At 46.5% G+C, this 72,089-nt stretch overlaps 1 protein-coding gene across 1 annotated transcript; it reads right to left on the reverse strand.

The window, feature by feature from the left end:
- Window positions 1–16,932: 16,932 nt before the first annotated feature.
- Window positions 16,933–36,524, reverse strand: LOC146184163 (kelch-like protein 20). The gene is made up of 6 exons (XM_084608502.1): window positions 36,291–36,524; window positions 34,764–34,970; window positions 34,680–34,719; window positions 29,147–29,329; window positions 20,450–20,606; window positions 16,933–17,074 (listed from the first exon to the last, which is right to left on the reverse strand). Exons 1-6 carry the CDS (start codon window positions 36,522–36,524, stop codon window positions 16,933–16,935), a joined length of 963 nt encoding a protein of 320 aa, XP_084464628.1.
- Window positions 36,525–72,089: the final 35,565 nt, after the last annotated feature.

The following is a 72,089-nucleotide window of genomic DNA, read 5'->3' on the forward strand; positions in this document are numbered from 1 at the left end:
CATCTCGCAGTTCTTTACAGTGCTATTAATAAAGGCAGACGTTTTAAACCTCAATCGCTTTCCTTACGGGGCTGAGCCTCGAATGTTACCTCTTCTTTTCGTGCTCATGTTTGTAGACTGCCTTCGTGCCCAGCTAGGCCTTGCTTTCAAATCGCAACTCTGCCGATATGTGTCGGAAATATGGGAATAAAATTGCGGATACCAAAGAATGGGAGTGTTTTGAACGCTGGTGAGATTTTGTGGTTATCAGAGGTGTGTGCTTTTGTGGCGGGAATGAATTCGAAAACCTTCGTTATCACGCGTGCTACTTACTGGGTCATTACTTCAAGGAGCATTTGCATACTGCGGGGATCATTTTAGCACATCTAAAGTTCGTTGTTTATAGCTTGCTAATCAGAATCGGTACAAGAAGCAAAATTACTAAATTCTTTAAGACAGTGTGATAGAGATTGCTAAAAAGGCACGCCGAGTACCATGACCAAATATTGCGGTTGATTAGCCCGCCTTTTCCTTCTTCCTTCCTGCTTGCTTCTGTAGGTTAAGAGGAGAGCAGATGCGTAATTCCTTAAAGGCAAGTTGTTGAATTCATATGTGATCAGGCCATTCCGAAAAATATGCTAGAGAAAACACTTTTTATTTTGTATTTAAAGTACTCCTTCGATTGATTGACTTTGCTTAGGGATACAATTAAATCCTATTATTGCCTGCAAAGCCTGGTCCGATACAATCCTCTTCCCTATATTAATTGCAAACATCCTCTAAAATGAATACTGTCAATTATTCATTATGTAAATGTCGGTGTTCCAAACGTGTGAAGTGTAGTCATTCCCACTTACAGCTGCTTTAGTTATAATGAATGCTCAATTATTACTAACAATGCGGGAGGGTCCACCATTCCAGAAAACATGCGAGAGCAAACACTTTTTATTTCGTATTTAAGGTACTTATTCAATTTACTGACTTTGCTTTGGGATAAAATTAAATCCTATTATTGCCTGCAAAGTCTTCTCCGGTACAATCCTCTGCCCTATGTCAATTGCACACATTATTTAAAGTGAATACCGTCATTTATTCATTATGTAAATGCAGATGTTCAAAGCATGTGAAGTGTAGTCATGCCTACTCACTGCTGCTTTAGTTATAATGAATGCCACTTATTACTAACAATGCTGGAGTGTCAACAGGTGATTGCCATTTTGCCTACGTAAATGCATTGATGGCTTTTGATACGTGAAGGTGATCTTCCTTAAATAACTTTATCTGAATGTTGGCAGTTCGAATTATTGGTTTCAATTAATATTGGAATAGTATGTTCGTTCTCAAAATAATTTTAATTTTCATCATTTCAGTAAGCTAACGGAGTGAGGTAGGTGCCATTTGGGAATTGTTTTTTTTTTTTTTTTGCAGTGGAAGAAGACAGAGCAGCAGTGAAAGCTAAGTCGTGTTTCCAGGCCCGCGCGTTTTGGATGTGGCCGCTCTGCAGCCTTGGTGTTAAGCAGAACAACACTTACAAAGAAAAGTGAAGGGGCCACAGCGCAAGCGATGAGCATCTGGGGTGTCATTGTACGGAGCGTGATTGATGTTCATTTATCAAATACATTTTCAGTCTAGCGCTATGCATTTTGGGCTCTTCATTTTCAAATTTGTATTTAATGTGCCTTCATCGAAAAGTGCCTTTCACAGTCAGGATTTGATCCTCCATCTTTGAGTGCAGTAATCTTGTGCCCTTACCTTTTTACCACCGTAGCAGATCACTAATGGCTAGGAGTATCACTAGCTTATAAGGTTCACTGTGTCTTCATTACACCTTTGAGACTTAAGCGGTATAACCTTGGGGGATTACGGCAAGGATGGATGTGAAATGGGGCGCGATGCCAACATCCGGTAGGCACTCGCCCCTGCTCCCAAACTCACTTATTCACACGGGCGACGAAGAGTTACCGAGAGTAATGCCGCTGTTTCAAGCCTAACGCAGCACGACGGGAACAGCAAAGTACACAGGAGCAAACAAAAACGCAAAATAAAATAAAGTAGTTCGATAAAGAAGAGGCGCACAAATGAAAGGTAGTTACATAAGACCAGGGTGGGGTAGATGTCTGCTCAGACCCTGCTGCCCATTTTTTTCTCTCTCGGGGACTCTGGGAGCTAATGCGCCTGCTGGCCGAAATGTCCCGCTGCCCTGAAACGGCAGTTGCGACGCCGCGCATCCTCTCGACGGCGTGAATAAATACTTTCCCCCTGCTTTCGCTTAGAGAGGGATTCAGCCGTCTGTGCGAATACTGCATTAAAGAGACTTGCAGGGTAAATATCAGGCTAAGCCAGATATATAGAATATTACCTGGGGACACTACCTGCATTTTGACTGATTGGAAAGCTGTCTGCATTGCTAACAAATTGTAAACAACTCTTCTGAAACCCTTCCACATTATGAATGCTCGTGAAAAATTCGCCGTGGTGATGTCGTTTCTGTGACGTTGCTGCAGTTCGATCGAAGGAGGCGTCATTGAAGAATTTTAAGCAGGGCGTGTTGGTTTATGGTATTTTTTCAAGTTCTTTTGCAGCTCAGTGATACAACACAGGTATATACCCCTTTGTTGTAGCGCAAAATAACCAGAAAAATATTAGGAGCGGCATTCAAAGAGTAGATCGAAATTGAAACAAGTTTACCGGTCACATTAATAATTGAGTCTGCTATCTTACCGGCTGGCCCCAGCCTCTACTTCCTGTCTCACCGTCTACTGAAAGGCCGATGGCTGTTTCACTCATGTACTGCATACATCTGCTTCTCATGGCAGCACGCGTGCGCAGTGTAAATAGGCATTCTACGTGCAAGACTATATAAAGTTTTTCATCTTTGCAACAGGCTAGCGAGCAAAGTAGTGATCACGCTTAAACACGTACACACTCAGTGAAGATGATGAGAGTGTGTCACATTTGGTGGTGTGCGCGCTATTGTAAAGTTTGCTTGGAAACTTCAAATGGTTTTTGAAGAGACTCAAGCAGTAGCTCCATTCAAGGTATTACACTAACACCACATCTGAATGAAAATTATTGTTTATCGCTCATCAAATAGCACACCTTGAAGAATACTGTGCCATGTGACCATGTCGTTTTTTTTCACTTGAATTGCTCACTAACTGCACTGTGTAGTAAGTAGGATTGCGGGCAACCCTTGTGATTGGCTCCTCTGTCATTAAAATTTTCTCTCTTGAAGTGCGCCCCGTGGTGTGTAAGGGGTAAGGAATCTGTATATTCTGCTCCACTATAATCTGCCGCCTTCTGGCTAGAGCCATCCGCAAAGGCATGCATGCATTATCTTTACGAACACAGTTTTTCTGGTGGAAAATCGTGTCTTGTATGCCGCCACATCATATTGCTGCTAGTGTGAAGAAGAGAAGGAAGAAAGGCAGAAGAAGTTCCCGTTTCGCGCGCGCAACGTTTGTCCGCGGACTTTGCCAACACCGGGCTTTCTGTGTTACCGGCTCTGCGGCCTTCACGCGCCTTTTTGCTACGAGACATCTGGTGGAGAAGTGCTGGGCAGATCTTTCATGTACCGGACGCTCCTTTCAAGCAGCGACTGCAGCCAAGGACGCACTCCCAGGGTAGAAACGCCTGTTCACTAGGGCAGCCGGCGACTACGTGGCCTACCTCCCGAATTCGGTCCGCTTCCTGACCTACGGTCCACAAGTACACAGACTATGAGCACACAAGAGATTCCTGCCAATGTCCTGCTTCACCAGCGAGACCCCCCTCGCTTTCATGGTCTTCCCCATGAAGACGCCGAGGACTGGTTGGACCAGTTCGACCGGGTGGCCACCTTTAGCCTGGGACGCGAACGCAAAGATGCGCCATGTCTACTTTGTCCTGAAAGACTCGGCGAGGACCTGGTACGTCAACCATGGATCTCGCCTGCAAACGTGGGATACTTTAAGAGCAGAATTTCTACAGGCATTTATTAGCACATTCCGTAAAGGCCGACATTCTACTTCAGAGTCGCATCCAGCATCCGAACGAAAGCGTGATGGTGTACGCGGAGGAGATGAGGCTCTTATTCCGCCGCGCAGATCCCAACATGTCGGAAGAGCGGAAATGGCAATTATTAATGAGAGGTGTGAAAGAACAGCTCTTCGCTGGCCTCGTTCGCAGTCCGCCAGTGACCTTAGATGCTTTTGTTACGGAAGCTACTTCCATCGAGAGAGCGCTTGACATGCAAGCACGGCAGTACGAGCGCACGACCGTATCGATGCTGTCCATATGTGCTGAGAGGTCTAGCGTATCATCAGAAGACTCACTGCTTGAGGCCATTCGAGCCATTGTGCGCGAATAACTGGCGAAACTATTGCCTACGCCGGCGCAGCCGCAGGTTGCATCGGTCACCAATGTTGTTCGTGAAGACGTGCAACAAGCTTTCGGTACTGCGCCGCTTTTTGCGAACCCTCCACAACCACCTACGGTGAGTTACGCCGCCGTCGCAAGCCGTTACACCCCATTACGAAGCGCCTGCGCCGGTCGCTCCCCAAATGCCACTGCCACCTTCCCAGCCGACTTTCCTCCAACGACCCAGGCGCCGCCGAACTGACATCTGGCGAACCGCGGACTACCGGCCGCTGTGCTACCATTTTGGCGAAGCTGGGAATGTCTGGCGTCGCTGCCCGAACAAAGAGATGGGTCTTCGCGGGTTCCCCTTCGGTGCTCGCTGTCCGATGCCGGGAGAGCGCCCACAGGAGATTGCCGACTACCTTTTTAACCCAGACTCAGTTCAGCGCCATCGATCACCTTCGCCCCGCCGCTAAAATTCCTTCGAGCCGCGGGAACAGTCTAGAAATCCCCGTAGAGGAAACTAGACGCAGCAGCCTCTGGAAGTGTTGCTGCTCGATGACGAAATGTACAAGACCCTCCAACGACGCAAACCACTTCGCCGACGCCGAACAACTCAGAGACGACGACGACGATTACCGAGCCGCCCAAGTTAACGGCAAGCCGACAACACAACCAACTGCATAGCCCGACTCCTTCTCTACGACACAGCACCTCTTCGACGCACCGGAGCCGAGACCGCACACCTCGACATTACCGCAGCAAGACGTCACCGCCAGCTGATTTAGACCTTTCAGTTGATGGCATCGCCGTAACCGCTTTGGTGGACATTGGGGCCGATTATTCCATACTCAGTCATTCACTGCGGCACTCAAAAAGGTTACGACAACTTGGGACGGCCCTCAGTTACGTACCGCTGGAGGAAATTTGATTACACCTAGAGGAACGTGCACAGCGCGAGTCACAGTTCAAGGGCGAACCTCCCGGCAACCTTTGTTGTGCTAGCGGATTGCTCCAGATACGTTATACTCGGTATGGACTTCCTGGCGGAAAACGGCGCCATCATCTACCTGCAATCTCAGTCGGTTCAGTTTTCGACAGAGAATGCCCTCGAAGTTAACTGTGTTCTGCCGGCGCCGCTCCACATTCTCGACGAGCACGTGGCTGTTCCTTCCCGCTCCAGTGTAATAGTGACCGTCGTTGCGCACACCCTCCGGGGAGTGAAAGGTGTCGTCGAGAGTAAACCGCCTTTGCTTCTCGACTGCGACGTTGCTGTTGCTCAGGCTGTTGTCATCCTCGAAGGTGGCAGAGTCGACTTACTTCTCACCAAATTCACTAACGAACACCGGTATCTCAATAAGGGAACAACGGTCGCTTATATTGATGCCATCACTGAAACTAGGTGGGTGTGTACACAGTTTAACTTGTGATTCTCGACCAGAACAAGAGGAAGTCGCCGACCTAAAGTACGTCATCAACCCGGCACTACCGCAGAGCCGGTAACACAGAGAGCCCGGTGTTGGCGAAGTCCGGGGACGAACGGTGCGTGCGCGAAACGGGAACTTCATCGTCTTCTGCCTTTCTTCCTTCTCTTCTTCACACTGGCAGCATTCAACCTGCGGCAGCGCGAGGTTGAATATCAGACTGGTGATCTTGTCTGGGATTGGTCTCCGAATCGATGACGCGGACTTAGCGAAAAGCTCTTGCGTCTCTACTTCGGTCTTTACCGAATTCTGCGCCGCGTTGGAGCTCTCAACTACGAAGTTGCTTCTCATGAGGCCCCAAGATCAAGTCGTTCCGCAATCTCAGAGATGGTCCACGTCGTTCGCCTCAAAGCTTATCACTCGAGGACGCCCTCCCTGTGAGTCTGTGATTTGCCTTGAGGATCGGGTCGATGCTTCCTCACCGGGGGAGCTAATGCTGCCAGTGTGAAGAAGAGAAGGAAGAAAGGCAGAAGGCGGCGAAGTTCCCGTTTCGCGCTCGCACCGTTCGTCCCTGGACTTCGCCAACACCGGGCTCTCTGTGTTACCGGCTCTGCGGCCTTCACACGCCTTTTTGCTACGGGACAATATATTGTTGGCTGATGGCCTGTGGTGAGAAATGTTCCGTTAGCAAGTTAAACAACAGGTCTTGCTACATGTGTATAGTACTTTTCGTATAATATTCAGCACCATCTGAAGAAAAAAATATATATATATTTATTTTTCTACGGCGAAAAAATATTGAAAAGAGCACACGCTCATCTCGTGTATGGAAAACATTCATGCATCCAGGTGCTTCTATGAGACTCTATTGAAAAAAAAAGAGGAAAGTAGAAATGAGTATTTTACAATTTCTTCGCGTTTGCAGCCGGCACGAGTCAGCGGCTTGATGGGGTGGAGTGACAGCGAAACTGCTTTACTGGCACACTAGCAAACGCAACAAGGCACGAATGCCAGCGAGTGCTTCAATTTAATTAAAGTGCTTTGTGTACTAGCCGCGCATAGGTTTTAGTACTTGTGTATAAAACGAGCCTTTCTCTCCAATGCCTGTCTAGCGCTTTTAAATGCGACATTTTATTCTTGGCTACCTTTGCTGCTGTGCTGGCTTGATATTTCTTTCATAGTTGCCCACTGAGGTGACAAGATAGCTTTCCTTCACAGCTCTCATATATTCTTGGTTGGTTACAGCTGCGGAAATACACCGAGGGTACTTTGCTTTTGTGCAGTTGTCAGGCTTATTTTTGTAAGCTTTTAAAGCATATTTGATATCATGTAACGCTAGCCTAACATGACTAGCGTTATATAATACATAAGAAAGGGGACGCTAAGGACTTGAAAAATTACAGACTAATTAGCCTACTGTCTGTTACGTATAATGTATTTACCAAAGTAATCGCTAATAGAATCAGGGCAACTTTAGACTGCAACCAATCAAAAGATTAAGCAGGTTTTCGGAAAGGATACGCTACTATCGATCACATCCATACCATCAATCTGGTGATAGAAAAATGCTCGGAATATAATCAGCCCTTATACATAGCATTCATTGATTACGAAAAAGCAACGACTCAGTTGAAACCGCGGCGGTGATGTAGGCATTTCGAAATCAGGAGGTAGACGAGCCGTTCGGGAAAGTGCTGGAAGATATATATAGAGGGTGCACATTAACCATAGTTCTGCATAAAGAAAGTAACTAAGTTTCTTTAAAGAAAGGTGTCAGGCAAGGAAAGAAACACCATCTCCCCAGTACTATTCACAGCTTGCTTAGAAGAAGTATTGAGAGATTTGGAATGGGAGCTGTTAGGGATAAGAGAGGATGGAGAATACCTCAGTAATCTGCGATGTGCTGATAACATTGCTTTGTTAAGTAACTCAGGGAATGAATTGCAAAGAATGATTGATGACCTATACAGGAAAAGTAAAACTTCAGGTTTGAAAATCAGTATGCCGAAGACTAAGGTAATATTCAATAGTCTAGGGAAAAAACAGCAGTTTACGGTAGGTAGCGAAGCACTGGAAGTATGGCGAATATGTCTATTTAGGAGAGATAGTAACCGCAGATCCGGACCACGAAAGGGAAATAACAAGGAGAATAAGACTAGGATGGAGCGCATTTGGCAAGCACTCCCAGATTATGATTAGCAGCTTACCGGCATCACTCAAGAGGAAAGTATACAACAGTTGCATCTTACCAGTACTTACCTATGGGGCTGAAACGTGGAAGCTAACAAAGAGGGTTTTATTAAGTTGAGGACATCGCAGAGGGCTATGGAAAGCAAAATGGTAGGGATAACATTAAGAGATAGGGGACGTGCAGAGTGGATCAGAGAAATAACTCTAGTCACTGATATTCTTATGGAAATAGAGAAGAAGAAATGGGCATGGGCAGGACATGTAGCGCGAAGAAAGGATAACCGACGGTCGCTTAAGGCAATAAACTGGATTCCAGGGAAAGGAAAGCGTAGCAGGAGGCGGCAGAAAATTAGGTGGGTGGATGAGGTTAAGAAGTTTTGAAGGGGTCAGTTGGATGCAGATCTCACAGGACCAGTTTAATGGGAGGAATATTTGAGAGGCCTTCGCCCTGCATTCGGTATAGTCAGGCTGAGGATGATGATGAACGCTAGCCTAAACCTAACTTTGCATTTCTTTTGAATTTTGTTTAGTGGTACTTGTTCATCAGTGATGCTTGAGCTGTTGTTTGCACTGTAACTTTGTTAGTTGCCTTCTGTAGAGCTCAGAAGGGAGCTTCGTATTGCATACCAACCGGCTTTTGTCACTGAACCATAAAAGCCCCTTACAGCCACTGCTCAACCTGAAATACAGATATGGTCATGTTGTATTAATGGTCAACCGTTATATGTAGTTCGTCTCAACATAGCATTGGGCATATATTCACATGTTTCAGGAGATATTACAGCGACTCATCAGGATTATGGTATCGGTAGCGTGGCGTGTAGGTATTGCGGGACATAGAGGTGGCGACCATGGAAGGGGCTGGGCTCGAAGTCTGGTGTTCCATGGTGTGGCTACAGGGGACGCCCAAGTTGGCAACCTCTTGATGGATGACAGCTTGAATGAGAGATATCGTCGCTAGGTTGCTCTCCGAGGAGGGTGGGTGGGATGCAGCAGGAACCAGTGCTTTCAGTTCACGATGCACGATGCGGGTCACGTTTTCGGTGTTGGAAGGCTGCCTTATGTTTGGCAGATCCTCGCACGTAGAGCTAGGGGCGGCGTAGGGGAGCCGGTCGAAGCGATGTGCGATGCGTCTGTTTGGCCTGCTCGAAAGGTCGACAAACCTGCACAACGGAATCAACCGTAGATCAGTCCCGACAGAGTAGAAGATTGAAGGCATCATCCGCTATGCCTTTACGGATGTGCCCCAACTCATCAGGTTCTGTCACGTCTTTATCAACTTGTTGACAGAGGGCCAGAATATCTTGTATATAGGTGATATAGGGCTCGGTAGAAGTCTGGGCCCGTGTGGCGGGGTCCCTCTTGGCGGCGCGTTGACGTTGAAGGCTGTGCCTTTCAGGATTTGCCCCACCTTTTCTGGTTCTGTCATGTCTTTATCAACTTTTCGACAGAGGGCCAGATCATCTGGTATATAGGTGATATAGGGGTCGGTAGATGTCTGGGCCAGTGTGGCGAGGTCGCTCTTGGCGGCGAGTTGGCGGCTAACCGGTTCTCCGAACAGGTCACGGAGTTTTTGCTTGCAAACATCCCAGGAGGGGATATCTGCTTCCTGCGTTTCGAACCAACGCGTGGCGTGTCAGTGAGATAGAAGATGTCATAGGCCAGCATTCGCGTGGCGTCCCACCTGTTGTGCTGGCTAACATGCTCATAAAGCGAAAGCCAGTCCTAGACATCGACATTATCTGTACCGCAGAATAAGCCAGGGTCACGGGGGTGGGCTATGACGACAGTTGGAGTTGCGGAGGTAGATGGAGCCGCGTCGGTTGTCATCATGACGGTTCCGAGGTGACGACCACTGCGGACATCCAGCGTCAGATTGTGTCGAACCCGCGACTTCCACCAAGATTTTACGGGGATGTACTTAATGTAACTGGCGCTGCAATGGGCTGAACTCGACGCAACGACTTCAGTAGCCGTGCAGCATCCACTCTGTCAGCGTTGTCGTCTTTCTGAACGCTTCGTCATGCACGCTTTCCATGATCGTCGTCTTTGTCTATAGGCACATCACTTTGGTCACGCGTTTCCCGGTAACAATATTTAAAAAAAGAACAAATATTCTGCGCTGGGCAGCTTTAAAGTGCAACTATTTGGTGGTACTGTGGTAACTATGGAAGAAATGAAAGGAAGGTCAAAATACAGCAGTAGTGAAGGAAAGGAGGAAAGCAAAGGTGGGAGGAACAACAGTAATATGAGATGGAGAGCAGAGGAGGAGGTACAGGAGAAGCGTTGAGAGAAAAGCCGACGAGGCGGGCACGGAGGTATAAGAGACTGGAACGTTGATGTGTTTTCTCAGTGGCGCGAATGATATCGAAGCAAAAGCGGTTTGGAGGGTGAGGCGAACGCAATGTCCTTTTTTTGGCTGTGTTTGAGCATGCTCCTGACAAGATTTTGTTAAAAATGTTCTCCAACTCTACTTCCTTGAACTACAGTTCAGACAGATGCTTGGATAAATTCTCGAATGAATGCACAATTGCAGCTCATGCACGAGAGGAATGCCTGCGCGAATATGGTTTGGGTGCTCATGCTTCTTAAGCCCGTAATCAAAAACATTCCTCGACTCAACGCTCCACCTCCACTCCGTGGGGACGAGAAAACAGCTGCTTCTCCACACCAGGGCCGGTTCGGATTCATGAACTCCTCTCGGCGGTGTTTCCTTCGACAAGCTCTCCTCGAGAATGCCTCCTCGACACAAAACAGCGCAAGAGCTGCATGGAGACAAGATTAAGGCCAAAATTGGCTTGAAAACTGCATGCTGCAATGTGTAACCTTCCTTTTTTAATGTCGAGTTTTCCAAAAAAACCCCTGTAAGAAACCTCAAGTTTTAGAGTATAGTAAAACTTGTGTTGTGGATTGCATGAAAAACTTTGCTGACGCAAACGACCGAAAACTTTTTTGCGTCTGGCAACAGTCGCCACAGGTGACGCAGAGTTTACGTAGAACATCATGTAGGCTTGGAGAAAGGATGTGAATTCTTGGATTTATTATATTCAAATTTGCCGTGAATCTCCGTTACTCATGCCCTTTAAGTTCAGAGCACTTAGGAGCAGGCAGTGAAAATGTTCATGCTGCTACGCAGCGCACGTACTGTAGAGCATGCATAGTCAATTCGACACTCCCAGAAGTAAATGCCGCCTGTTGGTTCCAAACAGGTTCGGAGCTATAATTCAAAACCTGCTTGAAAAGCCACGCCCTTCACTGACTGCAAATATCCCTCTGTATGATGAGCAAACGAATGCGCTTCCTCGACTGCGATGGGCAATCCACTGATGCGTGGGGTGCAGCACAGATGTCCGCACAACTTCACCCCACCTCCAGTTCGGCCGGTTCGAGTGAAGACATGGTTGTGAATATGATATTTAGTCTTACCGCCATATTCACGACCACGTCTTCACTCGACCTTCTACTCCAAGGAGCCCCCGAGGCCAGGTCTTTGTTTCAGAAAACAACCTCCACTCGAATCACTCTCACAGTGGCAGAGAAACCTCGAGTTTTCTCAAAACTCTCGAGTCCGCAATGAAACTGCCCTGGCCGCTCCTCGACCGCCACTCCACTTGCAAACATTGAGAACATCGCGACTTTTGCTCGCTGTGTGGACTTTGTTCTACTAACATACCAGATTCTTCACGAAAGTGGACACGACGAGGATGCACCAAACTTTTCTTTAGAGCATTGGCTTAATGTGGGGGGGTGACAGCAACCTGGGACATATCACACGTTATCGTTTTACAGGTGTGGCCGTGGCCTCCAGCTGCCTGTACCGCTCACGTGCCGAGCTTTGATAACTGTGATTAGCCGCCGGTACCAGTACTGTAATTGATTATCGCATTACGCTTCTGTGGTGTGGGTAAATTTGAAGTCGTTGTCGATGAAGTGAACAACTTTTCGGAGCCTACTTAGTGCAGAGTTGAAGCGCGCATTTCACGGTTCATGGTGAGCTCGCCTGCAGGTGGACTCGAGTGGCGGTGGCGGCGTACTCCTTCCGTAGCTCGTCCTTTGTGATGAACGGCGCTGAATTTATCAGGAGGGAACAGCATGTCGCATGCAGTGAGCTGGGGGGCACTCCAGCTTACTGCATGCCCATTGATGCGTGGCGGGCACCCCGCGCGTCAATGGCTTGCCCGTCACCTGAGTGTACGTAGTGCGTCTTCGGACGCAATGCACTGTCGAGAGCGCGCATGGTGTGCTTGTCCTACGAAAGGATATTCGCAGCCAGCGAAGGCATGACTCTTCAAGCACACTTGGGAATACTGCGCTACTTGATTGACAGAGACAAGTTAAAGACGACACACGAATGAGGCGCAAACTTACAACTGTTTATTTTTATCGACAAAACGCGTACATATATACATATAGCATTCTCGTCAAATCACAAACACATCATTCATGCGTGTGATCACGCATGTTATCACTTCGACCACAACTCCGCATCTGCACAGCTATCATATCTGGCTCCTCTTTTGTGAGAGCCGCAGATGATGTACTAACACACGTATCTTTTTCTGCTGACTCAATTAAGAAGGCTTCTACGATTTCTCTTTCAATTCTTTCCTTTTGTTTGCCGACAATTTCAGTCCTGTGGAATAATGGTTTGCAGCCAGTTCCGCATCGCGAGCAATGTTGCGCAAGATTTCTAGAGAGGCTGATTTTCCCACAGTCATTATGATGTTCCAGGAGCCTCTTATTACACATCCCTTTCGAACCTATACATGGCAAAGGGAGGCCGCAGCCTACAACCTGAACTGGATAGCAGGGATATTGTAGCATCTTTCGATACGTAGATGACTTTTTGCTTTGTTTTAGTACAGAAAGGTCTGGTACTGTCGACGCGAATATGATGGTCGCACATTTCAAGGGCAAGTTCAATGGACTTGACTTTACCTACGAAGTACCTGATAAAGGGATGCTAAGGGTCCTTGATCTACAAATACAGGAGACCCCCATGCACACATGCTGGTGGTATCATACCAAAAATGAAAAAAGCCTCATGAGATTCGATTCGAGCCAGTCCAAGCTTGTGAAAAGGAGCGTTGCCCACTCGTGCATGTTGCGGAGCATTAAGAAGTCCTGCGATCACAAAATGACAGAAAGCATCGGTATGCAAATAACCCGGCTGAAAGCAAGTGGTTTTCCAGATAATGTCATTTCGTCTGTGGCAGAAAAGCTGCTGAAAAACATAACGAAGAAAACGCAGGTGCAGACAGAAGAGGGCAACAGAGAGCGATGTGTTGTAATTCCGTATATACACAAAGTGTCACATGGATTAAAGAAGGTAGCAAACAAACATAATGTGAAGGTGACATTTAGGGCGCCAAAAAAGTTGATAAGCCTCTGTAACGCAGTAAATGAGCATGGCAAGCGTGGCAAGAGGAAGGAATGTGAAATTGCACATCAAAAAAGGTTCATGCCTTGTCAGGATGAAATCATCTACAAGATCCCGATTTCGTACGGAAAACAATACATCGGACAAACGGGAAGATGTGTCAATAACAGGATCCTGGAACATCATAATGACTGTGGGAAAATCAGCCACCCTGGAAATCTTGCGCAACATTGCTTGCGATGCAAAACTGGCTGCAAACCATTAATCCACAGGACTGAAATTGTAGGCAAACAAAAGGAAAAATTGAAAGAAAAATCGTAGAAGCCTGCTTAATTGAGTCAACAGAAAAAGATACGTGTGTTAGTACATCATCTGTGGCTCTCACAAAAGAGGAGCTAGATATGATAGCTGTGCAGATGCGGAGTTGTGGTCGAAGTGATAACGTGTGTGATCACACGCATGAATGATGTGTTTGTGATTTCACGAGAATGCTATATGTATATATGTACGTGTTTTGTCGATAAAAATAAACAGTTGTAAGTTTGCGCCTCATTCGTGTGTCGTCTTTCACTTGTCTCTGTCTATCAAGTAGCGTAGTATTCCCCAGTATGATCAACAAACTGACGCCCGTGTTTGCATTGTTGGCTACTATTCAAGCACGTTTTTAATTAGGGCTCCGAATTCAGTGTACATGCGCCGAACCGCACTGTGAGGCAGCATGTAGATTTTCACCGTTTGCCCCCGAGCCCTCTGAAGGCCAGAGCCATGTTCGTAGAAGGTGGCGGCTTTTACTTTTTCTCCAATGTATTTTGATATCTGTCAAACACTGGCAATGAAAAAAGGCAAAGCGGCAAAGGACGAGAACAGTCTCACACCAAACAATTAAACCGAAGTATTCACACCATTTCTCAAAACTATGTCATGTTCTGCGTAAACTCTACGTCACCAGCAGCGACTGTTGCCAGGCGCAAAAGCAATTTTGGCCATTTTTCACTGCCCTCCTTTTCATGCAGCCCGCAAAACAAGTTCCCCTATGCTGATAACGTTGAACTTGCTTGCGAAGGTTATTTAGAAGACTCAACATGGAAAAACTAAGCGTGCTACTTCAGCGCACCGTTATCGGGCCAAAAGTACGCCTTAATCTTATACCCATACGCCATTTGCGCTTTTTCGAGTGGAGAATGTTTTTTAAAGGAGAACTGTCGGAGGAAACGGCGAGTGGGATTCATGAATCCAAATTGGCCCTGGAGTGAAGAAGCGGCTGTTTTATCCGCTCCCTGCACTGTTCGTGGAGCGTCGAGTCGAGTCACGTTTGTGAATATGGGCGCTAGTAGGCATTCATGTGGGAACACCTTGAGAACTTACAGTACACGAATCAAACGTAACTTGCTGGGCTATATTGCTGAGATTCTCAGCTCGCACATCTCTTTCCTAGTATAGTTGTGAGTGCAGTTGCAGGCTGTCTTGGCATCGTTAAAACGTTCATAGCGCCACTTCGTTTCGCATTCAGTGGGAGCGCCCATTTCATGCCAGTTGTATCAACACATGAAGCGTATGATAATTTTTGATGTCAGTGTTGGACCTCTAGCCGTCAGTCGAGATTTTAATTGAGATATCCCTAGCTTGGCCAAAAGGTTAATTGTGGGTAAAATTAATGAAGAGCACCTGTTGGGAGCAGCTCGGCTCCACAAAATATTTCAACTGTACTGATAATTTCAGCTGTGCAATTGTATGTTATCAAAGCTTTACTTGTTTCGTTTGTTTCTTCCAAATTCACTTGTATTATGGTCGCATACGCATGCATGCTGTGGAAAAACAAAATTTCTTCATAAATCAGGATGGATTAGGGCGCACGTTAAGAAGCGGCATATCTGTTTTTTTCCCTCCAAGAGTCGTCCCTTCTTGCATCTATAAATCAATGAAAGCTCGCGGTCAGCTGTGATCATGACACCGGCTTTTAGCATTGTTCGCCTCAAAGGGCATTTACAGCTATTACGCTTTTCAATAATTTATTGGCAGTGGACTATGCCCGTCCCAAGTGCGGCATGATAAATCGAACCAGGCTTAAACAATCAAACCATCAAAGGCACTCTGCCGAGTTTTCTGCCCACCACCGCAGGAGCTATCAAAAGTATAGTAAGAAGCTAAACATGCCGTGACGTTATTGCTGCGCAGAGTAAACTCGATATCATTCTTCACGATCGCAAGCGGCATCTCAAGCAGATTTCTGCATAACGAATTATCGATTTATTGAACTGTTTCATGATCCCCTTAGAGTTCGATATATCCGGGTTCGACTAAGCATAATCTTTCTACGATATTGTCACGTCCGGACGCACAAGGACACGATGGCAGGAGAGACCTCGGGTCAATAGGGCAACGACACAGTGCAGCACAACAGCAGCGAAACCAGCCCGTGCGTGAGTCATGGCAGCAGCGTCGTCTTTTCTCAAGCGATCGTGCTTCTTCTTCGGGCGCTACACTGCCTCCCTTCAGAAAGAAGCATCGTCTCGATGCTAAACGAAAAAAAAGAAAGCGCCGGCAAAAACACCATTAGTGTCAGAACGTGTTTTTTCGCGATAAAAGTTTTAACGAGAAAACATTGAGGGGTTCCTTCAGGGTTACACGTAATACGACTTAAGCCGGACATGAACAACTTCAGGACGTGAGGAAAGGCGTGACGATAATCGGCTTCCGCTGGGAAGCACCTCGTAGTTGAGGTCGCCGATGCGACGAATAACCGTGTAGTGTCCAAAGTAGCGCTTCATAAGTTTTTCCGAAGGGCCTCAACGGCGAATCGGTGTTCAAACCCAGACCTTATCACCAGGTCGAAAATCAACGTCACGCCTCCGGAGGTTGTAGCAGTAAGCGTCGGTACATTGTTGGTGCTGTATGTTAATTCGTGCCAGTTGTCGAGCCTCCTCCGCACGCTCGCATACTAGTCGAACCTCATCGGCGACGTCGTCAGGCGGTTCGTGTGGCAGCATAGCATCGAGCATTGTAGTGACCTTTCTGCCATGCTGAAAAAGTGACATACGTGTTGTCTTCTGAACTGCAGTATTGTAGGCAAACGTAACATAAGGTAACACCTCGTCCTAATTTCGATGGTCGGCGTCCACGTATGTACATCGCGATCATATCAGCCATCGTCTTGGTCAGCCTCTCCGTTAGCCCATTGATTTGAAGATGATACGCAGTAGTTCGACGGTGGCTGGTACAGCTTAGACGCAGGATCTCTTGTAGAAGTTGTGCCAGAAATGCGGTACCTCGGTCAGTGATCAAAACCGCCGGTGCGCCATGCCGCAAGACAATCACTCAATGAAAAATGTGGCTGCCACCGCAGCCGTCGCAAACGGAACTGCGCGAGACGCCGCATAGCGCGTCAGTAGTCTGTTGCTATTATGATGTATTTGTTGCCGGACTAAGACGTGGGTAATGGGCCGAGAAAATCTATTCAGATTGTGTGGAATGGGGCACTCGGTGGTTCAATTGGCTGAAGAAGGCCCGCCGGACGTGTGGTAACGTCTTCCGCCGTTGACACTCGCGACAAGTTCTTGTGTACTGACGAACATACTTAGCGATTTTGGACCAGCAATACTTTTCCCGAAACCGTGAAAGTGTTCAGCTGTAACCAAGGTGACCAGCTGTAGAATCATCATAGTAGGCTTCCGTGATCTCGCTACGCAGATCTTCCGGCACTACAAGAAGCCATGATGTCTGGCTGCTGTCGAAGTTCTTTTTGTATAGGATGCCGTTCCGAATTCTAAATGTGGATAGGACACGCAGGAAAACACGAGGTACCACATCGTCTTCTCCTTCAAGGTGCGCCATTAGTTGGCCAAGTTGTGAATCATGTCTTTGCCGAACCGCCATATCTGCCATGTTTAAGACCTCAATAAAGTTGTCAACGTCATCATCGTTTCCTGGCGCCGGCTCCAGGGGGGCTGGAGACAGTCAGCGTCATAATGCTTTCGGCCCGATTTATATACAATAGTAGTGTTGTACTCCTGCAGTCGAAGGCTCCATTGAGCAAGCCGCCTTGCAGAATCCTTCAGGTTGGCCAACCAACATAATGAGTGGTGGTCGGTAACCACACGAAAATGGCGGTCGTACAACAACGGTCGGAACTTTGTTGTGGCCAAGATGACAGCGAGGCATTCCTTTCCCTTTGTGGAGTAATTACACTCTGCTTTGGAAAGGACGCAGCTAGCATAGGAAATAACTCGCTCACCACCGTCCTGCAATTGCACAAGTTCTACCCCGTCCTTTGTTGCTGGCGTCGGTGTGGAGCTCAGTGTCGGCAGCTTGATCGAAGTGGCCTAGTATAGGTGGTGTTGGAAGGGCTTGTATTAGCTGCCTAATGCTGACTCTTGCTTCTCATTCCATTCAAAGGCAATACTATTTTTTGTAAGGTTGATAAGGGGCGCGGCGATCTGGGCGAAGTCGTGGACAAAACGTCTGAAGTAGGCGCACGAACAAAGAAACCTTCTCAGACTCTTTTTGTCCGACGGCCGTGGAAATGACGCTACGGCTGCTGTTTTTTTAGGATCTGGTTTCACGCCCGCATGGCTGACAATATGCTCAAGAAACTTTAACTCGCTGTACGCGAACCGGCATTTTGAAGGCTCGAGTTTGAGGCCTGCCTTCCGTATAGCCTGGAGAACCGCTTCGAGGCGCACAAGAGGGTCGGCAAAGGTGCTCGAAAAAAATAACATCGTCTAAATACACAAGACAGGTCTGCCACTTCAGACCGGCGAGAACGGTGTCCATGACTAGTTGGAATGTTGCAGGGGTAGTATATAAATCGAACGGCATCACCTTAAACTCATAGAGGCCATCTAGTGTTATAAACGCAGTTTTCTCCCGATCGCGCTCATCTACTTCAATCTGCCAATACCCGCTCTTCAAATCGATAGACGAAAAATATCGGGTGTGACAGAGCCGATCGAGGGTGTCGTCGATTTGTGGCAGTGCGTATACATCCTTTTTTGTCACTTTATTGAGTCGTCGGTAATCTACGCAGAATCTCAGCGACCCGTCTTTCATTTTAACCAGTACCCCAGGTGAAGCTCTTTAGAATATATACCGGCAACATATTTGTAATGCTCTAAAAATATGATAGCATCCTATTTTTTATGTTTTTTTTAACTGTATTCTAATGGTACAATCTGCCAGCATGAATATTAGGTCGAGTACATTAGTAATGCTTTGAACGTACATTGTCAGTCTATAGATGGAAGATTTTTTGAACACTGCATACCAAGCAAAACTGAAGAAAGTACATTTTAAGCATGTTAGCAATATACTCAACAGGACAAAAACATATCTTTAACATATTTGTAAAGACATGCAGTGTTTTACTCGTAGTAAATTATTACATATTTATTTTGCATTCCAAGTATGGGGACAAAAAATGCCAAATTAATATGAAATAAATGCATTTGAAGTACATTTTTAGTGTGGCTGTTTTTCTCTAAGCACACACACCCGCGCGCGTAGTTCCAAACTGTGGCAAGAATTCTTCACAGTTGTTCAGAATACATTTGCCACTTCGGACCCCTTTCTCTAATATTAGCAGCGATCATTAATTTGTCATTTTTAATATGGAATTAAAAGGGCACACTTTATATGGCCTTCATCGACTCCAATTTACTCTGGCATAGCGGCAATAGTCAAATAGTATAGATGCTACGAATCACGTTCTATAATGCTTGGAACATTCGCATTGCACCAACAACATTCTGGTTGGTTGGTTGGTTGGTTTGTGGGGTTTAACGTCCCAAAGCGACTCAGGCTATGAGAGACGCCGTAGTGCAGGGCTCCGGAAATTTGGACCACCTGGGGTTCTTTAACATGCACTGACAACGCACAGCACACGTGCGCCTTGCTTTTCGCCTCCATCGAAAAGCGGCCGCAGAGGCCGGGATTCGATCCCGCATCCTTGGGAACAGTAGTCGAGCGCCGTAACCACTGCGCCACCCCGGCGGGCCAGCAACATTCTGTCGACTAATGAAAGCACGACGCTTTCACGAGAATGGGTGATCAGTAAGGATAGTTTTCCTCTGGACAGTCTTATAGCTTCTTCCATGGTGTTTTATGGCTCCCCAAAAGGTGATAATAGTTATATGTGGGTTTACGGCACATAAGCAACAGTGGCTATCATGCGCCAAACACAAGGTTAGATAATCTATCAGATGTCAAAGGTCATGATACTTATATTTGATTTAAAACATTGGCTTTCTTGCGCAAACAATAGAAAAATTGACGAGTGCTTGTCCTCCTAAAAGCAATGCAGGGTGAAATGTAATGTGTTCCTTGTAAAATACAGTAAAATATTTTTGCCTGTGTTCTTCAAGTTGTGAGCATGAGATTAAAATATGATTAAGTGTGAGCTCCTGTCCACACATTTCACACACAGGTTTGTCTTTTTGTTAGTAGGAAGTTATGCGTGAAGTGTGTTTTTAACGTATGCGTAGGTGACATAAAATTATCTCGATTAATCGTTTCTATTGCTGACATGATTGCCATTTTCCGAAAATGGGCTTTATGCAGTGAAGCTAGTTTTATGCTTCACTTTCCCAAGCAGCCTACAATTTAGCTCTTAACTTCTTGCGTACTAACTTCATACAATCTCTGTGTGGCGTGTCTATTCGTTCTATTTGCCCATTTTTTGCTCGCGCAGCACATATATCTGCTTGTTCATTACGCCTAATCCCAACATGACTGGGTACCCAGCGAAATTTTATAGTATGTTTTCGTGCTATGATCTTTACTATGTTGTGTATGATGTTTCCTATCAGTGGTTCAACAGCATTTTTTCTTAGTTTATTGCGTGATGACCCTATGAATATGTGTAAATGACGCTGTTTTTGACGTTCTCTTCCTATATTTTATCCACGACAACATAAACAACGTAGCATTTGGCCATAAAAATTGATGAACACTGGGGCAGTCGTATCATTTTCTCTGTTTTATCTCGTACTTCTAGCCATCAAACACATCCTATTACACTACAAACATAGCTTTTAGTTTTTGAGCCGTCTGTATAAAATGCAATGCAGTTTTTATAGTGATAAGTCCCGAATATTTTGCCCCATATTCTCACTGGTGTTGAGTCGGCAGTAGCCGTTATACCCACCGACGACGTAGATACGGCCGGCCATCGCCAATATGCTGGCCGCAGAGGGGGCTGGGCATCTGCTGCACCAGGCACCACGAGTTGGAGAAAGGCGTGTACTCCTCCACGCTGCGCACAATCAAGTGGCTGTTCAAGCCACCGCTCGCGTACAGCTTGCCTGCGTGAGATGCGCAGTCTTAGGCCTCTCTCAAACGATGACTTAGGCGTTGCTGGTTAACCGACAAGAAGGCAAAAGACTGAGACGTGATCGGGCTTGGAAGCTACGTTCTTCTCTACCAGTCGGGGTTTAGCCCAGCTGCAAAGGTGTGTTAGAAAAGAGGAATCCACAAATGGATGAATCTCAAGGCTTCTGCGGGTTATGAGCAGTCTTTACCAAACGCAACAGGCAGCGCAAATTACTTTTCTGCGGTATAATTCTGCCATTACGAACTCCTCTAAACAAGGAAGTTCTCGAATGCTGAGGATGTTAGATTAAGGAGTCAGGCAAGGGAAGTAAATGGTAAATGGGCTGTTGCACAGTCAAGAGTTAAATGTTGTTGTTAGGTAGCTTTTCGCAAAGAAACATTATATTGTATGTAACCAAAAAATTTAGATTCACCTTGCAGGCTTTAGTAAAAATCTATGCGTTTGTTCTAATAATTTATAGAAATCAAGTATTTCCTATTACTAGATAAAATATCCAGTAGTCATAAATGTCCGCTGGGTGCTATGTATTCAGTTTGTAGGGATTCACAACATTTTCACACCGATCCGATCAGTCTACTATTTGTATTTACTCTACGTATTTACTCTCTGTATTTCCAACCTCTTCCTTGTGTCCCGTTCACTTTTGAACTCGCTCTGCTCCCCTGATTTTATGTGTATTTTATTTTATTTACTAGGCTAGCGGAGGCAAAGACCATCGGTGCCGCAATTTAACCTTCAAACACAGGAGCGGTGGGAATGTGTTAACAGGTGACACCACGTGACTAGCTGCAGCTGCGCGACCACCGGGCGGGCGCTGCGGCTGTCTCTTGCTCGCCAGTTCTGACCATGCAACTCACTACGTGACTCAACGTAAACTTAAAATGGTACTGTTAATGCGAATGCATTACTTCGCTATGTTCAGCGATTTCTCTCCGCATACCGCGTCCGCAGAACGTGTCCGCAAAATCGTGTCCGCTGCAGTTGTGAGTAATTGAGAAGTGACAAAGGGTAATTAGTTTTGTCGATCGATAGAGGGTGATGTAATGTTGTGTCTGCAAACATATTGTTACGAGGCACGTCGAGATATTAGGAGGCGATGGTACGTCGTAGCCGCAACAGTTCACAGTCAGGGACACACTCACAGGAGAACCAGACGCAGCTGCAGCGTCGTCTTTCTCTACTAGTCCAGCACTTCGTCATCGTCTCTTTCACTGCGTACCGTAACAATACCCCCCCGCGGAAGAAGCACAGTCCCGGTGCGTAGACTACACAGGTGAGCGCGAGATATAAGGTTTGAGAAGGGCGACATGCACGACTTCTGGATGATGGTTTGCCGGAGAGTGGCGGTTCACAGGGATAATCTCGTACGTCACGTCGGTAAGTTGCCGCAAGACCTGGTAGGGCCCACGTAGCGGGGCAGAAGTTTCTCGCACATGCCTACACGTCGAGCAGGGAGCCAGAGGAGTACGAGAGAGCCAGGAGGGTAGTAGGCGTCACGGTGCTGGAGATCGTAACGGTGCTTTTGAGAACGCTGGGACTCACGAAGCCGGTCTCGAGCAATATGACGGGCGGCATCAGCGCGGGCGATGGCGTCAGAAGCGTAACTGCAGGAGGAATCGTCAAGAGGCAGCAAGGTGTCGAAGGGAAGTAGAGGGTCGCGGCCGAAGAGTAGATAAAATGGAGAGTATCCGGCGGTATCATGTCGTGAGGAGTTATAAGCGAATGTTATGAAAGGTAAAGAGATGTCCCAGTCACGGTGATGGTCAGAAACATACATTGACATCATATCGGTCAGGGTACGATTAAGGCGCTCAGTAAGACCGTTCGTTTGCGGATGGTAGGCCGTTCTGAAGATGTGGCGCGTAGCGCATGAGCGCAGAAGGTCATTAACAACTTTGGAAAGGAAGCAGCGACCGCGATCGGTGAGCAGTTGACGAGGAGCACCATGAAGCAAGATGACGTCATGCAAAAGAAAGTCTGCAACGTCGGAGGCACAGCTGGTGGGGATAGCTCTGGTTATGGCATACCGGGTGGCGTAATCGGTCGCTACAGCAATCCATTTGTTTCCTGAAGTCGATGTGGGGAATGGCCCGAGTAGGTCGAGACCAACTCGAGAAAAGGGCTCAGTTGGAACTGCGAGTGGTTGCAGGGGCCCACTAGGTTGAAGAGACGGGGTCTTCCTGCGCTGGCACAGCTCACAGGCGGCGACGTAGCGACGAACAGAGCGGTAGAGGCCAGGCCAGTAGAACGCCGTCGAACATTGTCGTATGTGCGGGACACTCCTAGGTGCCCTGCTGTAGGAGCATCATGAAGGTGCGCAAGAACAGCAGAGCGTAGATGTGTCGGGACAACAAGCAAAAGGTCTACACCATCTGGGCGCATATTGCGTCGGTATAATGTGTTATTAAGCAGCACAAACATACTGATGGGCGGATTGGTGCTGTCGTTGCGCAGGTGATCAATAATGGGGCGCAGGGAAGGATCACGACTCTGTTCGACGCCGATGTGGAGAAAGTTCGAAATGGACAAAATGCAGTTGTCAGCAGTATTGTCAGGAAGTTCAGGAGGGTCAACGGGGTGGCGGGACAAGCAGTCGGTGTCTTGATGTAGACGGCCTGACTTGTACACAACAGTAAACGTGTATTCTTGTAATCGCAAGGCCCAGCGACCTAAGCGGCCAGTAGGGTCCTTAAGCGATGACAACCAACACAAGGCATGATGGTCCGTAACTACGCTGAAGGGCCGCCCAAACAAATAAAGGCGGAATTTGGTCAACGCCCAAACAAGTGCAAGGCATTCGCGCTCCGTAATGGAATAATTGCGCTCGGACTGAGATAGAAGGCGGCTGGCATAGGCAATCACACGAGAGTGGCCGTGCTGGTACTGAGCAAGGATGGCGCCAATACCATGTCCGCTAGCGTCGGTGCGCAGTTCTGTAGGCGCAGACGGGTCGAAGTGCGCCAGTACAGGAGGAGCGGTGAGCGCGGAAATGAGCGTTGTGAAGGCCTGAGCTTGTTCATAGCTCCACGAGAAATTCACGTTTTTCTGCAAAAGGGAGGTAAGGGGACGTGCTAGGTCAGCGAAGTTCCGAATGAAGCGACGGAAGTAGGAGCAGAGCCCGAGAAAACTTCGCACATCACTTGTATTACGTGGTGTAGGGAACTCGCGGACTGCACGAACTTTATCAGGGTCGGGCTGCACACCATTTTCGTCAACCAAATGTCCCAGGATTTTGATCTGGCGGCGGCCGAAGCTGCATTTTTTTTTGCGTTGAGTTGAAGACCGGCGCGGCGAAAGACTGCCAGTATCGTAGAAAGCCATTCAAGGTGACTTGTGAACGTGGGAGAGAACACGACAACGTCATCTAAGTAGCATAAGCACGTTGTCCACTTGAAGCCATGGAGAAGCGAGTCCATCATGCGCTTGAAGGTCGCAGGAGCGTTACAGAGGCCAAATGGCATGACCTTGAATTGGTATAGTCCGTCAGGGGTGACAAATGCGGTTTTCTCTCGATCCCGTTCGTCGACAGCTATTTGCCAGTAGCCGGAACGCATGTCGATCGAGGAAAAATAGCTGGTACCATGCAAGCAGTCGGGGGCGTCGTCAATTCTCGGGAGCGGATAAACGTCTTTTTTAGTGATCTGATTGAGGTGGCAGTAATCTACACAGAATCTCCAAGTTTGATCTTTCTTTTTGACTAAAACGACAGGAGACTCCCAGGGACTGCAGGAAGGCTCAATAATATTATTTGTCAACATCTTGTCGACCTCCTTTTGTATCACGTGGCGCTCAGCAAGAGAGACTCGATAAGGCCTTCTGTGAATAGGGCTGGCATCACCAGTATTGATGCAATGGATAACGATTGATGTCTGGGCCAAAGGTCGGTCGGCAAAATCAAAAATGTCCTTGTACGAAAGCAAAAGGTCGGAGAGAGCACCGGCTTGCTGAGGTGTCAAATCCGGTGCTATCATGGGAGTAAAAAGGGTCGAACGAGAAGCTGATACGGGGGGTTCAGACAAAGGCACAGGCTTGAGGGCAGAAACTTCGCAGTCAGCCAACGGAAGCAAGTCAGCGAGTGCAATGCCATGGGGCAAAACTTGGACAGAGCGGCTAAAGTTAAGGACGGGAAGATAGGTTCTGTTATCCGTGACGGTCAGGACAGTGTGAGGGAGTATGACGTTACGGTGGAGAACAACATCGGTGATTGGACAAGTGACGTATGTACTACCAGGAATAGCAGGAAACGGGGCCAAAGGAACATACATGGCAGCTTCGGGCAGTAGGCGAACAAACTCGGCGGAGCAGAGGCGTGGCTTGATATCTGTGCGGTCGGAGCAGAAAGGCAGGTCTAAGCGAAGGAGGCCACTTGAACAATCAATCAGGGCAGAGTGCGCCGTTAAAAAGTCGATGCCGAGGATCACATCGTGAGGGCAGCGGTCGATTATAGTGAAGAGCACAGGGGTAGTTCGACCGCAAATGCTCACGCGCGCAGTGCAAAGTCCCACGACGGCAGCGACGCCTCCGTCGGCGACACGAACGGCTGATGAAGAGGCGGGTGTGACAACTTTTTTGAGTCGGCGGCGAAACGAAGAGCTGAGGACGGAAATTTGGGCACCAGTGTCAATGAGGGCGGTAACAGGCACACCATCTACACAGATATCTAGAAGATTGCGGCGATGAGCGAGGGTCAGCAGAGGATTTTCGGGCCGGGTCGTCAATGCAGCTTCACCTCCGGGAGCTGCATTGATCAGTTTTCCGGGAGCGGGCCAGAGAAGTGAGGGGACGAGGAACGGTGAGGTAGGGGCGAGCGGGAACGGCGGGTCTGGGGAGACGGCGATCGGCTGGACATGCGCGGGGATGGCGGGTTAAAGTCACGAGAGGGCATATCACGGAGAGGTTGGGTGTGGTCCGTAGGCGGTGCTGCGATCATGATAGTAGCGAGGTCGAGGTGGCGGAACCCAACGGCTGCGGCAATGGCGAGAAATGTGGCCGGCACGTGAGCAGTTGAAGCAGATGGGTCGGTTGTCGAAGGTCCGCCATTCTTCTGGGTTGCGGTAACGTCAGGTAGATTCGGAGTATCGCGTCGGGAAGCGCGCAGTCGGAGCCGCAGCAGCTACCACCGGAACGGTGGGCTGGACAGATGGCTGTGCGGACGGCTGACCAGAGCTGTGGCTTACGCTCGCATTAAGGCCCACGTTCGCGAATTCTTGCCGAACGACAGCTTGGATCAGTGCTATAGTAGCATCCGCCGGCTGAGGTGTGAATGCGACGGGGGCCATTGCCTCCAGCTCTCTGCGAACGATCCTGGTCAAGTTTGGCTCATGGGACGGCTGCTGCAGTGTTGGCAGATCTTCGCACGAATACGTAGCAACTGTGTTTGGCAAGCGGTCGAAGCGGGGAGCAATACGACGATGTTTAGCTTGCTCAAACCGCCGGCATACCTCGAGGACGGAGTCGACCGTCGTACAATCTTTGCAAAATAGAAGGTTAAAAGCGTCGTCAGCAATGCCCTTTAAGATGTGGCCCACCTTGTCACACTCGGGCATGGCACTGTTCACTTTGTGGCATAGAGCTAGTACGTCTTGTATGTACGACAGATATGATTCGGTCGACGACTGTGCTCGCGATGCCAGGTCCTTTTTAGCGCCGAGCTTGCGTCCGATTGGCTTGCCAAAGAGATCCCGAAGCTTCTGTTGGTACATGTCCCAGGATGTTAGATTTTCTTCGTGCGTCTCGAACCAGACGCGCGCCGTACGAGCCAGGTAGAAAATGACATTTGCAAGCATCAACGTTGCGTCCCATCGGTTGTGCTTACTGACTCGCTCGTACATAGCGAGCCAGTCTTCGACGTCGATGTCGTCGGTGCCGCAAAAGGTTCCCGGATCACGAGGCTGCGCAACGACAACAGTGGGCGCTGGTTGTGCCGCGGTAGAGGTAGCTGCGTCGGACTGCATAGTGCTAGCACCAAGTTGGCGGCCACTACGGAGATCCAGCTTGTGGTATTGGTGTCTTACCCAGCACCTCCACCAAGATGCTAGAGGCACGTCGAGATATTAGGAGGCGATGGTACGTCGTAGCCGCAACAGTTCACAGTCAGGGACACACTCACAGGAGAACCAAACGTAGCTGCAGCGTCGTCTTTCTCTACTAGCCCAGCACTTCGTCATCGTCTCTTTCACTGCGTACCGTAACAATATTTATGCCAATACGTTAATTAGGTAAACAATGACCAGAAAAACACGCAACAGCGTGTCCGCTGCAGTTGTACTTGAGAAGCTATAGAGGTTCATGAGTGGTGGCAATCGATAAAGGTTGGCGTAATGTTGCGTACGAAAAATTATTAAGGCCAAAAAGGTCATTAAGTAACTAATTAGATTCAAAAAATGTAAAAGTAAAGCTGAAAATGGTCCCATTAGCCAATAGTTTCGCGCCACATTTGAATGTATCAAATACTAAAGTAGTTAATTAGATCAGTCATATAGGGTGAAGTCAAAAATGTGACGTCACGCAACCTGAAGTCGAGCCACAAAAGGGCATAGGAAGGGATTGGCGCCGAATTTGAAAGTAGCAATTATAAAAATCGGTAAACAAGAAGTGAATTAAGCTATACAAGCAACCAGAAGCAACCAACAGCAGCATCCGTGCTTTTTCAGTGCTTTTCCGTGCTTTTTTTTTCAGTGCTCTTTTTGCTATGACCGAAGGGAGTCGGTCAGAGCCGTCTACTTCGACGGGATAATTTCGTAGATGGCGGGCTGAGTCCAAAGATTCACATGATGTCGCCGATCACGCTAGGGGTATTACAAAACGAAGGGCTTATTTAGCGCTAAGCTAGCGGCAGAGACCGATGAAGAGCAGCAGCGTCGACTTGAGGAACGGTAGTTGAAGGATTCTAAAGCCGATAGCTAACCAAGGCATGGACAATAAAGATTTCCCTTGCGTAACAGTGATTACGGAGTTAAGCTGCAGACTATTTTTTTTTTTCATTTTCACAACAAAGCTGTGTCGTTACAGTAGTTTCAGACTTCAATTTTGCTGTACACGGTTTGGAGGACCTGCTGATTTCAGAACATAAAAAGCCAGAGATTCAAAGCGTAAAAATGCTTTTTCTACTGAGCTGAACGTGGACGGCATCAATGCCTTCGGTCCAATGCATGTGGTTTTGTACAACACCACCTCGGGCTGCCTTGAGTGTGAAAGCGGATTTAAACATTCTGGGCAGCGTTCTCGTTTCTTTCTGACATTAAGCGTCGATAACCCTGATTGCTTTGCCCGTAAGGGCTAGTGAAACCACATCCTCGCTCTCGCAAGTCTGACATAGTCGGTTGCTGTATGTAGTATATTGGGAACCATAGTGTCACTCAGTACGAATGTTGGAGACTTTCGCAGTGCAAGGTAAAACGCAACTGGTTACTTTCGGGTATTGTAGTACGAAGGGACATCTATAACGAGGGAATCGACGAATCACAGGGCCTCGTAGACTCCGTTACAACATGGTTGAAGGGTCGTGTGGTATATAAGGCATACTTAGAAGATCACAGAAAAATACATAGGCCAATGCCTAAACAGCTATTGTACGGTTAGGAAATGGTGTCGGAGCAGCTTTTTAATGCGTATTGAGTCAAAACAAAGCTTAGAAACATGTTTTTGGAATATTTCATGCTACATGGATAATTTCTACACGCCTCAAAAAAAAGCAATCAGCAATGATGTGAGTTGCTACGTTTGGTAGCCGAGTCCTGTCGCTGAATATATATAAACCGCTCAGCTTGACTTTATATATAGGTTCCTGATTGTCCGTCCGCGAGAGGTGGCACTTTAACGCGAGATTGTGGCGTCAGCACCTAGTGACGGTATCAACCGTTGGACGGACGTGTTGCCATAACAAGATGTGGCGTCCTCACGAAGGCACGCCCGGTCACGTCTAATATCCAGGAAGGACATATCATGACGTAACATTCTGTCGTGACGTCACGTTCGGTTATGACTGATGACATGACATCACATCACTAGGCGATATACCCATGTACGAAGTTGACCGCGCCGGGCGTCCGATCGAGGCGTCTCTGCTGCACATCTCATTTGGAGCTTCCTCGAACGGCTAACCATACACCAAACCGAAGCAGAAGCAGTAAAGCAGAAATCAGCGGCGTTCCATACAGAGACTTTCACCTTATCGCACTTTAGTTATCGAAAATACCTTGCAACCATCTGTTACTTTCTCCGCAACTATTTCTGCTCCCAATGGAATTGTAAAACGTCTAGTGTGAGACTCGTGGATGCGGAGTTCTTGACATCAGCTATAAAAATGGCATTGCAAACCATGCAATATCTCCTGCAGTGTTAGTAAAGTTGTACCCTGACTTATTATGAGGCTGCAGAAGAATGGGAGAAGAATGAAAAAGGTTTGCAACGATTGGATAGAAAGAGAAACAACGTTTATTTTTTATTTTAATCCAAGTATTTAGCAGGTACGTTGGTGGAGACGTGTTCGTTGTAGACAACGCATCTTGCACTTTGTCTGCATCAGCCAGCGGTAGGCGCGCGGGTGATAAGCCTCGACAACATCCCGGTACTCTCCAGAGCCCCAGCCGCCCAGCATGAACAGCATCTCGTTCGGCACGCACGGAACCCAGCGCTCAGGATCCGAGAAGCCACACCTCACGTAGAAAAACTGAGCTGAAGCTGCTCTGGAGGCTGCGGGACAATTGCGGCAAGGTGCAATATTAACGTGTTTACAATAATTCAACAGCCTAAACTACAGGAGTGAACCAATGGTGGATAAAAATTCATAATAGGCAAACAATACCGCCCCGCACATCACTGCAGCCGTAGCAAACGGGAGCTATTAGTTCATGGCATCTATTGGAGTCTAAAGGTCGAAGAAGCTTCAATTAGGGACTGAGTAGCCACCACTTTTAACCTTCAAAAATTTATTTTACTACAAAAGAGAGGGAAGATTTCCAATGAAGCTGTAGGCCTATCATCATTGACGCACTCATGAACTGTCACAGGACCATTAAAAAGAAGCAATGCACATCTATCGTTGTTCTTTTCCTCATTTCAGGAAGAGAATGGACCAATGTTTTCGTAATATTCGATCAAAGCAAATACAGAAATCAGACTCTGACCAATCATAAAACACTGAAATATCTCCAAAAGCATGCGTGGCTCGGCTACTTCTTGAATCATATGTTTGGTTTTAAAGTGAATGCACTAAGATGAAAGGCAGCAAGAGCTATTGAATGACAAGCATAGGGCGAGCGACTGTCACGCTGCAGTTCTGTCGTTTATCCTCGGTCAGGTGGCTGAAGAATGTGCGAGAAATGACGTACGTAACAGATTTGCCTTTGCTTAGGCGAGAAAATTATTTTTTACGACACATGCAGTTAAAATAAGTTGCCGAAGTATAATACATATTGTAATGCAAAGTTTGAGCGCAACTCTTTGGCCATTTCGGTTTTTCGATATGTCGAGGTAAAGTAGCTGGGAAAGACATGTCTATGCATTTGCATTTAGAACCTGTTCTGTTTTCTCACAAATGACCAACCTTACTTCCTCGTCGACCACGCTTTGAGTAGCACATGAGTGACGTGGTCGTGCTCTGTCCTACTTAAATATATTTCGCTCCGGAAAAATATGGTGGACAGCTAAGCTCTGCGTTAAAGATTATTACGCCACCGCGATAATAGCTCCGGTATGCATCTCCGCATTTCGGACCTACGTCGGAATATATGCACCTTACTATCACTAAGGTATTACACCCGAAATTCTTGCTTCTGTTATTAATCGCGCACAATGCCTAGCATACACTCGTCAGGTACTGCAATGTGGGAAATATCACGTAATAAATACATTAACCCTCGTTTTAACCGAGCATTGCGAACGTAACGCAGCGGCTTAGGTTCAGGATTATAAGGTCCCGAGCTAGATTCCCATTTCAGCTCCACATTTGGCAAGTGCGAACTTTCGCAGCTACGAACTCGTGTAGAAGTCTGTACTACCTCCACGCCTGCAATCCATGTGATCTGCGAACCACTACATTAGCTGGAGGCATGCTCTTGATTTTTAACTGCTTTCGTCGAATAGAACACCGACTCCAAATATCAGGCTGAACGGAGGCCTTTGCTCCGCATCAGTCAGCAAGAACTGTTTGCGATTCTTCCCAACCACAGCCGTAACACGCTCCTTCACTATTCATCGCTGCTCTTTCAACTGTCCAGCCATATGGCCTTCCCTCCCTCCTTTCATTCTCGCCGCCGTTTGATAAACAATCCAGCAGTTTCGCCGTACCTTTCTGCTGTCATTGTAGGTACTCGCGCGCTTTTTTGTATCTGCACTGCCAGATCATGCATTTTTCAGCCCCATTCATAACTTGCTCCACTGTAGCCACATTTCTCGTGAAAGCGTCTTTCAGGTTGCGCAATATTTCGCGTTCACCACACAGCTCGGCTACTAAACCACGTGCTGCCTCTAACACTTTTCCCTTAATCAGGGATTTGCATTTCTCTATTCTGAAACCTGCTACTCGTAACAAGTGGCGTTTCGATCTGCTACAACCTGCAAAGGCTGGCCTTTCCAGTTGCGCAATATTTCGCTTTCACCACACAGCTCGGCTACTAAACCACCTGCTGCCTCTAGCACTTTTCCCCTAATGAGGGATTTAAATATCCCCATTCTGAATCCTGCTACTCGTAACAGGTGACGTTTCGCTCTTCTACAACTTGCAACGACTGGCAGGTGGCTGGCTGCGCTGACTACGCTGAAGAGTACACCGCGACGACGCGAAATCCAGCAAAGGGCACCTTAAAAGCAGCTGCGGAAGTTTCAGGAATTGAAAAAAATTTAAAGATGATAAAAATATAGACTTGGCGGCCGGGGATGAGCAGTCTTTTTGTCATATTGAACCTGGTGACCTAATCACCGAATGAAATGCGCAGGCGCTCAGAATTTTCCTTAGTGCCCAGAATTGGGCAGGCGCCGCAGAGATGACGTCATGTAAAGCGGCGCGACGTTTCCAGGGAAGAAGCGGTTGCTTAAGGCAAGAAAACCAACGCCACTAAAAGAATGAACGGCTCAAGAAGCATTCTCTCGACATAGAACGACGCATGGCAACATGTAGGCGAGGCTAGCGAAAATTCTAAATATTCAGCATCTATGATGTCAGCACGCGTTTCTTCGCAAAATTCTGATGCATTAACGAGAGGCAGGAGCTGCATTACAGTTTCAGCCTTTGAGGACGCAGGCACTTTAAGTGCTAGCGTGAGACTACATCTCATGCTTTACACACGCGCTTGATATATTCGAGTAATTCTATGGATCTCGTTCAATTGCCAAAAAATAAAAATTTCAGCTTCCCTGTAACAGCTGCGCTCATAACAATCAGCGTAAATAGAAGTTCACTGCTGATGTGCACTTGTATGCTTCACGTCGTATGTCCGCATATGTAATATAGAGTGATTTTTATCGGCTCCTTCCAAAGATTCATTAGACCGTCGAAATCAGCTGCTGCGCCCATAAATGAAGGCAAGGTGTGTGCTTAAAACAAATAACTCAAACTGTTGGAAGCAGCCAATAGAAAGCGTTTATGAAGATTGTTAGAAACAAATGAAGTCCAAGCCTGCGATTGGACAGTCGGCCGATATATTCATTGTTATCGTGCTATTAAGAGACAATATTGCGTTCACGAAACCTTTAACCGAAAATGTCCAAACTTTCTAAGTGTTGATGTATATCTTTCGATAAAACTGAGCTTCGTTACTAATGCGACAGCGTTAAATGCATTTGCCTAGGCACGGTTGGCGTCGGCTTTGTAGGCGAGAAATCACGCGCCTGCCTCTGAGAGGTTGAAGTTGGAACATATCATGTCCGGGCAAGGTATATTTCTAGGGTTGAGCGACGTCACGAGATCACGTGACATACCTGAGTTGGATTGAAAATCGGTCATTTCATTTTCTAATGAAAGGTGACTTAGGAATAATCGAACCCGAACCATAGAACCTTGACTCAGACAAGCTACTACTAGGCTACGCAGGAACATGCATATCCATCGGCATGAAATAAAGCAAAATAAAACGACACAAAACAGTCATTTTATTTTTAACACCCCAGTCTATCACACGGGCAGACGCATCATGGCACCATAGCAACTTCTCTAAATGTCTGCCCTCCTGAATGCACGAACTTTCGAACGGCTTTGCTATAGGGGTGAAAACACACACACACACACACACACACACACACACACACACACACACACACACACACACACACACACACACACACACACACACACACACACACACACACACACACACACACACACACACACACACACACACACACACACACACACACACACACACACACACACACACACACACACACACACACACACACACACACACACACACACACACACACACACACACACACACACACACACACACACACACACACACACACACACACACACACACACACACACACACACACACACACACACACACACACACACACACACACACACACACACACACACACACACACACACACACACACACACACACACACACACACACACACACACACACACACACACACACACACACACACACACACACACACACACACACACACACACACACACACACACACACGCACACGCACACGCGCACACACACACACACACACACACACACACACACACATATATATATATATATGCATAGCAGTCTCTCAATGAACGCGGTAGCTTACGATTGCTTGCTCATGAGTATATGCGAGGTAATTGAGGCACCATTTAAAGAATCAGTTGTTTCAGAATACCAAAGACCTTAGCCATGAAGACAAGAGGGAAGTCGCAGACAGGAGCCACCAACGCTGTTGCGTCTATACCTAGAAGGCGGAGCTCAACTTTCTTTGAAGTAAACCTTCTACAAGATCTCCTGCGCTGCTTTTGCATTTTACATTATGGCTTATTAAATATGTGGTAATATTTAGGCTTAGGCTGAGACTACTTTCTATTCAGCCTCTTCTGGTAGTAAGAATTTTTACTTCGAAACTTCCCTTGTCACTGTCTGCGAAAACCTAGCGCAACAACACAAAGCGCATTGTACAACGGAGGTCTACTTCTGCACGTCTATTTCTGCTAACGGTGATCGGATCTCATTTCGTCAAGTAAAGTAGATCACGTACATACCGCAGTGGCGGCAAGATTTTTTTTTCGCTCGGTGTGTTATTGAGCCGACAGATCGTCACGAGATCACTAGATCACTAGATCACTGACAAGAAGATAATCACGAATTCGGTGACAGTACTGTCATTTGTACTTGTACCGAACGGAGCGAAACAGCAATGTTTCGCAAGGTTCGTGAGGTTTAAACAAGTGTTTTCTGCAATAATCTATTTGTGATGAACGCGGAAATAACTGGCCAATACTGAAACAAATCCTCAACTCAAATCCTGCGATTTCATTTTCCGTTTTGGTGGCTCAATTTGGTGAGCGGTTGGCACGCACAATGAATTAAAGATATAACGTTCTGAGGCTTCACAACGCTTCCTGTTCAATTGCATTCATATTTGGCTTGTGAAATCGCACAAAAATCCTCATGAGTGGCAGAGTGGGACCAGAATCTAGAATTAGACACATTTGCATCTCCCTGTGATGAAGGAGTACCTGTAGACTTATTGAAGAATTGGAAGAATGAATGCGGTCAGATATCTGCCTCCTTTTCGTTATGACCTAACAGAAACAGCAGGCGAAATTTAAATTCATAAGAATAACCATCCGCCTTTATGCATGTACCATGAGATTTGAGTAATATCTCGTTATGCTAAGTTCACATAAACTTCGCAGCACTGAAACTGGAGGTTCTTATATCTACTCTGAAAGGCCAAACTTCTTCCTCACGCATTTTAACTATAGCCAAATGATTAGTCGCACTTACCATCCAATCGTATGTTATAGCCTAGAGTCGGTTATAGCTTTGTCATTTAGTCAATACCAATACGAATAACCTCTATTTAGCGTTATGATGTCGCTCACGATGCGACCTTGACTGCGCAGGTCTAGACACCAATGGAACCTGTGATGCATTTCAAAGAGGAATGGCGAAAAGTACACGCTCACCGCGTCAAAAGGTTCGCGCAAATAGGAGAACACGGTTTCCCGAAGCGCCAGCCAGTGACACCACTGTGTCAGTGCGGCAAGGTCGAGGCAGTTAGCAATGTCTATGTTTTCTACCATGTAGTCCAGTCCGAGGTCGCGCACCTCATCCATCAGCAGCATGTCGGATGCTGTCACCACATCGACCACGTTTTCATTGTCGATGTTCAACTGCGGCGATATCAGAGTAAAAACAACTCCCTCACAAAGAGGAAGGAAACGTAGAGTTTCCGGTCATTTCTTTCTTCTTTATACTCCTCCAGGAGAGAGTTCATACAGATTTCGTGGCGTAGTAGTTCCGATTGAGGAATTAAGTTTTTCTGCAAAACCGAATGGCTTTGAACTCTATTATTGGGTTAAATATCACCAATATTTGTTTTTGAAATTAGGCTACTGGACGATTCCTATTTAATGATGACAAATGAGCAGAAAAAGTCTTGTTAAATACAAGCCAGTCGCAGGAAGGAAGCCGCTGGATTATCCGTGGATTTTTGCGCCGTGCGGTTTGCCACGTCTGTTGCTAAATGTAAAAAAAAAAAACCTCGTCATTTACGGCGCAATATGCTATTAACTACTGTCGGAGGTTTTTCGTCGTCTGCAAAAGGCCGTTGGCATAATAGCTGGCCCCTCTGAGAAAAAAAACAAACAAACATATGCTGCACTAATATGCATGCTAATTTGAAGAAATGCGCCAAGGGATGCCGGAAAGGTTTGTATTCTGTGCAATGTATAACGCGAAACATTGTCTTTAAATGTTGATATTTTTTCGTGTCTATGGCTACGGCAGACCACGACATGTGCACCAAAGAACGGCGGGCAGAACTCTCTCGCAGTAATAACTAAGTGTTCCATTCCAGGGACAGTTATAACGCGGCCGATGTCACAACGCCCGCATCAACGCTACAACGGAGTCCAATGAATCTTATTCAAGATGAGGAGAAAAATGTTTCAGGCAGACTTTCGCTCACCTCAAGTGCAGCAAGGCGAAAGCATTTTGCCTGCCCTGCTGCCATCCTTGCAACGCAACTGGTTACTCGAAAAAGGGAGAAAGACACTCGCTTTCGTTCGACACCCTCTCTCCAGAAAGAGAAGAGATGAAGTAAGGAGGGGGAACTTCCTCTCTCTCTAATTACTATCAGTATTATATATTAACTAACAATCGGTAACTAATTAACAGAACCCCACCTATATTCCCCACAGCTTCTGTGCACACATTGTAAGGACGCAACTTATGAGCAATTAAAGGCTTTCGCCCTAATAACGGAAAATATGAAATATTCTTTCCTTCTTTTGTACCACGGCGGATATAGTAAACTGACTGGGTTGAAGTCTGTCAAAAATACCGGAATATTCCGCACTGAGAAGAACAAGACTGCCACACTAACATCCCGCAACGCGATCTTAGCATCCGCGGGCGAACACTAAGATTCACGGCTAGCCAACTGTTTTCCGTTATCGCCTTCGATTCTCTCATTCTTTCCTGAGACTTACCTTGTCTTCGTAGTAGTAGTCAAGTAGGGCGCCGAGAACGGACGCCGAGACCTCCGTGAGCAGCACTTTCCTTCGAGACCCGAACTTCGCGCTGAACGCCGCCTCGAAGAAAGGGCTTCTCAGGCACAAGACACCGCGGTGGGCAATGAATTTTCCACCGTCTGTCGTAAGGACCACACCCTCATCGGTCCCAACGAATTCCTTCAGCTCTAGTTTTCTTGATAAGACAGACATGGATTCTTCTCATTTTTCTTCTGCCTTAATATTTGGCACATACCCACGGAGGGGGATTGGCCAGGGTTCAGTGCGGACTGCTAAAAGTCCTACACAATCTGAATTAGTGCATTAAAGTACTTGACAACTAAACAAAATTATAAAATTTAAGATCACAAAAGTTACTGAAAGAAAAAATATGAACCAAAAATTTTGAATTTTGTAAATTTGGAATACATTAAGCAAGGGAATCTTTCCGTAGCTGTGATGTAGTTATGGAAGTACTGGCAAATTCGAGGCAACCCAAATCCTTTCGCACTCGCACTGAAGGAGAGTAGAAGCGGGACCGACAACGTAAATCCCAAGCGTGCAATTGGAGTTTCTAAATGCACCCTCCTCTGATGTGAAAACCTTCGGCAAGCGAGAAGGAAGTGATCAACATTTTCAACCTCACCGCAAGCCTCACAAAGGTTTGCGGGGCTGATCCCGCATCTACACAAATAAAGATTTGGCCGAGGAATCCTGCATCTCAGGAGAGTCATCGTTACCTCACACTGCTGTGATTTCATGAACGAACTTTCCCTGAGTATACGAGATGCTGGTATTCGGCTGTAGATAGCAAAGGATCATTGCATAAAGCGGCTAGGTATTGATATCGCTGGAAACAGGACATTCCAAAAATGGAGATATAAGGGATGGTACATGAAACAGATGCATCAAGTGCTAATTTAGCCAGGAAATCTGCCGCTTCCTTCTGAAAAATACCGCTGTGACCGGGGACCCAGATGAAGCGTATTTCTTTAACCCATCCCGGTATGAAATACTTCAGTGAGCGGCTCAACAGAGCATCCCATGCTGACACAGTGACAAAAAAAAACAGAAAGACAGTCTGAACGAAAAATTATTTTTCATTGACTACAGGGAACTTTTAGTAGTGCTACCTCGATTGCCATAAACTCTGCTAGAAATATTGGTGTGTAATCCGGGACACGCACCGAAAACCTCCAGGAAAGAGACTGAAAAAATTGCAATCGCTGCTTTGTGCGAAATCACGGACGCATCAGTGGCAATTACAGTGTGATCAGGGAAAGTTTCAATGTGTTCACATAGGAGGCTGGATATTAGACTTCAGGGTAAGCGCTTCACATTAGATCGAAATATAGAATCATAATTTATATCCACAAAGGACGTTGAGTAAACAATAGGACATAGTCTTCTTGCCTGATAATTATCACATACCCTAGTAGCGTGATTCCGTTCCATCAGCGGTCCTCTGAACAGCGTCACCTGGCGATAAATAGCGGAAATATTGTAAAAAAATGAATAAGAGCGCATTTAAAGTCTTCCGTGCTCGTTGCCTCAGTGGCGCAATGGATTTACACTACCTACCCGGCCACATGCCGAATAAAATATACGCTCGAATTCTTTATGTGCAAATTTTATGATTTGTTTTTATGTCACCATTAAAAAAAGCCTACCAAAAGCATTCCTGGGGGAGTGTTCCCCCTTAGGCTGCGTCATGTGATGTTTTTAGTTCACAATGTCAACAAAACCAACCGTGAACCGAGCCACGAGATGACAGCATGACAACGGTAACACTATTTTATTATTTGCACCATAATGATTTCCTGCCTTTAGTCAGTGTATACCTTTAGGCTGCGTTCAGAGACACCTCTCGGTAACAATCACCGTTTAACCCGATCAGAGGCTACCAGTGAGGAGAAAAGTTGCGGGACCCTATGATTGGGGAGACGGAATTACGCACCCGCGAAGGGGGATTCCGCAGGGTTCAGTGTGGACTTCCTATGTCGTACAGGTACTGAATTGATGTATTATATCATCATCATCATCATCATCATCACCATCAACCTGACTATGCCCACTGCAGGGCGAAGGCATCTCCCATATTTCTCCACTTAACCAGGTTCTGTGCTAGCTGCATCCACTTGAACCCTGCGAACTTCTTAACCTCATCCGCCCACTTAACATTCTGCCGCCCCCTGCTACGCTTTCCTTCCCTTGTAATCCACTTTGTTACCCTAAACTACCATCGGTTATCCTGTCTTCGCACTACATGTCCTGCCCATGCCGATTTCTTCTTCTTAATTCCTACTAGAATGTCGGTAACTTGAGTTATTTCACTGACCCACTCTGCAGGTTTCTTATCTCTTAATGTTACCCCTACCATTTTTCGTTCCATAGCCCTCTGGGTTGTCCTCAACTTAAGTAGAACTCTCTTGATTAGCCTCCACGTTTCAGCCCCATAGGTGAGTACAGGTAAGATGCAACTGTTGTATACTTTCCTCGACCTATACCGGTAAGCTGCTAGTCATAATCTGCGAGTGCTTGCCAAATGTGCTCTATCCCAATCTTATTCTTCTTGATATTTCCTTTTCATGGTTCGGATCTGCGGTTACTACCTCTCCTAAGTAGACATATTCGCCTACTACTTCCAGTGCTTCGCTACCTAACGTAAACTGCTGTTACTTCCCGAGGCTGTTGAACATTACCTTTGTCTTCTGCATATTGATTTTCAAGCCTACCTTTCTACTTTTCCTGTCTAGGTCATCAACTACATGTAGGGGCATAGGCCTGTACAACCTTCAGTTTATACCGCTTATTAGGCTTAATTACGATGCTTGCCACCGTCTCATTAGTAGTATAGAATTCATCCATATTAACTTATTGAAGAGGAAACCTACTCGCAGTTCTCGCCTCTCCGGTAAACCTCGATAACACAGTACATGCCCATCCTTCAGTACAGTATATGCCTCATTCGGCCTCCTAACCTCCTTAAGCCTTATTACATCCCATTTCACACCCTGTAGATCCTCTAACAGCACTGCTAAACTAGCTTCACTAGCTATGGTTCTAGCGTTAAACGTTGCCAGGTTCAGTTTCCAATGGCGGCCTGTCCAGCGGAGCCAGGAAGTCTTAGCACCCCCTGCTGTGTCACAGGTCTGACCGCCGCCGAGGTTAGACCAGCTGGTGACTGGGGGCCAGGGTACTACGGAAGTAATCATAAGTGGGTGCGGCCAGTTACTGCACCATGGTGGCCAACTCCTGTTCTGGTGAGGGAGTGCATTGCCGGAGGTGTGCACTGGCATCAGGTCACACCCCAAACCTGTTTATGCAATTCTATCTACACGCCGATGATTTTTTTTTCGGGGGAGAATTGCGCTGCACCGGGATATAAACCCCTGTCCTCTTGCATGCGAGGCGGATGTTCTACCGCTACGCCACCGCTGCACTCGCTGCGCACACCGGTGCACTCAATACACTGCATGTGTGTTGGGAAGTGTGTAAAAGGCAGGTGGCAAGCGGTCGAAGCTTATCAGGCATATGTGGAGGTGTTTTGATTGAGGTTAGTGGTTGAAGATTGAAGCTAAACGTTTGTTCATTCTTGTGAAGTTGAGAAGCCGGACCCTCTTTTTATTTTTGGAGCAGAAACTCACTATTGCCACTTCGCAAAGATCATTGGGTATACTTTGACCTCAGGTGCAGCGCGAGGAGTCGGCTCTTCTCGTTTCTTCTGCTGCTGCTTCGCTTCTTCTGCATCACACATCTGCTGCTTTTTTCTTTTCACATAAGTGGCAAACATGATTCCCACCGGTGTTTACCTCCACAAGCATAAACCATAAACCACTCTATTAATGTCGGACATTCGCGGACTGAAAAGGCAGAGCTCAGGCGATTCCTGATATTTTATCAGAAATTTAAGCGCATCATTTTCTAAATATCTTTATAATTATATATCAGATCTATTCCAGTTCACAATGTTAACCTGTTAAGTGTGCACAAGTGCCTATTTGTCACAAGCCCACCCACCCCTTAAGGCATGTAATCGTCTGGCGACGAGATGAGATGTACTTACACTTTAATACGGCACTGCTGGGGTACGTCAAACTCTATGAGGCAGAGAGATACTTCCAAACGCAATATAGTAATAGAAAATATGTAGAGGACAATAATAGACTCCCGCATACCTAACAATCGATGAGGTTTCCGAGCTTATCGTGTGGTCTAGAACGGCCGCAAATACCTTAAGGAACAAGATATCAAGATAAGCAGTCGCGACTTTTGGAGACGAGGCTTGCTGACATCTAGAACTGTCCCTTCAGTGACAGCTGGGGCGCGGGGGTGAGGGGTAAACTTAGAGGACCGTTTTACAACTACAGTCTTTAATCATCATAGAGACTTTTTTTCTTTTCGCGCAGATACGAAGAAAACAAGTCAGAGGAACAAAGGACGTGAAGAGAGCAATGCACGCACATTTCTCTCTTCGCGCCTATCGTTTCTTTGACTGGTTTTCCTCCTAACAAGGAACCAACTGGCCCAGATTCCCACTTTTTTCTCAGAGTCCTATGCATAGAAAGTGAAGTCTTTAATAGGTGTTGAAGCTGTTCCACACGCCACCATATGACCACAAAACGCAGTGCATTGCTCAATATACTACACCACCACTAACTAAACCCTAAATACCTATACATCTCCCTGTCCTTATGAAAACGACTTGTAAAGTCAAGACTTTGACTGATACAGGCACAATGAAGTTTTTTTCGCCTCGTTCCGCGCTCTGTACCTGGTTTCGCAGCCGAAGCAGAAGACGTCGAAGTTATAGTTTTACGCGATTGGTGTAAACAGCGAGCTCCATATTTTTTCCTTTATTTAACTTTTGTGATCTTAAACCTTAAAATTTGTTTAGTTCCTAATTATATTACTACACTAATTCAATACTTGTACGACATTGGAAGTCCACACTGAACCCTGGGCAATCCCTCTTCGCGGGTGCGTAATTCCGTCTTCGCAATGGTAGGGTCCCGCAACTTCTTTCTCCTCACTGGTTGCCTCTGATCGGGTTAAACGGTGATTATTACAGAGAGGTGTCTCTGAACGCAGCCTAAATGTATACACTGACTAAAGGCAGGAAATCATTATGGTGCAAATAATAAAATAGTGTTACCGTTGTCATGCTGTCATCTCGTGGCTCGGTTCACGGCTCGTTTTGTGGACATTGTGAATTAAAAACATCACATGATGCAGCCTAAAGGGGAACACTCCCCCAGGACAGTTATTGGTAGGTTAGTTTAATGTTGAAATAAAAACAAACCATAAAAGTTGCACATAAGGGATTGGAGCATATCTTTTATTCGGAGTGTGGCCGGGTAGGTAGCGTAAATCCATTGCGCCACTGAGGCAACGAGCACGGAAGACTGTAGATGGGCTTTTATTCATTTTTACAATATTTCCGCTATCTGTCGCCAGGTGACGCTGTTCTGAGAACCGTTGATGGAACGCTTCGAGGGTATGTGGTAATTATCAGGAAAGAAGAAAATGTCATCTCCTTCCTCGGCAGCCATGCCTGTCTTATCAAAAAAACTACGACTGGAGGAATTCGTTGGGACCGATGATTGTGCGGTCCTTATGACAGATGGTGGAAAATTAGTTGCCCACAGCGGCGTCTTGTGCCTGAGAAGCCCTTTCTGCGAGGCGGCGTTCAGCGCGAAGTTCGTGTCCTGAAGGGAAGTGCTGCTCACAGAGGTCTCGGCGTCCATTCTCGGCGTCCTACTTGACTACTACTACGAAGACAAGGTAGGTCTCAGGAAAGAATGAGATAATCGAAGGCGAGAACGGAAAACAGTTGGCTAGCCGTGAATATTAGTGTTCGCTCGCGGATGGTTAGATCGCGTTGCTGGATGTCAGTCTTGCAGTCTTGTTCTTCTCAGTACGGAATATTCCGGTATTTTTGACAGAATCCAATCCAATCAGTTAGCGATATCCGCCGTAGTACAGAAGAAGGGAAGAATTTTTCATATTTTCCCTTATTAAGGCGAAAGCCTTCAATAGCTCTTAAGTTGCGTCAGTACAATGTGTGCACAGAAGCTGTGGGGAATATCGGTGGGGTTCTGGTAATTAGTAACCGATGGTTAGTTAATATTAACTAATGATAGTAATTAGAGAAAGAGGAAGTTCCCCCCTCCTTTCTTCATCACTTCTCTCTTTCTGGGGAGAGGGTGTCGAAAGAAAGAGAGTGTCTTTCTCCCTTTTTCGAGTAGCCAGTTGGGTTGAAAGGATGGCAGCAGGGCGACCAAAAGGCTTTCGCCTTGCTGCACTTGAGGTGAACGAAGGCCTGCCTGAAACATTTTTTTCCTCATCTTGAATAAGATTCATTGGATTCCCTCGTAGCGTTGATGCGGCCGTTGCAACATCGGCCGCATTATAACTGTCCCGCGAATGGAACACTTAGTTATTACGGCGTGAGAGTTCTACCCGCCGTTCCTTAGTGCACATGTCGTGGTCTGCCGTAGCCATAGATGGGAAAAAAAGTCAACATTTAAAGGCAATGTTTCGCGTGATACATTGTACAGAATACACAATCTTTCCGGCATTGCTTGGTGTATTCCTTCAAAGTAGCTTGCATTATTAGTGCAGCATATGTTCGTATTTAATTTTTCTAGGTGGGACCAGTTATTATGACAGCGGCATTTTACAGATAACGAAAAACCTGCAACAGTAGGTAATTGCATAATGCACCATAAATGACGAGGTTTCTTTATACATTTAGCTACAGATGGGGCAAACCGTACAGCGCAAAAATCCACGGATAACCTAGCGGCTTTCTTCCTGCGACTGGCTCTTATTTAGCAAGGATTTTTCTCCTCATTCGTCATCATTAAATAGGAATTGTCCAGTGACCTAATCTCAAAAACACAGATTGGTGATTTCTGACCCCATTGTGGAGTTGTGGAGTTTTGCCCAAAAACATAATTCCTCAATCGGAACTACTGCGCCACGAGATCTGTATGAACTTTCTCCTGGATGAGATTAAATATGAAAGAAATACCGGAAACTGTAGGTTTCCTTCCCTTTTGTGAGGGAGTTGTTTTTACTCTGATATCGCCGCAGTTGAACATCGACAATGAAAACGTGGTCGATGTGGTGACATCCGCCGGCATGCTGCTTATGGATGAGATGCGCGACCTCGGACTGGACTACATGGTAGAAAACATAGACATTGCCAACTGCCTCGACCTGGCCGCACTGACAGAGTGGTGTCACTGGCCGGCGTTTCGGGAAACCGTGTTCTCCTATTTGCGCGAAACGTTTGACGCGGTGAGCATGTAGCTTTCGCCATTCTTCTTTGAAATGTATGAAAGGTTCCGCTGGTATCTAGACCTGCGCCGTCAAGGACGAATTTTAAGCGACGTCATAATGCTAAATAGAGTTTGTTCGTATTGGGATTGAGTAAAGGACAAAGCTATAACAGACTCAAGTCTACCAACATACGATTGGATGGTGAGTGCGACTAGTCTTCTGGCTATAGTTAAAATACGTGAGGAAGAAGATCGATCTTTCAGAGTAGATTTACGAACCTCCGGTTTCAGTGCTGCGATGTTTACGTGAACTTGGCATAATGAGATATTCAATTCTCATGGTACATTTACATAAAGTCTCATGGTTAATAATTTGCATTTAAATTTCGCCTACTGTCTCTGTTAGATCAAAACAAAAACAAGGCAGATTTCTGACCGTCAAACGCACGCATTCATCCTTCCAACTCTTTACTAACTCTACAGGTACCCCTTGAACACAGGGAGCTGCAGGTGCGTCTAATTATAGATTTTTGTCCTGCTCTGCCACTCGATGAGATTTTTGTGCGATTTTATAAGCCAAATATAAATCGATTGCACAGGAAGCTTTGTGAAGCCTCAGAACGTTATATCTTTAATTCGTTGTACGTGCCAACAGCTCAGGAAATGGAGCACCAAAGGGGGAACTGAAATAGCAGGATTTGTTTAAGTATTGGCTGGTCGTTTTCGCGTAGGTCTCAAATAGGTTATTGCAGAAAATACGTCTTTGCATGTCACGTATCAACGCCCTAATTATCTGAGTGCCGTATACAATAGTCATCTACAAAAAAAGATGTGCACAAGAGGTGACTTCAAATCACTCTGGATACGGCAATAAACACTAACTAGACATTAGGAGATACCTGTATTATCAATGATTAGGTGCGATGTTTTATTACAGCTATATTTTATATCCTGCTTACTGAACCCATAATAATGATGGCTTAAAATACTCACAGGTATTCGGCCAATGTCGTCCGGATTCCCTGATAGTGCGAGCCTTCCCTATCCAAATAGCTTTGGTTTGAAGTTAAGCGTCTATGCTCACCTTAGTGAACCGATCGTCCACTGGGTATAGTCCAGTTGTAATGCTGATATATTCCTTATAAATTCTGATGTTTGTCTTTGTTGTGTACAGGTGTGGCAGAACAGCAGCATGTTCCCAATGGCATCAGTAGCGCTTCTCGCCGAGGTGTTTTCCTCGGATGAACTGAACGCGCGAGAGGAGTCGGACGTGCTGTACGCCGGCCGTCGCTGGTAACCACAAGGCCGTTCTCGCAAGGAGGAGCGGGTTGACGGCCTGTTCATCCTTCTAAAATGCGCACGTGTAGGTCTCCGCAAGGAATCGTGAGTAGTGCGCTCCGTATGCAAAGTGTACTAAAACGCACGCGACGCTTGTCTTGGAAAGTGTATACATGATACACAGTACACTATCTAGTACAGGCAGAGTTATTCATCTGCGCTGCCCTGAGTTCGTGTTCAGATAATGCATTCTATAGTGCCGTGTTCGTAAGGAAGTGTTGTCTTCCTCAAACTCTTGCTCCAATAACCTGCGAACGCAACCGCTCTCTACGGTCGCCTTAGTTTTGTCGAGGTTCTAACTATACTGATATAGACAATCTCCGGCCCCTTTCTTTCTATGGCTTTGTGAATTTTCTTATAATTATAAAATTACAGCGCAATTTATATTTTTTTGACAATTGCGTATGATATGGTTAACGTACTACAAGCCGCAATTATTTATCGAGAAATTTCGCTCAGATGTAGTTGTACAGCTGTCCCCTTCGGTTTCTGTGCTCAAATAAGTTTGTTTACTCTGTTCTGAATATATATATAATTATGGAGCTCAACTGTGAAGCAAGTCCATATATCAGAAGGGTCTTCACAAATACAAATTCAAGACTAACAGAATCGTGTTGTTGAAATGTTACACGCATGATAAAAACACAAACCTGCGGGCCTCCAACTTCAATGCTGATACGCAAAACTTGGTAAAGCGCATGCAACGATGGTTCATATGTAGGACGGAAGTTTAAAACTTACATGCATCAAATGGGACAATCAAGCTCAAAACCCCGACCGCCAATGAGACAGACTACAGGTTTGGGATTGTTGGTCTGGCCTCACAGCAAACTAAGCAGTGCGAACCGTTGAGTACCAGCGCAGAAGGTGACAATACAGGTGCTGAAATCTCAGCTTCTTTTTTGTGCCCTTGTGTAGATTGCGCGAGAGATAGACATCCGTTCAAATAAGGCCAGATATCGCCACAGCTGGTAGGTTCGTGCAGCAACACCTTGAGTGAAATTGGTGCCACAGATAGCCGCAACCAAGGTAGACACTACCACTTAGCCCAGACGTCTGGTGCTGGAGTCTATTTTCGGCTTTTGTAGCCCGATACGTCTTGCTCGAGCGCTCTTCACAAGAGTGACACCGACTGTATACATTAGATAAAACAAGACTTCCTCAAATTTAAAATTCTTCATCTTAAACCCCATTTCATATTGAATTTCCCAAAGCCCGCTCTGGAAGTAATTACAGTACATAATATTTCTCTGTTCATTTTGTATGCACTCCTCTGCTTAAGTGCTTCCTGCGAGTCTGACAAACGCTTTTCCAAACAAAAGCTTCGCGCTCTAAAACCTATCGCTTTACTCACTAGAAAGATTCTTATTTGCAAACCCGGTTACCGGCTAGATATAGTACACGGTCTAGAAAATGCGCTGTACACAATCTTTTGCCAAGGCTCGAACGATTGCACCACCTTTCGCTGTTCGTAGGCCTTTGTCACCGTAAAACTGTTTCAGTCACCATAGCAAATACCCCGAAACTCAAATAGGATTTTAGAATTCCCAGATTCTTTATGTGAAACCCGCAAATCCTAACCAATCCATGGAATCTCGCGTCGCCGCACCATTTTGTATCGCAGGGCACTCAACGAGTTCCTGCAGCGAATCCCAAACTTGGGAAAGAGCAGCGCTTACCAAGAACAGTGTACGGCACCTTCAGGAGAGGGCCATGCGTTTGTGAATCCAATGCTTTAATGATGCTGCATCAGGGAGGCGTAAACCTAGAGAGGTGCAATGAGCCATGCCTTCGAACTTCCACGGCAGGGCGGGGCGGAATCGAGTTAAAGCGCTCCATTCAGGTCTCCCAAGAGCTGTGAGTTCTCTTACCAGTTTCTCCTTGCTAGTAGCTTATTTGCAAAATAAACTTTCTGTAGAAACTGCTACCTCTGAACAAGCAATTTGCGCAACATTGCTGTTCCTCTCAGTTCGGTACAAACCACAAAATGCAGTGCTGTCACCGTATCACGTGATTATCTTCTTGTGAGTGATCTAGTGACCACGTGACCATTTGTCGGCTGAAACCAAATGTACTTTTTCTACTTTACCTAGCAAAATTAGGTCCAATCACCGTTAGCAGAAAGAGGCGTGTAGAAGCTGAAGTAACCTCCGTTGTATAGTGCGCTTTGTGTTGTTGCCCTAGGTGTTCGCAGAGAGTGACACGGAAAGTTCCGAAGAAAAAATTCTTTCGACCAGAAGAGGCTGGATATAAAGTTGACTGAGCTGAGGCCTAAATTATAAGACATGTTTAATAAGCCATAATATAAATTGCAAAAGCAAGTCAGGAAAACTTGTAGAAGGCTTACTTCAAAGAAAATTAAGCTCCGCCTTTTGGGTATAGACGCAACAGCGGTGGCTCCTATCTGCGACTTCCCTGTTCTCTTCGTGCGTGGCCAAGCTGCGGTATTCTCTTAACACATGACCTTTTAAATCATGCCTCAATTAACTCGCATATATTCATGAGCAAGCAATCGTAAGGTACCGTGTTCAATGAGAGACCACTATGCATATATATATACCTATATATATATATATATATATGTATATACACATGAATTCACCCCTATAGCAAAGGCGTTCGAACTTTCCTGCATTAAGGAAGGCAGACATTTAGAGCGGTTGCAATGCTGTCATGATGAATCTGCAAGTGAGACAGATAGGTGAGGTGAAGATAAAATGAATTTTTTGTGTGCTTTCATATTGCTTTATTTCTCACCGATGGTTATACATGTTCCTGCGTAGCCTAGGAGTAGCGTGTCTGAATCAAGGTTCAATGGTATCGGCTCGTTTGTTCCAGCGTCACCTTTCAACAGCAATGAAGGTAACCGATTTGGAAGCCAACTCAGCTATCTCACGTGGTCTCGTGACCTCGCTCAATCCTAGAAACAATCAGTGCACGGACATGACACCTTCCAAATTCAACCTCTCAGAGGCAGGTCCGAGCTTTCTCGCTCACAAAGCCGACGCCAACCGTGCCTTGAAAAGGGCATTTAACGCTGTCGAATTAGTTACCGAGCTCAGTTTTATCGAAAAATATACACCAACACTTAGAAATGTTGGGCGTTTTCGGTTTAAGGTCTCGTGAGCACCATATTGTGTCTTAATAGCACAATAACAAAAAATATATCGACCGACCGTCCAATCGCAGGCTTAGAGTTCATTTGTTTCTGACATTTTTCAAGAACCTTCTTTATTGGCTGCTTCCGACAGTCTGAGTTATTTGTTTTAAGCACACGCCCTGCCTGCATTTATGTGCGGAGCTGCTGATTCCGACGATTGAGTGGAACTTAGGAAGGAGCAGGAAAAATCACTCTATATTACACAGGCGGACATGCGATGGGACGCAACAAGTGTCTATTAGCAGTGAACTTCTATTTACGTTGATTGTTATCAGCGCAGCTGTTACAGGGAAGCTGAAATTTTTTTGACAACTAAACGGGAACCGCGGAAGGACTCGAATGTATAAAGCGTGTGTGTAAATCATGCGAAAAAGCTTACGCCTGCAGTTAAAACGGCTGCGTCATCAAAGGCTTAAACCGTAATGAAGTTCATTTTTCTCGTCAATGCATCACAAGTGTGCTAAGAAACACGTGCAGATATCATTGATGCTGAATATTTAGAATTTTCTCCTACATGTTGCCATGCGTCGCTCTATGTCGAGAGAACGCTTCGAGAGCCATTCCTTTGGTGGCGTTGGTTTTCTTGCCTTAATTAACAGCTTCTTCCCTGGAAACGTCGAACCGCTATACACGACGTTATCAGTGCGGCCCAATCCTGTTCTCTACGGAAACTTCTGAGCGCCTCCGCCATTTCATTACGTCATCGTGTTACGTCATCGTGTTCAATATGACGAAAACACTACTCATGTCCATGTTTTATATTTTTATCATCTTTAAACATTTTCAATTTCTGAAACCTCCGCAGCTGTCATTTAAGTGCCCTATCCTGGATTGTGCGTCGGCGGCGGCGGTGTACTCTTCTGCATAGTCAACGCCGCCAAACACCTGCTAGCTGTTGCAGGTTGTACCATAGCGAAACTCCACCTGTTACGAACAACTGCTTTCAGAATAACGAGATGCAAATACCTCATTCCGGAAAGAGTTTTATCGTCAGCAGGTGGTTCAGTAACCGAGCTGTGTGGTGAAGGCAAAATGTCGCGAAACTGGAAAGCAGCTGTCACGAGGAATGCGGCTACAGGGAAAGAAGTGAGTGAGGCTGAAGAATGCGTGATCTCGCAGTGTAGAAAGAAAAAAGCGCATGAGTACCTACCATGAATGCTGAAAGGCACGGCGAAACTGCTGGAGAACTTATTAAATGGCGGCGAGAATGAAAGGAGGAATTGGGGAATGCAGTATGGCTGGACAGTTGAAGCTGGACGTACATACCGGAGCTATCAACGCAGTCGCATAATGACCTTGAACGAAGAGCTTAGCTGTCGGCCATATTTTTTCGCGCTGAAGTATATCTAAGCAGGAGACTAACATGACCACGTCACTCATGTACTGTTCAAAGCGTGGTCGACGAGGAGGTAAGGTTGGTCATTTGCGAGGAAATAGAACAGGTTCTAACTGCTGATGTATAGACATGTCTTTCCCAAGTACCTTACCTTGACATATGGAAAAACTGAAATGACCAGAGTTGCGCTCAAACTTCACAATACAGTATGTATTAATCTTCTGCAATTTATTTTTACTGCATGTGTCGTAAATAATACTTTTCTCGCTTAAGCAAAGGAATCAGTTACGTACGTCTTTCCGCGCAGTCTTTAGCCACCTGACCTACGTAAACGTGACAGGCGCTCGCCCTATGCTAGTAATTTATTCGCTCTTGCTGCCTTACACCTAAGTGCATTCACTTTATAACCAAGAATATGATCCAAGAACTAGCCCAGCCACGCATGTAGCCCACGGGCATTTCAAGATATATCTGTGCTTTATGATGGTCAGCGTCTGATTTCATTATTTGCTTTGTATCAAATATTATGAAAACATTGGTCCATTATCTTTCTGACATGCGGAAAATAACAAAGATGTGCACTGCTTCTTTTTAATAGTCCTGTGACTGTCCATGAGTGCTTGATTGATGACAGGTCTTCAGCCTGATTAGAAAGCTTCTCTCTTTATTGTGTAAACTAATTTTGCCTAAGTGAACAGTGGTGGCTACTCAGTCCCTAATTGGAGCTTTTAAGAACTTTAGACTCCCCTAGATGCCATGAGCTAATAGCTTCCGTTTGCAGCGGCTGTAGTGATGTGAGGGACGATATTGTTTGTCTATCATGAATCTTTATGCACCATTGATTCACGCCTGTACTTTAGGCTGATGAATTATTGTGAGCACGTTAACAGTGCACCTTGCCACAATTGTCTTGCAGCATCCGCAGCAGATCCAGGTCAGTTTCCCTGCATGACCTGTGGCGGCTCGGACCCTGAGCGCTGGGTTTCGCGCGTGCCGCACGAGATGCTGTTCGTGGTGGGCGGCTGGGGCTCTGGAGCGTACCGGGACGAAGCGCGGCTTATCACCCATGCGCCTGCTGGTGGCTGATGCACTCAAAATATAACCCGACACCTAGGCAAGACGAGTTGTCCACAATGAGCAAAAGTCCAACAATTTACCTTCTAAATAGCTTTTACGCAAAATCGTTAAACATAATGTAAACACGAGATGTTGAATAATAAAATAGCAATATTTAGTGACTGTCATCCTTTCCATTTACTCTACGTTACTTGAGAGAAAAACTAGACCTCTGCAAACAAGCGCTTCTCTATCCCAGTTTATCTGGTCCACTGTTAGCAAACAGGGAGTGGATTGTCGCCGTACAAAGAATATTCTGGTGCTCCGGCATAATTGTCACAGCGGGTAATACTAACCTCAACGAATGAGCAATGGCATTTGTGATCGGAGGAATGTTATCCGCCATGGCATTTGAAAATGGGTGCGAATCCTTTTCAGGGTACACCACGGCATGGTGGTGGTGGGCAAGCATATCTACGCGGTGGGTGGCGAGCAAGGAAGTATGTTTCTGCGCTCTTGTGAACGCTTCGACACCGAGCGCTGCGTCGGGGAGCCCTGCTCGTCTATGCCCATAGCCCGCGTCTACGTCCCGGCACTAGACAACCGCGTCTGCGCCATTGGGGGACGCGACGGTAAGCGCTCACACAGTGAAGCGATTAAACAGAATTCCGTTAATCATACTGTCTTCAAGAGAATCCAGCGTGTGGGTTGGTGTCGTCGGCATCGTCGTTGACCTTGTGAGCGAAAGATGGCGGCATACCTCTTGCAGGGGATAGTGGCCAGTTGACAACGCCAGAAAACGATTTGTTGGAAAGTTGAGTGACGTCACAAGACCTCGCTTACTAGAAGCACAATTTCCAAAGGGAAATGTCCTTCTAGAGTCCCACAGTTTAAAAACACACAGCCTGGAATTTTGTTGTCATTACCGTAACTAAAAAAGAAATAAGTTCACATATACCGCTACACCTCCTTACAACGTATTTTTGTGACCGATGTATTTTTCATTAATAAGCGCAGCAATCATCATCCACATCATCATAAGCCTGCCTATGCCCAGTGCAGAACGAAGGCCTCTCCAATATTTCTCCACTTAACCCGGTTCTGTGCTAGCTGCATCCACTTGACCCCCGCGAACTTCTTAACCTCATCCGCCAACCTAACTTTCTGCCACCCCCTGCTACGCTTTCCTTCTCTTGGAATCCAGTCTGTTACCCTAAGCAACCATCGGTTATCCTCTCTTCGCACTGCAATGTTTACAAACAAAACTGCAACTGTGGTACCGAGGTTTATATTATAGTGTGCCCTTTGTATTTACGTGGGAAAGTAAAACAGTCAGAATTACATGGCTGTGACTCTGTGAAACTGCCATCATACCGTTCATTGCACTGTGTACAATATTTTTGTGAATTCATGAATTCTGAAGCACACTGAGACCTTCAGCTCACACACATTGCGTCCTGAATCACCTTTTCTTATGTTAAAATAGTTAGCAGTGTGTCTCCAGTGCAAGGCTTGGCAGCTCATTTGCTAGTCATTGCACAAAATGAATTAAGCTGTCCGCTTAGATTGTAACCATTCTGTTAAAACCTTATCCTGCAAAGCTAAGGTAACATTCTGCATACGCCTTCCATCGTATGGTAGAACAGCGAGAGAAGAGCGACAGTTGAGGGCGCTGCGTCAAATACTACTTGATCGCAGCGGACACATCCGTTCACCAGAAATTTGCATGGCACCTCTGGCGTGTTCTTCTTCAAGGTGTAATTCTTTGCGACTTCAGGCTGCAGTGTAGTTGTTGTGAAAACGTGGTGCACTGTGGGGCGACAGCGGCTCCCTTGGGTGTCGACCTCGTTCGGGCTGCGTAAGCCGTTCTCCTACGTCGCAGAATGCGGTGAAAATGCCAGTAGCAGAGTGCGGTTCATGAGATTATGGGGAGTTAACACTGTTGAGTGTTTAAAAGTGGATTGTGACTCTGTCATGTTCGCGCTTCTAACAGTTTCCGATGCACAGAATCTCGGTTACCATATAGAGTGGCCTACCACGGGAAGAATCCGGAGGACTTTTCTCTGTGGAAAGCAGAGGAGGGTTAACTGACATTTTGGAAAATGAGGCAGAAGTGAACAATACGCGTTTGGAGTGCAGTAGGTGAAGTTTGTTTTGTTCTATAGAAACGGCTAGAAGTAGGTTTCATTTTACAGCTAGAGCTGTCCAGCGTGCGTCCGTGGGTATGATGTCTTAGAACTTCTAGTAGTAGTAGTGGGCGAAAAGCAAAGCTTTCTCCATAACTATACATATATACATGTTGCTCTCGAACCTAAAATTCACCTCAATATATTGTGCAACGAAATTACTTACACGCCTATCCCTGAATCTTGCGTAGTACAGTGATAACTGTTTTGATAACTGTTTTGCTGTTGTCTGTGGCAGAGAAACAGCAATTGCAGCTGGTGAAAGATAAAAGCGAGAAAGAACCGTATTGTTTGTGCAGCCATGATTGGGACTGTTGAGCGACCCTTAGACATGTAATGATATCGCAGCAAACTGGATTCCAATCGTTGGCATAATGTGCAGGACGGTTAGCGGAACGCCAGAAGACACCCCCTAATCCGCAATTCCTTGTTCATTCGCTACGAAGGCTCCTGAAGGGGAAGCTCAGGTCAGCGAGATCATAGAAGCTAAGCCTGGCTCTGGTCGAGTGAGGTGAGGAGGGAAAAGGTGCATGATGATATCCTTCCCCCCCAGGCGACTGCGTGTTTGCATGTTTTGCTTCTGGGTTTCCGTTGGGAAGAAACTAAGTTTAAAACCGCTTTTGGATGTTTGAGCAAAATTTGGAGCCAAATAATAATGCGTTCAGTGCATTTATTGTGCATGCACATAGGGTATGTGGAATCAATAGTGCTCTTGCTAGAAGGAATTCAGCTAACATAGCTTGCACGTTAAAAATTGAATCGGTGTATTCTTGGACGAATTGGTCATATTAAATCCACAGACAAGCTTGATTCTCAGTGTGCACCTTGAATTTTATCTAGTTTACGCAAGAGGCAGATGCGCTCAGGGAATAAATTGAAAATAACTGCCATTGAAAAAAATTCAGTATGCTTTGGGCAAGCTGAAAGAATATATTCCACCTAACTGCGTCCTAATATGGCGTTGCCGTGCGCCCCAAACAATTGTTTAAAAGGATGTCCGGTAGGCTGCACCTCTGTTGAGCGGTCAGGTTCCCTGTGTAGATATCTCTTTGTAATCATAAATCAACAAGTGCGCTAGGGAAAGCTTCACACCTCCTTCACACCTTCACCCTCCCCAATTCGAGCAAATCAGGATACACCTTTATATTATACTTCTTCCTCATCAGGGACCTAACTATGCGATCTGCGCATTTTTCAGGGGCCCGACAAAATGATTGGGTCGCTACCGTCCCTCTTGGTAACCGCTTAGCGCGGTTTCGCATGTGTGATTCTGAGATATACCAAGATGGTGCATCACGTCAGTCTGGAGTAAAAAACCTGCAAGCGCGTATCTTAAGGGCATTGTCGGTGGCGCTCTGAGCGAAAAATCTTGAGATTTCCAGTTTCCATTGGAGGTCTATGTATGGGCTGCGCAGGTGATTTTTCGGAGCAGCGGCGGCGTTTGGCTCCGCTATTTCATCTGTGGGCAAGGCGGCGTAGTCAACGCAAGAGGACTGTCGTTTGGAGACGGAGCTGCCCACAGTTGCCATGGGGACAAAACATTACTTGCTTGATGCGGAAAGCACCCCCTCAATAAAAACCTTGAGGAGGCGCTGTGAGCCTGTGGAACTGCTGACCACGATCCACGGATGCGTTTTCTACTATGAAGCAGATGAGCTTAAGAGCTACCCAAATGCTGCCACTCCTTTCGTACTTGCTGCTGGACGGGAGTGTCTTATTTACAGCTAATAATTTCCGTGCATAAGGTGTCGCATTTAACAATAATCACATTCACAGTATCTTGCATAAGTACTACATGCAATTTTTTTACCGTGGGTGCGTCAGCTTTGACCGTCATCGACTCGATGTGCGACTCTGTAAAACTCATAAAAAGTGTTGCGTGAATAATATGTTGATTTTTTTCTCATGCTGCATGAGAAACAAGTAAAATTTCAGAATGAGCGGCTTAACCGCCTTTCCTGTACCGTGTTAATTGCGCTGTGGCTTTGACACCAGTGCTTTCAGGGCATAGGCGCAGCGTCCAATGGGATAGCCGAGAAGTGGACGTGCAATGCTTAGCAGCCGCAAACGAACATCAGGCTGATTTTCTCAAACAGTTTGTAAAGTAACGCAAACATCGCTGCTCAACATGACATGCACTGTTGAACAGACGTGTAGTAACCTGGTGCCGTTATGGTAGTGCATGCACTTCCGCTTCTCTCTGCAGCATCCGGTTAGAGGCTGCAACCAGAAAGTAAGTTCACATCAACAGGAATAGGGCGCGCGGGGAGGTGTCACCATAGTCGGTTGCTAGCGGTCACCAAGAGTACTTTGAAAACTGTATTTAAAAAGAGCCTCCCTGCAGGGCTTTTTTTTAAATTTGACCAAAACGCTCAGAAATATGTCTATTAATTGATTGCGTTAGAATATTAGCGTCGTTACCGTGTGAGGATACCTTTAGGTAGAAAATAGCAACACACTTTCATCAAAAACCGTTGAAAGTTAGTCTTTGTTGTCGTTGTAGGTAATCAACGAGTTTGAGAGAAGCAGTGATATATACCTTAGCGATGCTCAGAAAGGCGAAACAGCCGTGACCGATGTTAGCAAAAAGTAATATGTTTGGATTAGGCAGTGATATATTTGCTATGTATCTTTAATAAAATAGTAATAGTAATATGCACTCGAAATAGATTATAAACAATTTGTTAATTTTCTTACGTAATATTCGATATATTTTGTTACGATGGTGGGTGCGGGGTTGCGAAATTGGCGTAACAATATCATTAAAGTAGGTCACAAATACCATAAGTGAAATTACATTTTGAGCGTATTGCGGATAGGCGGAAAGTACATATCTGTTTTAGCATATTGGAAATTCATTAAAAATGTGCTTTTCTAAATGCGAGTAAAACTGATTCATGTGAAGTACACTTAAACTCTTGCTCGATACTAAAAACGTGTTTTTAACCTGTTGAAAATGCTAGACCTGAAAGGACGCTTCCAGCACACTTCGATTACGTGAAAATTATATATGCGTTTTTAGCATATTGAGAATGTACAGAAATTGTACTTCTGCAAATATAAAATAACTGGCCTGAAGTACAATTCAAAGCTTGATCGATACTCAAAATGAGTTCTTAAAATTAGTCGAAAATGCTAGACCAAAATGTATGCTTCGAGCATATATCGGATACGTGAAAATACAATACATTTTTAACACCGTATTCAAAAATTACTATTCTCAATATGAAAATCGTTGAAACACACTTCATGTATTTATCAACACTGAAAAAATTTTTTAATAGGTGTGCTTTTTCCTTCAGCTCTAATCTCGCACGTAGCGTTCATCTTGACTAACATCTGTATGCTTCTTTAAACGAGTAATTCTATGGGAGCACTCGGAACGCTGCGCTAAGATATTTATGGAAAAAGTATCTAATACGTAATTCTCATAACTGGCGCCAAATTGATGATGACGTCTATGCTACCCGATGGCTATTGCTCCCGTTATGTGCCATTATGTTTCAACACGCAAGCATGCAGACGGATGATTCTTCACGTACAATGGCGCGGGACTAGCAAGGGTGAAGATTGGGTTTCGTCTGGAAATGCAGGTAATAACTCGTAATATTGTTACCGACGACAAGGAAGAAGAAGCGGGCAGTGGCGCGGGCAGGAGCGCTCGCGCTAGGCCCGCGAACATTCATTAAACGTCATCTGCCATCGTCATCGGTCATGTTCTGTCTCCTGTCTTCATCGGCTTGCCGCTTTGTAACATTTGGTTGGAGGTGCGGCGTACGGTATCCCCATCCTCGCCTTGGAGCATCGACGCCATCTTCAAGCCGGAACCATCACCGAGGGCCCAGGGACATCGCCGAGAAGCTTCGCCCCAGCCCTTCAAGCCCAGACCTGAACAACTACCACCGCCCAGCCAGCCCGGACCTGAAGACAAGGAGAACAGACATACCAATCAGAACCGAGATAAAGGACCCGAAAGACCCGAATGACCCGAAGGAACCGATGGACACGAACACGCAACCCCCGCCCAAGCTGCCCGACGTGACCTCGAGCCATCGGTCCCATGGACTCTGGTGACGGATGGTTGACAGCTCCAAGGGAGGCGGATCACAGGGCTTGAGACTAAATTTACCTTTCTCATACCTAAAAGACACGCGCATGCTGTTGAAAAGGCGATAGGAAAAACAATGTTGTCATTAGGTAAGTGGAACACTTCAGGGCAAGTCTCATGCCTGTGACCGCGGTACAACACGAAAAACGTGCAAAGCGCTTCTCCGCTTCTTTCTTTTTTTTTTGCTGCATTAGCAAAATCTACGGATTTCTTTCCGCAATATTGGAACACTCTAAAGAGTAAATCGCTAATGCATTGCAGAAGGCACATTTTATTCCTCAACAAACCCACCGTTAAGGCGAAAGCAAACCCGGGCCGCGTGCGTTTCTGCGAGCGCCGCCTCAAGCCGATCCGCAATATCGGAGCAACGGTGGTGCCACTTCAAGGTCGATCTCGCGACGAATAAAAGGCGGAGATGAAATAGGCGGCGGTATCACAGCGCCTGGCATGAATGCAGAGGAGGGCTCGATAGCTGCTAAACGGCGTTACTGTCCCTTAGTGGCGACACTGCCGTTGGCAACAAATGAGAAGGCTTGAACTTCACTTGAATAAAGTCTTTATTGGGCTGCCCAGCCAGCAAAAGAACTAAGCAATAGCCGGTTTCACACGTCAGCGCTCGATGTAAAGGCTGCAAAGAAAGATCGATAAAAACAGAAAACTGTGTCTAGCGCTACCTAGAACATTGCAAAAATATACTCGAGTGGTCGGAAACTTCGAGAAACATCTCGGAGCATCTCTCGCTACAAAGCAACTGATAAAGCTGTGTCTTGCGACAACGAGCATGATCAAACAAAACACAGAATTGATTCGCGTGCCAGAGTCGGATTGGTAAAGTCGCATGCCGGCGGCTGTCGAAAAAAGAACAAATGTATGTTTGAATAGTTTGTGACATTACTCACTTCTTAAAAAGGCCTCGACCCGATTTTTACAAAAAATAAAACAGAAAATAAAATAAAACAGTAAATATTAGAATAACTATAGCGACCATAATAGGGTTTTGGGTGCACAACATGGACGACGTCTGGGCCTGCCGGCGCCTTTCGGATGTGGTCGGGCCGTCGGGGATGACCTTATAGTCGAGCTGTCCGACTGCCTCAAAATATTCTGTATGGTCCGAAGTACTGCCGCAAAAGCTTTTCACTCAGTCTGTGGCGGCATATCGGCGTCCAATCCCCCACTTGGTCTCCCGGCCTGTTCTCTGCGTTGCGTCCCCGCAAGTTGTATCTTCGGGTGTCAGTGTGTTGCTGGCCTTAATGCACAGCCGCGCAAGCTGTCGCGCATCTTCTGCACGGCTAAGGTAGGCGGCGATGTCCAGGTTCTCGTCGGTCACGTGTGGCAGCATTGTATGGAGCCTCATCGTGGGCTCCCTGCCGTACACAAGTTTGAACGGGTCGCTCTGGTTGTCTCCTGGATGGCCGTGTTATACGCGAAGATCACGTACGGAAGGATGGCGTCGCAGGTCTTGTGTTTGGCGTCGCGTAGTAGTAATCATCTCTGCGATCATTTGGGTGAGGCGCTCAGTAAGTACATTGGTCTGGGAATGGCAGGTAATTATGCTCCGGTGGCTCGTTTGGCTGTAGTGCAAGATAACCTCGTCAGCGCCGCCGTAAATGCAGTGCCTCTGTCCGTGATAAGCACTTCAAGAACGCCGTATAGCAGCAGGATTTTCTCGACGAAAACCTTAGCAGCTTCTATTGCAGTACCGTTGGGCAGGACTTTCGCTTGCGCTTAGTGGGTCATGTAATTGATTGCACGATGATTCATTTGTTTCCCGCTAATGAAGTTGGGAAGGGGCCTCGAGAAGTACATACAAATTTGTTGAAAGGGCTTATTCAGGGACGGTATTGGGTTCAGTAGACCAGCTGGTCTTGCTGAGAGAGTCTTGAGTCGCTGACACTCACGGCCCGTTTTCACATAATGAACAACGTCGGCAGGTAACCGTGGCCACTAATATTTCTCTTGTATCCTGTGCAACATGCGTGCAAAGCGAAGATGCCCCGCTGTCGTCTCGTCGTGCTGCGCCTGCAGAATCTACCGTTTAGACTTTTGGGCTTAACAAGTAGCTTCTCGGTTCTGTTGACTGCGAATTTCTTCTTCACGACGACGTCATTGTTTAGGAAGAATTGACGATAACTGAGGCCTGAACACAGCTGAAGGAGAAGCGATCTTTCCTTCGAGGTAATAAGCTAGGGCTTTCAAGTCAGGGTCCGAGCGCTGCTCCTGTGCAAAAGAGCTGGCGCTTACCGGTCCCAAGAAGGCGTCTTCGTCGTTGTCTTTCGGAGGCGTGTCAACGGGGGCTCGTGACCAGCAGTCTGCTTCGGTATGCTTGGTGCCACACTTGAAGACGACTAAGGTGTCGAATTTTTGTAGACGAGGATGCATAGTACAAGGCGGCCGGTCGGATATTTTAAGTTGGTTAGCCAGCGCAGAGCATGATGGTCGCTCACAACCCTGAATGGTCGTCCGTAGAAATAGGGGTGAAAAACTCAGGGGGCACTTTGGCTCACTAAAGTACTTCAAGGCGGAAGCCTTTCCTGGCGTACTGTTAGGCACTGACTGCTAGACTGTTTGTGATTGACTAATGCTTATTTGGCTTTATACTGACTGCGCATTACAACTACACACTTTGACTTGTACATTTTACTTCTTCTCTAGTGTGTCTCTTTATCTGCTTCTTCGACTTCGGATGTATCCATGTCTTTCTCTAAGTTTAGGTCGAGGAAGATGTCCGCAGATGCCTTATGCCCGGTGAATTCTTCAAGCTTGATTGAGTCTACATCTACTACTACCGCCTTGAGGTCACTGAGCTTGCGATCCACGGCTTTAGCGCGCCTCTTGTTGGGCGACAGCGCAACTCGAGTCATCCTTACAGGTGGCCGCTCCAATGTGAACTGAGGACGTCAGGGACGGCGACAGCTTTATGTTCGTCCATTGTACCACTCCCATTTTACTTTCGCAAGGCGCAGCCAAGCGTTTGGCGCGGCATGTTCCCAACCAATGAGATCACCAGTGTATCCCTATAGAACGCGTTCCGATCCGCTAAAGCGTAATTGGAGACGGGTGCCGTTCGACATCATCATCATCATCAGCCTGACTATACCCACTGCTGGGCGAAGGACTCTCCCATATTTCTCCACTTAACCCGGTTCTGTGCTAGCTGCGTCCACTTGACCTTGAAGTTCTTAATCTCCTCTGCCCACCTAACTTTCTGCCGCCCCCTGCTATGCTTTCCTTCTCTTGAAATCCAGTTTGTTACCCTAAGCGACCATCGATTATCCTCTATTCGTACTACATGTCCTTCCCATGCCCATTTCTTCTTAATTTCCACTAGAATGTCCGTAACTTGAGTTATTTCTCTGACCCACTCTGCACGCTTCCTATCTCTTAATGTTACCCCTATCATTTTTCGTTCTATAGCCCTCTGGATTGTCCTCAACTTAAGTAGAACTCTCTTGGTTAGCTTCCACGATTTAGCCCCATAGGTGAGTACAGGTAAGATGCAACTGTTGTATACTTTCTTCTTGAGCGATACCGGTAAGCTGCTAGTCAGGATCTGCTGGTGTTTGTCAAATGCGCTCCATCCCAATCTTATTCTTCTTGTTATTTCCCTTTCATGGCCCGGATCTGCGGTTACTACCCGTCCCAGGTAGACATAATCGCCTACTACTTCCAGTACTTCGCTACCGAATGTAAACTGCCGTTCCTTCTTGAGGCTGCTGAACATTACCTTAGTCTTCTGCATATTGATTTTCAAGCCTACTGTTAAGTGCGCGTTTGAAGCGCCCTGGTCGCGGGCAGAGATAACTCGAAAAGACTGCCATATGTGTGTGTATTTTCGCTGGCGTTTGTGAATGTTTGTAGCAGACGCCTCCTCCCTCTGTACTGTCCCAACTTGTGAGGCGGCCTGCGAGCTGGCGCCGCACGGACGACCAGCAGAAGACCGTCGCTCCCAAGACATCCGATCTGCCTGCAACCATCCCCGCCGAGCCAGCGGGTCGGCTTCTGACAATTCGACGGGCGCTGGCGGTCAACATTTGTAACGGGGGTAGAAGGCGTCTTCACCAGCCACAGCCGCGGCGAAACGACGGGGGAAGTGAGGATTCCCCAGGAACCTGGCGAGGAGGAATTCGAGGGAGAGAACGACTTTGAAGCGTCTGAGCGACGCGGCAAAACACGGGAGACTCGTTTCGGGTGCCGTTACGAGAGGCCGCACCCTGGCTGAAGTTGTGCTGCAATGTGTATAGTAGTGTAAATAAATTATGTATTCTGCAAAATAGATTGATTGCTCCATGTAATCGGGAGAGGAGTGAAATTTAAAGAAAAAAAAAGAAGAAAAAAGAACCTGATATTTAACTGGCGCAGTCGGCAAGGATATTCCGATTTGAAGCGGACCGGCCATCGGATCGACGGAGGCAAGACAGCAAAGGAGCCAGGGCTGAGCCATGAACCTCGGGCGCTGATCAGCGGGCCAAGCCATCTTTGGAGCACGACACAGGTTGGTGTCTTGTAGGTCCCTCTTCCGCGGCGCACCATGACAACTGTGGGGCATAGTTTGCGGGACCGTAGCGGGGAAGGATGGGGCCGGGGTGCTGGAGATGGGCAGATAGAGCTGGTGGCGGGCACAAAGGTAGGGGGCGTCAGCGGAGGCTCGGGGTTGTCGTTTGCCGACGAGATGGCGCGGTTAAAATTTAAACTGAAAATTGCAGAAATGAAATTGGCAGCAGCGGATTTGCAGTACGAGGAAGCTGTCAGGGCAGCGGCGGCCGGCAAGAAACAAGCGGTGGGTCCAGACAAAGGGACGGGCATCGCGGAGAGTTTCAAAGAAGGTCAGAGAGCGGAAAGTTTGGACCGCAGACTGGTAGAATCTAAAGGTGGCAATGAGGCCGAGGTTGAGAAGGAGGAGGCAGTTGTTGAGGTGTTTGAGGTGCGTTCTGACGAAACAAAAGAAACAGATGTAAACACGGTTTACAGTGCGCTTCTCGAGGCTCAGAACAGCACGCTGGCATCCGAGAGAGATGCGATTGTTGAGGATGTCACACATCCGGAGCGGGTAGAAGCGACACCCGTTGTGCGCATAGGAGTGACGGCGCTTAATGAGAATTGTGGCAACGGCGAGAAGTGTGCTGAGGAAGACGCAGGTGTAGCGGTTATCGCAGCAGAGCAGGACGGTAGCGACGGCGCTGAAAGAGAGAACCGCCTGCATGAAAGAGTAAGATTGCAATGAGCTCATACATAAGCCAACTGTTAGCGATGCGTTGAATGTGACAGAGGACAGCTCGAGCGCGTGGGTTCATGGTGAGGCTACTGTAGAAAATTTGCTTGACCGGGGAGGCCAAGTCGCAGGTCAACCGTGTGAGCCGCAGGCACGACGGCAGTCGCGAAGGGCAAAAATGGGGCGGGCCTCAAATGATTGCGTGCGGACTGGTCACAAGGGTGACCGAGATTCTCTTCAAGGAAAGAAGCGCGCATCCCGCTCGACAGAAAGAAACGAAAGAAAGAAGCGCTTTGATCAAACCTTTTGCAAGCGACGGATGAAGTCCAGTACGTGGACAAACAGCAGGGCGCGAAACCACCTAATTGTAAAGAACGCAACCTTGGAGACGATCCGTATGAGCGAAACGGAACCGACGGACCGCCCTCCGCCGCAGGGGGTCGGAGGCATACCGCGCCTGGCCTGACGCGCTGCCGACGCGTGTGCACCAGCTCCGTTGCTCAGAGGGAGCGAGGGCCCTTTTGTTTAAATTTTTAAGTTTGTTTTTGTTGTCATGGTGCGCCGGAGGGGGATCACGGACATCAGCCGCGCACTGGTGTTGTGTGAGATGTGACGCGTTCCAAGAAGTCACGCATCACAGTGGCGGTGGAGGTGTTAAGTGCACGTTTGAAGCGCCCTGGTCGCGGGCAGAGATAACTCGAAAAGACTGCCATATGTGTGTGTATTTTCGCTGGCGTTTGTGAGTGTTTGTGGCAGACGCCTCCTCCCTCTGTACTGTCCCAACTTGTGAGGCGGCCTGCGAGCTGGCGCCGCACGGACGACCAGCAGAAGAGCGTCGCTCCCGAAGACATCCGATCTGCCTGCAACCATCCCCGCCGAGCCAGCGAGTCGGCTTCTCAGAATTCGACGGGCGCTGGCGGTCAACATTTGTAACGGGGGTGGAAGGCGTCTTCACCATCCACAGCCGCGGCGAAACGACGGGGGAAGTGAGGATTCCCCAGGAACCTGGCGAGGAGGAATTCGAGGGAGAGAACGACTTTGAAGCGTCTGAGCGACGCGGCAAAACGCGGGAGACTCGTTTCGGATGCCGTGACGAGAGGCCGCACCTTGGCTGAAGTTGTGCTGCAATGTGTATAATAGTGTAAATAAATTATGTATTCTGCAATTAGATTGATTGGTCCATGTAATCGGGAGAGAAGTGAAATTTAAAGAAAAGAAGAAGGAAAAAAAGAACCTGTTATTTAACTCCTACCTTTCTACTTTTCCTGTCTAGATCTTCAATCATTATTTGCAGTTCATCCCCCGAGTAATTACAGGCAACCCAAAGTCCCAATTCTGTAAGCGTAAACTTTCACTAATTGCCTCTAACCAATTGCCTAGTTAGAACAAGCATGCTAATTAGTGTATTTTACTTCAGTAAATTACCAGTACAAAGCATGCTTATCAGTAAACCTTTGTTCCTGTTCAGCAAGCACTCACTTGCGCTAATTGCCTAATTACCACTACTATACCAATTAGCTAATTAGTTTGTGACTATCACTTGGCTCAATTGTAATCACACCCACTCTTGACCACGTCCATATTTATGGAAATAATTATTGACTAATTAAACAAACTAGGCTAATTAGCATAATTGCATAATTAACTGAAAAATAAGTTCAGTCCCACTTACTTGGAGCATCACTATCCCAACCTTGTTATTGGTTGCATTGTTACTAGCCAAAGTACAATTGGTCCCTTTTAAATTTCGCACTCGGTTACATCACGACCATTTCGACCAATTGAAAAGCTTGATATTTCTGTCGACAACTGCTTGCAACTATGAGGCAATAAAGGCTTCAAGCGTTAAAATTTTGATGTGGCCCAATTGATGGCAAGGTATCCTTTCTCGGTCCTCGAGTAGTTGGCGTCAGCTTTCGACAGGGAACGGCTAGCGTACCCGATAACATATTCCTGTCCATCAATTTTCTGAGCAAGAACTACGCCTAGGCCAACGCTCCTTGCACCGTTGTCAATTTCAGTCGTCGCATTTTCGTCGAAGCGCGTGATTACAGGAGGGGACTGTAAGCGGCGCTTAAATTTCTTGAAAGCGGCAACTTGCGGAGCTGCCCGCTTAAAAGGTACGGCAGCCTCTGTAACTTGTGTCAACGGTTCGGCGATGCGCAAAAAATTCCTGACAAATCGCCGATAGCAAGCACACAGCCCAAGGAACCTGCGTCATCTTGCGGCGCTTCTCATTTAAAAGGTATCGTATTTGCCAAAAGTAACCAGGCTGCAGGGTTTCCTTCTCAACCTTGTTTGGAGCCCTTGATCTATTTCAAAAGGCAGAAAATGGTCTTTACAGATAAAAGTGATGGGCTTGTTTTCCACACAGGTGAATAATATTTTGGCCTAAGTCCTGTAAAACGCTCAACTACAGGGCTAAGGAGCAAATCGGGCAGCCTGGTTACTTTTGGCAAAGACGGTACGTCAGATTCTGTAACTTGCGTCAACGGTTCGGCGATACGCGGAAAATTCCCGACAAATAGCCGATAGCAAGCACACTGCCCGAGAAGCCTGCGTACAGCTTTAATGTCAGCTAGCTGTGGCAACTGTGTGATCACAGCTGTTTCCTCTGGGTCATGGAGAAAAACATCCTTGCTAACGATGTGAACTAGGAACCGTAGTTCCTCGTTGGCGAAATGGCATTTCTCTGGTTTCAACGTTAGCTGTGATGCCTTGATTGCCTCGAGCACTGTCCCTTTTCAGCTGGTCTTCCAAGCTTTAGAAGAAGACAACGAGATCACCCAAGCATACCGGAGAAATCTGCCATTTGAAGTCCGCCAGCCCAGTGTCCATTACCCATTGAAATGTCGCTGGTGAGGAGCAGAGGCCGAATGGCATCACCTTGAACTAAAATAGGCCGTCCGGTGTGATGAATGCGGTCACCTCATAATCTCTTTCGCTGACCCCAATTTGCATTAGCGTCTCTCATAGCCTCAGTCATTTTGGGAAGTTGAACCCCACAAACCAACCAACCAATTTACATTAGCCGCTCTTTAGGTCCATCGATGTGAAATATTTAACGTTGCATAACCTATTCATTGAATCGTCGATGCGGGGGAGAGGGCAGACGTCTTATTTCGTCATGCTATTCAAGCGGCGACAATCGACGCAGAAACGAAGTGCCCCGTCTTTCTTCTAAACCAGAACGACTTGTGCTGCCCAGAGGCTCTTTGACAGCTGAATGACGCCATCAGAAGCATTTCATCGGCTTGATCAGAGATGGCTTGGCGTTCTTGTGGAGATGCGCGGTAGGGGCTTTGGCGTATAGGTCTGGCGTGTTCATGCGTGACGGTGCGGTGCTTTAAAGAGTTCGTTGTACTTTCGAAGCTGACGAAAAGCATTCACTGTAATTTTGAAGAATGGCTCGTATCGGATCTTGCCTGCTTCAGGGTGGTGCTGAATTATTATCGAACCTGGAATGGGGCCTTGTTTAGATTGTTTATCCGCGGGCTCGTCGGGGAGGGCAAAGACATCGCTAATGTCTGCTAATTTTTTTCGACCGTCGTTCCCTCTTTGAGACGCCGGTATTCTTCGGTGAAGTCTGTTGCCAGCAACTGAATTTTTCTAATCCGGAAATGGGTGACGCCTTTTGCGATGCCAAGTCCTCTACCCAGCAACAAATGAGTGTTTCCTTCGACAATCCCCTTTCAGGATGCAATTTCTTTTGTACACACAGGGACTATGATGTGATCGCGGTGGTACAGTCATTTCTTCGTCGAGGACGTTGAGAGCGACGTGATGCGTCGTAGTGTTCGCAGCAGGTATGGCTCTGTCCGTCGAGAGTTTGATGAGTTTGGAGCAAAAGTCGATGATCGCCGGATGTTCATTCAGAAAGTCCATACCGAAAATCACGTCGCACGAGCATTGCTGTAGGACAATTAAGCTGGTAGGGTAAGTACGTGCATTTACTCTAAACCTTGCGGTTCATCACCCCGATGGCGTAATAAAGTTTACCATCAGCGGCACGGATTAGCGGTCCATCCCAAGTGGTCGTCACTTCCTGAGCTGGGCGATGAACACTCCATCGATGACATAATAGTCGGATCTGGTGTCCACTCCTCCTCGGGATCCTCCTCGCACACTCCCATCATAGTGGCGGCCTGGCGACGTAAACCACAATAAGCTGTTCTGTTTCACTGTCCATCACATGCTCGTAAGAAGAAAAAGCATTGGAATGGTTTTAGCTTTTATCTACGTATAATTTCACACTCCGCCAGTCAAACAGCGTAGTCGACTAACCAAACAAATACAATGAATCTGCGCTACATTTTTTATCAGAATACCGCTCGGCTACCATATATTCCCTGCTTGTCACGACGTCCTTTGATGTAATGGAGAATCCGAACCTATCTTTATCAGTTTCTGAACGAGAAAAAAAAAATGAAATTATAGGGCCACTTAGATGTCTCAGAAGAAGAGAATGGAGAAAGCCAACCCTTCCTTTCTTGTCACTTGCCTCTCATCGTTTGCCTCTTATTGGCGTTCGTTGCACTGCTACATTATATTATAATTGGTTTACAAGAAAGGGAAAGCGCAGTATCTGTCACACTTTCTCCGGCAAGTGTGAGCTTGGACGGTGCACGATCTCTCCTGTCTCTTGGTGTTTCTTGGAGCGCGTTCAAGTGCGGGATTGCAGATGGCAGGAACGCTAGACAAGAACACATCTCGCGGAATCTCGCAGAATATGATAGATCTCGCGCACAAGACCTCAATCACATTTCTCGCCCATCGGATTTCGTTCTATGAGCCTAGAAAGGCTTTCACCCCGCCGGGATGGCGCAGTGGTTACGGAGCTCGACTAATCCCGGCCTCGGCGGCCGCTTTCAGCTGGCGGCGAAAAGCAAGGCACCCGTGTGTTGTGCGATGTCAGTGCACGTTAAAGAACCCCAGGTGGTCGAAATTTCCGGAGTCCTCCACTACGGCGTATCTCATAGCCTGAGTGGCTTTGGGACGTTAAACCCCACAAACCAACCAACCAACCTAGAAAGGCTTTCGCCCTAAAGAAATACTCCCATTCAAAGCCGCCATGGAAGGATGGGAATACGCTTCACGAAACAAGCCTCAAATTGCGCACCTGGTGTTCGACTTCCCCTTACGTGTCCGAATATTTTACATGAATGCCACCTACAAAGAAGGCTCTAAAAATGGCCGGTGCTTGTCATGCATTTCCTACTAACCTTAGGACATTAAACTGGATGAACCTAAGGAATCGCAGTTAGCGTGCCTTTTCTAAGTCGCAAAAACCCAAGCTCGCATAATAAATTGAGCCCGCTGCTTTGTGCTGGAACTTTCATCCGTTCACGTAATTTCTCCACTTCTGGTTGTTGCAAAATTCTTGCACGGCTGGGAGTAGAGGACAAAAATAAAAAATTTTACCGCTATCAGTAAAAACTTGTTTATGCTTTTGTATCTTTCTAGCAAGTGTTATTTGTCGCATTCCACATGTTCCGAAGGAAATAGCAGAAAGTGCAGCAGAATACAATTATTTTATTAATTACAAGCTTCAAATAAATCTCGTTTTTACAGGTATGCACGAAAGAAAATATTTCTTTTAAAAAGTAGAATAATCTTGCTCCATTTTCATATTGCTGTGCTTTTTTTGTTCAGATTCAGAAGAACAGGCTGGAAAAGAAAAACACAGTGAATTAAAATACGGAAGTTTGAAGTTCTACCACATCTGGCCGTTAGAGCAAAAGAAAAATGCAGTTAGCGGTAGCATATAATATGCGCTGTTAAGATTATTCTGGTGCTTTGTATATAAAACAGAGAAAAAATGAGACAAAGGGATAATGGCGTTCACGTAATGGGGAAACATGCAAAGTTTCAAACTTCTGATTTCAATAAAACTGTAAAAACACACGGAGTCGTAACTAGACGTCCAATGTTAAACTAAGACACCACAAAAAAGAACACAAGAGCTGGAAGAAAAGAAAGACATCTTGCACAAAACTTTGTTCGCCTCTATTTTCATGTAAGCGTACCGATTTTGGGAAGCATTGAAGGGGTTCGTTTTAGCTTATTTAAAGGCTTCGCTGATCCGCTTTCACAGGCACGAAATATCCTGATTGTTTGTTACCTGTGTGCGCTTTATCGAAAATCTGTTACTGTTTGGTTCTTGATAACGTATAATTGAACGACTCATTTTGAGCGCATTTAATCGCCAATCATCCACCAGTGAGACTTTTATTATCTAATATCTCACTAGGAGCAATGCACGCAAAACACGCGTGCAGAACGAAAAAAATTTGGCAAAAAGCAGCGCTTGCCAGAGTTGCGGCAAACTGAAGAGCGTCCTTTGATATGAAAGAAAAAAAGAGAGCGTATATATATGGAAAGGTGTTAGTATTAGTACTCGACGTTCCGCTCCGGCACTGTTTGAAAATGATAAACGTGAGGTGAAGGAAAAATTGTGCAAATACAGAAAAGTATTTCTCGCTCTCATCGCATCAAAGTAGATGTTCATTGTTCACAGCATAAACCAGATATATCGTTTTTTGTTCAAAATGTTTGCAGCCAGGCATAATTATTACAGGTTCCAGATACCCTGATTAGCTGACGTCCACTTGCGGTAGTCAGGTTTAAGGTCCCCCGCAAGCCTGCTCTACTTATGTGGCACTATCTCTCGGATGCCGTAGCTGGGCAGGTCTACAGCAGGTGTTTCATGTCGCAAAGTTTCGGTGAAGCACTGCAATGCGGGCACTGATCGCGTGTTTGTTTTCATTTTCTGCAGCATCACTTCACTAGCGACCAATATTAGCCCCTGGTCCTTCAATCATTTGGTGTCAAGAAGTTGAAGCGCGTTGCTGTATCGAGCACCTTTCCGCACCGAAATCAGCCTGTGCCTTGGAAGCCAGCAGCTAAACGTAAGAGCGAAGTGTAACGACGCGTTATAGAAACAGTTCACATTTTCCACTACGAATGTTCTTGCAAGGATAGTGTGGTGCTATCTTGTTTAGTTAGGAGGAGGTCTTAAATGCCAGCAAATCTATGATAACCTCTTTTATAATTCCTAATCTTTTTTTTTTCAACTTAATATTTCCCACAGGGAAGCGTCCACTGTAAACAGTTCTAACGTTTTTATAATGGGATACGTTGTATAAAAATACATTGGCTTTACAGAAGTGCATTTACTACTACTTTGACTGTTTCTGAACTTGTGACAGGACTGTCTACAGAAGAAGAAGGGCTAACACCAGGCCGCATTTCACTGCATTTAATACCCGACTGTCCCTGGCTATTCATGTACAAACATGGCGCTCAGTCCCTCTAACGTGCGCTCCCCTCTAAACATTGTCTTCCTTCTATTCGTTCTTATTGTGTATTACAATGCGAATCTGCAACACGCTCCGTGCCCCAAGGTTAGCAATAGCTAGAAGCTAGAAGAGTGTAACACCTCAATGGCCTCTGATGAGCATCATGGTGATGTCGCTACTTGCATCTCGGACGTCACTGATGACTTGAATAATCTACAAAATCTGGTTTCCAACTTCCGCAACAGGAGCACCATTAGTGCAGAACAAGGAGGGGCGTGCAAGTACATATTAAAATCAACTGTGGCATACACTCGAGTCAAAGTTTTTCCGCACCTCCTGCTACACGCGCCATAACAGACTGCGCTGATCCGTCTGGCTGAGTAGCCACGATACATCAATTCCTTTGTTCATGTAAGAGCCTATTATGTACTGCGGTACCTGGGCAGTTTTCTGGAAACCTGAGGCGCCCCTTATAATGAATATCCTGGGCTGGTGGGTGGCGTCCACGATGTTGTCGCAAGAGCTGTAGACCACAAGTTCACAGTGCTCTTCCAGCATCGGCTTCAGTTTCGCAACGTGGTCCCCTTGGTGGTTGTAACTGTTTGATGTATCATTGGTATCGTCGCGGATCTGCTTCAGCGTCGTCGTAGCAATGGTCTCTCATCAATGCTGCGCGATGTCCAGAGGTTCCGGTTCTGTTGGGCGACGACCAGAGCAACACCTCTCTAGGTAACGGCTTTGACACCACTTGCACTAATTCCAAGTCAAATGCTACTTTGGAAAAAACGTTTACTCAGCTTCTCCGCACTTTCTGCAAGAGCAAAATTCTCGATGCCCAAAAGACTAACAGCTTCTTACGGTTAAGCTGGACCTTTGACTTGAGGCTCACTTTGACTGGTTCACGCGTGCTCTGTCTTTTTCTTAGTGACTCCCCGTGTAGAGATGTCTGTTTCAAGATGAAAACGTTGGCGCACAAGCACCGTTTGCACAGGAATGGAAATAAACAGCTGCAGCTCGGCGTTCGTTGTCTTTCTTCCATTCCCTTTCGCAATGCATAAGTGCTTGCGGCATTGCCCGGCCTCATTCTTTCGCGTGTGCAATAACAATGGTTCGGCGAAAATTTGGGGTAAAGCTGCATTCGTAGACGATGCAGCTGCTGCAAGGAGCTCACCTGTTGCCTTCGTAAAATGAAAGCTATAGGCATCGAGAATATGCGCCTGAAGGTCCTCGATGTGGCGACTGAGGAGCCTCATTCTGCATGTCGCAGTCTCCTCGTACACCTTTACAGCTGTGACCTGCTCTGCACAAACGTTGACTTTCAAATCCTGAATTGTATCGATCAGAACACGCAGATCAACGTTGCAACGTTTTAGACTGGCGTCAATGAGCTTTAGGACAAGAATAGTCTATTCGGTCGATTTTACTAGATTACTTGCCTTATGGCACAGCCAGTACTGAAACTCTCGTTCAATCTCGCGCTTCCTTATGATGCGGTACACGGCGTATCGCTGAAGCTCTCTTCTCTCTGTCCGGTAGGGTTCGATGGCAGAGCTCTTGGCATCTTCTTGGAGGGTCGTTGTCGTTTTTCTTGCAATGTCCAGGAATAATCGATCGAGAAGCTCACGTTACCCTCATTTCGGCACCATAATTTATACTGTGTACCTAGCGGGCCGGGTAGGTATGGGTTTCTTTGGACTCGGGTCTGGTCCATATGCCTATATTTAAAATATCAGGCCAGGCTGGGGCGGTAACGAAAAACTTTAATGGGCGCGGTACGGGCCCGGTTGAATAATTAATGTCCGTGCAGGGGAGTGCTTTAATAGAGATTATACGAGTATGGAAGATTACTCGAACAGACATGTTAAAGCGATGTAGGTTTTCCTTTTCGCACAAGCCCACTTGTGGCTTCGGCGCTTTCGTTTGTGCATGCTGTTTTCAATATACTGAATAAAAATAATAATAATTATTATTATTGAAAACTTATGCAGTTGAAATATTTACTTACAAATTATTTTCGAGGGAGGTTTCCCATCATACTAAGTAACTATTCCAACGGAAATTTTAATGTGGGACTCTATCGTGACAGTTTATGCATGCAAGAGAAAATTATGGAAGGCGCAGATAAGTACACACGTAGCATGGCCTTCACACCGCATTCCGAGCACTGCTTTACGCGTCTTACCTGGTCCGCGATACGCTGCAGAATACCAAAAACAAAGCCATTGAAAGAGTGGGAGAGCAAGCGGTTTGACTAGGGGCAATTAGAATGCCTTCATTGGACGCGCCTTTTCGCATGTCAAACCAGGCATCCGTTGTAGCACGTCCAGAGTTCCGACGTAGACGGTCGCTCTGTTTCGATGCTCATCTTCACCAAAACAGAACACAGCAATTTCATTCTACGGCCTCGTGAATAAAGGTCACGTTCAATGCTCGTCCCAGTCTTACAATACGAAACTTGGCACGCTGCAGAAAGTTTGGCGCAACCGGACACGGTGCGCGGGAGGCTGGGTCAAAATAATGCATATATGCGTGCTCGTTTCTGCCTTTGGACGATTCAGTGAATGTTTCTCCCAAATCACGGATGTATTTATGCAGAGAAATGTGCGAATAATGTTCACACATCGAGAAGAACTCGGCAAGCACCGGAACATCGAGCAACTGATTTAAAAGGGGAGTTAGTTCCTTCGGAGCGGGCCAGAGGTCGCCACCGTAGTCGCTTGAAATCACAAGTAAAAACGTTGTTCGCTCAGTACGCGTGGAAGTAGGATGGAAGAGGGGAGGGCGGCTTGTCATATTAT

Source organism: Amblyomma maculatum, chromosome 7, assembly GCF_055883805.1.
Source record: "Amblyomma maculatum isolate TAMU_Amacu chromosome 7, ASM5588380v1, whole genome shotgun sequence".
Classification (NCBI taxonomy): domain Eukaryota; kingdom Metazoa; phylum Arthropoda; class Arachnida; order Ixodida; family Ixodidae; genus Amblyomma; species Amblyomma maculatum.

Coding starts and splice junctions, on each gene's coding strand:
- LOC146184163 (XM_084608502.1), bottom strand. CDS start 36,524: ATGTCTGTCTTATCAAGAAAACTAGAGCTGAAGGAATTCGTTGGGACC. Junction 34,971..36,290: donor ACTACTACTACGAAGACAAG/GTAAGTCTCAGG, acceptor ATATCGCCGCAG/TTGAACATCGACAATGAAAA. Junction 29,330..34,679: donor TGCGCAGTCAAGGTCGCATC/GTGAGCGACATC, acceptor ATTGTCCCGCAG/CCTCCAGAGCAGCTTCAGCT.